The sequence below is a fragment of the Bombina bombina genome, chromosome 3 (genome assembly GCF_027579735.1).
Source record: "Bombina bombina isolate aBomBom1 chromosome 3, aBomBom1.pri, whole genome shotgun sequence".
Lineage (NCBI taxonomy): Eukaryota > Metazoa > Chordata > Amphibia > Anura > Bombinatoridae > Bombina > Bombina bombina.
This window is the reverse complement of record NC_069501.1, coordinates 404,779,275-404,851,363: the sequence shown is the minus strand read 5'-3', so window position 1 is coordinate 404,851,363 and position 72,089 is coordinate 404,779,275. Positions and strand designations below refer to the sequence as shown.

General features: G+C 39.0%; 1 long non-coding RNA gene across 1 annotated transcript; it reads left to right on the top strand.

Annotated features, from left to right (window-relative positions):
* The first annotated feature begins 32,602 nt into the window (after nt 1-32,602).
* LOC128651668 (uncharacterized) lies at nt 32,603-63,869 on the top strand. Its single transcript, XR_008401153.1, has 2 exons — nt 32,603-32,700; nt 63,239-63,869. It is a non-coding gene; the product is annotated as an uncharacterized LOC128651668 (long non-coding RNA).
* The last annotated feature ends 8,220 nt before the right edge of the window (nt 63,870-72,089 follow it).

Genomic DNA, 72,089 nt, shown 5'->3' with positions numbered 1-72,089 from the left:
TAAGTTCTTACATAAATTATGTTTTTCAGTACCAAGGGACAGGGTGGAAAGCAAATGACACATGGGGGCCGATTTATAAATGTGTGGTGGACATGATCCTCTGTGTCCGCCAGATATTGTTAAATGCCAACAACATTTCATCCATGAATCACAAACTTTCACCTAGATTACGAGTTTTGCGGTAACAGGGGTGAGGTATTAACTTGCACGTTACTCTCACTTTCCTGCAGTGCTGGTGTTACGAGTTTTCAGAAACCCGGCGTTAAAAGACAAAAAGTGAGCGTAGAGCAAAATGTTGGTCTAAATCTCACTCCAATACCAGCGCTGCTTAAGTCAGTGGTGAGCTGGTGTAACGTGCTTGTGCACGATTTCCCCATAGGAATCAATGGGGAGAGCCGGCTGAAAAAAAAGTCTAACACCTGCCAAAAAGCAGCGTAAAACTGAGTAACGCAGCCCCATTAATTCCTATGGGGAAATAAAATGTATCTTTACACCTAACACCCTAACATGAACCCGAGTCTAAACACCCCTAATCTTACACCTATTAACCCCTAATCTGCCACCCCCGACATCGCTGACACCTGCATTATATTTATTATCCCCTAATCTGCTGCTTCGGACACCTACATTATATTTATTAACCCCTAATCTGCCGCCCCCAATGTCGCTGCAACCTACCTACACTTATTAACCCCTAATCTGCCGCCCCCAATGTCGCCGCCACCTACCTACACTTATTAACCCCTAATCTGCCGCCCCCAATGTCGCCGCCACTATAATAAACATATTAACCCCTAAACCTCTGCACTCCCGCCTCGCAAACATTAGTTAAATATTATTAACCCCTAATCTGCCATCCCTAACATCATTTCCACCTACCTACATTTATTAACCCCTAATCTGCCTTCCCCAACGTCGCCGTCACTATATTAAATTTATTAACCCCTAAACCTAAGTCTAACCCTAACAACCCCTAACTTAATTATAATTAAAAGAAATCTAAATAAATATTCCTATCATTACCTAAATTATTCATATTTACGAAATACTTACCTATAAAATAAACCCTAAGCTAGTTACAATATAACTAATAGTTACATTGTATCTAGCTTAGGGTTTATTTTTATTTTACAGGCAAGTTTGTATTTATTTTAACTAGGTAGAATAGTTATTAAATAGTTATTAACTATTTAATAACTACCTAGCTAAAATAAATACAAAAGTACCTGTAAAATAAAACCAAACCTAAGTTACACTAACACCTAACACTACACTATAATTAAATATATTAACTAAATGAAATACTATTAAATAAATTAAATTAAATTATCTAAATTACAAAACCCACTAAATTACAGAAAATAAAAAACAAATTACAGATATTTAAACTAATTACACCTAATCTAAGAGCCCTATCAAAATAAAAAATGCCCCCCCAAAATAAAAAATCCCTAGCCTAAACTAAACTATCAATAGCCCTTAAAAGGGCCTTTTGTGGGGCATTGCCTCAAAGTAATCAGCTCTTTTACCTGTAAAAAAAAATACAAACAACCCCCCAACAGTAAAACCCACCACCCACACAACCTACCACCCAAATAAAATACTAACTAAAAAAACCTAAGCTCCCCTTTGCCCTGATGAAAAGGACATTTGGATGGGCATTGCCCTTAAAAGGACAGTTAGCTCTTTTGCAGCCCAAACCCTAACCTAAAAATAAAACCCACCCAATACACCCTTAAAAAAACCTAACACTAACCCCCAGTTGAAGATCGACTTACCGGGAGACATCTTCATCCAAGCAGGGCAGAAGTGGTCCTCCAGACGGGCAGAAGTCTTCATCCAATATGGGCAGAAGTGGTCCTCCAGATAGGCAGAAGTCTTCATCCAGACGGCATCTTCTATCTTCATCCATCCTTCGCGGAGCAGGTCCATCTTCAAGACATCTGACGCGGAGCATCCTCTTCAAACGACGGCTTCTTCGTAATGAATATCTCTTTAAGTGATGTCATCCAAGATGGCGTCCCTTAGATTCTGATTGGCTGATAGAATTCTATCAGCCAATCGGAATTAAGGTAGAAAAAATCCTATTGGCTGATGCAATCAGCCAATAGGATTGAAGTTCAATCCTATTGGCTGATCCAATTAGCCAATAGGATTGAGCTTGCATTCTATTGGCTGTTCCAATCAGCCAATAGAATGTGAGCTCAATCCTATTGGCTGATTAGATCAGCCAATAGGATTGAACTTCAGTGTAGTGTAACTTAGGTAACTTTAGTGTAACTTAGGTTAGGTTTTAGTTTACAGGTACTTTTGTATTTATTTTAGCTAGGTAGTTATTAAATAGTTAATAACTATTTAATAGCTATTCTACCTAGTTAAAATAAATACAAACTTGCCTGTAAAATAAAAATAAACCCTAAGATAGATACAATGTAACTATTAGTTATATTGTAGCTAGCTTCGGGTTTATTTTATAGGTAAGTATTTAGTTTTAAATATGAATAATTTAGGTAATGATAGTAATATTTATTTAGATTTCTTTTAATTATATTTAAGTTAGGGGGTTTTAGGGTTAGGGCAGCAGATTAGGGGTTAATAAATGTAGGTAGGTGGCAGCGATGTTAGGGACAGCAGATTAGGGGTTAATAATATTTAACTAATGTTTGCGAGGCAGGAGTGCGGTGGGTTAGGGGTTAATATGTTTACTATAGTGGCGGCGATGTTGGGGGCAGCAGATTAGGGGTTAATAAGTGTAGGTAGGTTGCGGCGACATTGGGGGCAGCAGATTAGGGGTTAATAAATATAATGTAGGTGTTGGCGATGTTGGGGGCAGCAGATTAGGGGTTATTAAGTATAATGTAGGTGGTGGCAATGTCCGTAGTGGCAGATTAGGGGTTAATAATTTTATTTTAGTGTTTGCAATGCGGGAGGGCCTCGGTTTAGGGGTTAATAGGTAGTTTATGGGTGTTAGTGTACTGTTTAGCACTTAAGTTATACATTTTATGTTACCGCTTTGTACCATTAAAGTCATAACTACTGACTTTCAAATTCTGTAGAAATCTTGAAATTTTAGGGTGTACCGCTCACTTTTTGGCCTCCCAGGACAGACTTGTAATACCAGCGGTATGAAAAGTCCCATAGAAAAAAGACTTTACGAAGTTTACGTAAGTCGTTTTGCGGTAAGGCCAAAAAAGTGTGCGGTGACCGTAAACCTGCAAGACTCGTAATACCAGCGGTAGTAAAAAAACAGCGTTAGCACCTGTTAACGCTGCTTTTTCAGCTACCGCAAAGCTCGTAATCTAGGCCTTTGTCTACAATCATGAGAATATGTCAAAACAATACAGCAAAATATTTTCGTTATAGAGGGAAAAGTGAAGATTACATTACATACTACATGTAGTTCAACAACAATATTAATTAAATCCAAAAGAAAAAAAAAAAAAAGAGCAGCAGACAGGTAACAATATAATCTCTTGGAACTATTCAATGCAGTCTTCCTCTGTTACATTTTTCCACTATAAACTTAAAATCAGGTAAAAAAAGAAAAAGGGAAGAAGAGAGATAAAGAGAAAAAAAAGAGCAATAGATGTATCATATTGTTCGAGTACTAATTTCATGTGCATATTATTAATATATTGTGAGAAATTTGGCGTTTTTTTAGATTTCCATGAAGAGAAGATAATATTCCTTGCGCATATCGTAAAATTTATAAAATTAGAGTTCGGAAGAACAGTTGTACATTTTCATGTAACAGGATTATATCCTCTTTCTTTAGGGACATCTGTTGTCCAATTATTTTTGAGAGCCAAAAATAAATTTTGGGCCAAAAACTAAGTACCTTAGGGTAACTCCATATGCAGTGAATTAAATTTGCGCTGGGAAAATTACATCTCTAACAATGAAAGCTTTGCTTTTTATTCCATAAACTTCACATGGGGAATTACGTATGTATGATTGATCAGTTTTAATTGGGACTCTCTCCAGGAAAGAAAAGGTGTGGCAAGCCAAGTTCTCACAATACTTTGACTGAAAGCCTTATTATTAATCCCTGGGATGTCTACCGTTCATCTTTGTGCCAAAGAATCGAGATTGTCTTCCCCCTCTCTTTGCAATAATAGCTTATACCAATAAGAAATAGAGTGCATACCAGCCCGAAAAAGGGAAATCCCTGTCAACAAGCCATCCCAGTTTACGACAAAAGAGATATCTTTCCTTGTATTCAAAAAATGTCTAACCTGCAGATAGCCAAAGAAGTCTTTAGTGTCCACCATAAATTGAGATTTAATATTGTCAAACGAGCATATGTTACAACTAGTGATGTCGCGAATAGTTCGCCTGCGAATAGTTCCCGGCGAACATAGCATGTTCGTGTTCGCCACGGCGGGGGCGAACATATGCGATATTCGATCCACCCCCTATTCGTCATCATTGAGTAATACTTTGACCCTGTACCTCACAGTCAGCAGGCACATTCCAGAAGCAGACCCTCCCTCCCAGACCCTCCTACCTCCTGGACAGCATCCATTTTAGATTCATTCGGAAGCTGCATTCTTAGGGAGAGGAGGGAGAGTGTAGCTGCTGCTGATTAATAGGGAAATCGATAGCTAGGCTAGTGTATTCAGTATCCACTACAGTCCTGAAGGACTCATCTGATCTCTGCTGTAAGGACAGCACCCCAAAAAGCCCTTTTTAGGGCTAGAACATCAGTCTGCTTTTTTTTTTTTCCTGTGTAATCTAATTGCAGTTGCCTGAGTGCCAGCGTGTGTGTCAGGCTCACAGCGTATACTGTGTCCACTTGCCCAGTGCCACCACTCATATCTGGTGTAACAGTAGTGTAGATTTAAAAAAAACAACACTTTTTTGACTGTGTTAAATAATAGCAGTCAGTTTCCTTCACACGTGTGCGTTTCAGTGCCTGCCTGCCATGGCACAGTGTCACCCCAGTGCAACTCATATCTGGTGTAACAGTAGTGTACATTTAAAAAAAAAATTTTTTTTTACTTTAATAGATTGAATAGCAGTTAGTTGTCTGCAATCGTGTGTGTCAGGCCTACAGCGTCTACTCTGCCAACTTCTGCCAGTGCACAGTGCCACTCATATCTGTTGTCACAGTAGCTTGCACGCATAGTACCACTAATCGAAAAAAAAATTACAGGCAGAGGCAGGCCACCCCGCAGGGGCCGTCGTGGTAGTGGTGCTGTGATTCCCTTTGGCCCTAGAATAATGCCCAGTGTTCAGAGGCCACGTACCCCGAACTCAAACAGTTCTGAGGACATAGTTGACTGGCTAACACAGGACACCCAATCTTCTACAGCTTCCGCTCGGAACCTTGACGCAGCATCCTCCTCCAGCTTAGCTTTGGGCACCTTTCAAGTTACCACTCGCCCGCCTGCCACCACCACCAACACTAGCACCACAGCCGCTTCACTTGATTTGTCAGAAGAGTTATTTACACATCAGTTGGAAGAAATGAGTGATAGTGATATGCAACCATTATTGCCAGAGGATGTAGATAACAGGGATATGTCTCAGTCAGGCAGCATTTCACACATGGACGTAACAGGGATTAAACTGATAAGAATAGAACTACTTAACACACCACTCCTATCTGGTGGCACATTAGATTGCACGTGCAGTGCCCCAAATTTGAAGTACGAGGACCGACCAAGCATCTTTTTCCCTCTCCCGGTTCCTAAAATCGATGCCATATACACGTCCCCTTATAGGGGACGTAACAGGGATTAAACTGATAAGAATAGTACTACTTAACACACCACTCCTATCTGGTGGCACATTAGATTGCACACACAGTGCCCCAAATTTGAAGTAGGAGGACCGACCAAGCATCTTTTTCCATCTCCCGGTTCCTAAAATCCATGCCATATACACGTCCCCTGATAGGGGACGTAACAGGGATTAAACTGATAAGAATAGTACTACTTAACACACCACTCCTATCTGGTGGCACATTAGATTGCACACACAGTGCCCCAAATTTGAAGTAGGAGGACCGACCAAGCATCTTTTTCCATCTCCCGGTTCCTAAAATCCATGCCATATACACGTCCCCTGATAGGGGACGTAACAGGGATTAAACTGATAGGAATAGTACTACTTGACACACCTTATAATAATGCAGAGAGAGGCAACGCAGAGAGAGGAGTCTGAAGAAGAGGAGTCAGAGGAGGAAGGTGGCTTTGAGGAGGTGGAAGACCAAACACAGCAGGCGTCCCAGGGGGCTTGTTGTCACCTTTCGGGGACCCTTGGTGTTGTACGTGGCTGGGTGGAGGAAGAGACCTTCAATGACATCAGTGAGGACAAGGAACGGGACATGGCTAGCTTGGTATCCAACCTTGTGCAAATGGGGAGTTTGAGGTTGTGCAAATGGACTGTTTGCAGTTGTTTGCGATGCATTAAAGGGACAGTCTAGGCCAAAATAAACGTTCATGATTCAGATAGAGCATGTCATTTTAAACAATTTTCCAATTTACTTTTATCACCAATTTTGCTTTGTTCTCTTGGTATTCTTAGTTGAAAGCTTAACCTAGGAGGTTCATATGCTAATTTCTTAGACCTTAAAGCCCACCTCTTTCAGATTGCATTTTAACAGTTTTTCACCACTAGAGGGTGTTAGTTCACGTATTTCATATAGCTAACACTGTGCTTATCTGGGAGCAGGCATTGATTGGCTAGACTGCAAGTCTGTCAAAAGAACTGAAAAAAGGGGCAGTTTGCAGAGGCTTAGATACAAGATAATCACAGAGGTTAAAAGTATATTATAAATGTGTTAGTTATGCAAAACTGGGAAATGGGTAATAAAGGGATTATCTATCTTTTAAAACAATAAAAATTCTGGTGTAGACTGTCCCTTTAAACGGGGAGTTTGGTCTGTCACTGTGAAGCGGGCGTAACCCTTACACTACCTGATCGATACTACATCATACCTGATGTTTTAAAGCACGTTATTCCAAACAATTTAGGAATGTTAAGTGATTTATGCCCTTTATGGATTAAAACCAGACTCTACATCAACTATGTAATTTTCCATGGGAGTTTTGCCATGGATCCCCCTCCGGCATGCCACAGTCCAGGTGTTAGTCCCCTTGAAACAACTTTTCCATCACTATTGTGGCCAGAAAGAGTCCCTGTGGGTTTTAAAGTTTGCCTGCCTATTGAAGTCTATGGAGGTTCGCCCAGTTGCGAACAGTTGTGGAAGTTCGCGTTCGCCAACCCAAATTTTTATGTTCGCGACATCACTAGTTACAACTATATATGTCTATACATTGATATAAATATTCTAGACCTTTTGCTTTCCAAGTTCTGAACACCTTACAACTCATTCCTTCTGAAAACAAAGGGTTACCTGTAATGGGTAAATATTTGGACTAATGAAAATCAACCTGGATAGCTTTACCTGTTTCTTGCCATGCCAAAATAGGATTTTTAAAAGTGACCATCTTCTTCATTAATACTGGAAAATTGGAGATTTTGTAAATGAATCACAAAAGATTGTGCGAAAAGATCCTTCAGTTGAAAGTGACCAATATCTAACAGCCAATCTGGAATTATTTTCATTAGACAAGCCCAATTATATTTTTAGATACAGGGAAAGTTAAAGCTTGCAAATTCTCTCTGCAGTTTAGATGTTAAGATTAAACGTGTCTCATTTCTGTTTTCCCTAAATTATTTATATGTGAAAAGATTCATGCAATACATAAGGTTTACATATCGCTTAGTAAGTTTAAAAGGGGGATTCTAACTCCTATTTATATCAATCAAATTTTTTTTTTAGAAATAATAAATGCATCAGATTAGTGTCCCAAACCTTCTTGTCTAACGCACAAGATTTGGTACACTAATCTAATGCGTTTATTATTTCTACAAAATCACTTCCTTCCTTAGACTGTAGACTTTTGTTACAATTACACACAGACACCTATTTTATATAAAATATAGGTCAGCATTTTATCTAAGTTATATGCATATAAATATATATACACCAGCAGAGGGCTTTATTATGTGAGAGACAACTTTCTTTTTTAAATTTTTTTTTTTAAATTTGACAGAAAAACAACACATCAACAACATGTCTTACAATATACCAGCATTTTACACAGCCACTTTTGTTTGTATTGTCTTTTTGTAAGTCCGTTTGAATTAACAGCAATTACTAGGCCATGAACTATGTAGTATCTTCTGTAACAATGAGGCCAGGGGGAATTGTATGGTATTCATTAGTCCATTAAGTTTTTGCCCCCCTGATTGAGGTAATTTCGCATTTTAATATTAACAGAACGTCATTAGTCAATTAACTTAGATACGAATGTAGACAAGCGTTAACAAAAACAGAAACATAAGTAACTATAAAATATTATAGACTATTAACATTTTAAGTCTATTAATTTAGAATTCACTTTAATATGAGGTTCTCACCCCTAACCTAGTAACTTAGCGAATTTATACTGTTTCCAAAGAAAAACAATATCATGGTATACATTCAACCGACCCGTAGTATAGTAGAAGTATCTCTCCATTTTAATTGTATCATCTACTTGCTTCATCCAGCTGTCTAATGTTGGTATGTTCGTAGATTTCCATAGCCTCTGGATCAGTTCTTTAGCTGCATTAAGCATTACCTGAGTCAGAGTTCGTCTAAGTTTACACTTGATATTGGGAAAGTCATTAAAAATAACTAAAGTTGGGGAGAGCTCTAATGCAACTCCCGTAACCTTGCCAATTTCCATGTATATATCTTTCCAAAATGAACCTAAGCAAGGACATTTCCACCAAATATGGAACATAGTACCTTCTTCATCACACCCTCTCCCGCATTTGTTGCTCGCATTCCTAAACATCTATTTTAACCTATTAGGTGTCAAATACCATCTCATAAGGACCTTCACATTGGTTTCCATGTACAAGGAAGAATGTGAAGATTTTGCTGTATTATAAGAATAGCGTTTCCACTGTTGAGGAGTTATTACTGTATTCATCTCTTTTTCCCATTTCCGTACATAACCTGGCCTCGGTCTAAAGTTGGCAGGCGTCATTTACGATTTCCCCTGGTTTTGGAATGACTGTTATATGTGCCTTTAACATAGTATCTGGGAACCTGTCGCTTTCTGCTATAGAATTAAATAGCATGGCTAGTTGAGGGCCTAGTTGGGCCTTAAATGTTTTGTAGTAGCAGGCAGTGAAGCCGTCTGGCCCGGGCGCTTTATTTGGTTTCATTTCTGTTATTACTTTCTGTATTTCTTCTATACTTATAGGGGATATCAGTGACTCTGCTGCCTCTGGTGTCAATTTTGGGAGCTCTATTTCATCTAAATAATTATTACACTCCTCTATGTGTACATTTGAGGGTCTATCTATGTGAATATTATACAATTTATGATAGTATTCTTGGAAAATTCTTGCAATAGCTAGTGAATCTTCTACTCTAGAGCCAGATTTTGTGGAGACCGAGTGTATGTAGGACTGGAGTTGTTGTTTTTTAAGAGCTCTGGCTAAGTATTTACCTGTTTTGTTGCTCTCACTATAGAACCTCTGTTGTAAGAACATGAGCTTTCTGTTGGATTCAATATGTAAGTGGTCGTTTAATAGATCACTTTTCTTATTTAAAGATTGTAGTATATTGCTGTCCCCTGGGTTAATCTTTGCTAGATAATCTAATTCTGATACTTCCCCCACCAAAGTCAAATATTCCTTTCTAGTGGCCTTTTGTTTTGTTGCTTTAGTCTTGATAAATTCCCCTCTCATATACAACTTATGCGCTTCCCATATTATATCTAACTTAGTTCCTGGGGTATTGTTTAAGGAGAAATAGGTATCCATTTGTTTAGAATAGTTGTCTACCAACTGTGGATCAAGAAGCAAAGAGTCATCTAGCCTCCAGTTAAAGGGTCGGATAGGCATAGACGGCCAATGCAAGGTGCATTCAACTAAGGAGTGATCTGACCACGTGGTGTGTTTTATCTCGCAAATGCTTGATATATGAAAGAGCTATATGGTCTGTTAAAATATAATCCAAATGGGAATAACTTTTATGTGGCTGTGAAAAGAACGTGTAGTCTCTCTGAGACGGATGTATATAACGCCATGTGTCGTGTAGAGTGAGTGATCTTATAGACTGCCATATAGATCTAGAAACCTTTTGTGGGATATAATTGATGGGATTAGAGCTATCTATTAAAGGAACTAATGGAACATTGAGATCTCCGCCAACGATCAGAGGTCCCTTGGAGATAGCTAAAATCTTTTGTGCAGTTTGTTTAAAAAATCTGTCTTGGTGTTTATTTGGGGCTTATAGATTTACCAATGTTATTGGCTTGCGATATAGCAAACCTATAATGCACAAGAACCTCCCTTCCTTATCCTTATCCATTTGCAAAACCTTGAATGGGACAGATCTATGGATGAGGATACTCACTCCATTGATTTTTTTGTGGTGGTTAACACAATGAAAATGTTGTGGGTATTGGGTACTAAAATACTTTGGGATGCTATTCAGCTTGAAATGAGTTTCCTGTAATAGGAGGATCTTACCTCCCCGTTTATATAAATCTTGTAAGGCTAACCGTCTTTTATTAGGACCATTGAACCCTTTGACATTTTGGGTAGCTATGTGTAAATATGGTGCTTTAGCTTGTGTCGTCATTGGAATATTATATTCAGCTCATCTTTTTCCTCAAGCAGAGACACTCTGGCTGTATGGTTAGCATGTGCAATCCCTGGGCTTGGAAATAACAATAAAAAAGAAACATGTTTAACATCAAAAAACATAAATTTAAAAACATAAAGCTCCTTAAGTCGGAGCTCTTTTATTTTCAGTGGGGGGGGGGGAATTGCCCAATAGGGCCAGGCCAAACTAGTAAAAATGTAAACAATATTAGGTAAGACACGTCTTAACATTTAAACATTTGCTCGGTCAACTTTTATGCACACTCATCTTTACATATGATTTAAAATTATGCTTGAAAACCATTAAACGACATCCCTTTTTTTGGACCATGCCGTGAGACTCACCAGTGGCACAGCTTAAAATTCACGTGTCCACCAATGGTCCCACAACCATAGTCCATCATCCCTTCTTGACAACATATAATGGAGTGTCGTACCATTATCAGAACCTATCACAGTCTAAGTGGTTACTATATACTATCCTAATCATAGGCATTTAATCACACAGTTATGCTCTGACTTTCAATGACAACAGGCTCTAACACAGATTTATACTTATACATGTTTCAAGTAGTCTCCTGTCTTGAATCTTCAGCAACATGTTGTTTAGAAGCAGATTTGTCATTTCTACGATAGGACACTTTCTGCCACTCCTGTCTTTGTGGAAGTGAGTTGTTGCTATTGTTACGGTTGCCCAAAGCCACCTTTAAATTTCCAGCCATTTCGGGAATATCCAGCTTCAGTTCCTTGCAGGTTGAGGGAATATCTCCCGGTGATTGGCAGAAAATCCTTCTGCCCTTCCATTGAATTTGCAAGCTGAATGGATGGCCCCATCTATATTGAATGTTCCGTTGTTGAAGTTTGGTTGTAAGAGGTCTTAAATCCCTTCTCTTTTGCAGGGTCCTTGATGATAAATCTTCAAACAGTTGAAAACTCAAACCTTTGAATTTTATTGGATGCTTTTGTCTTGCCTTTTTCATCAACATTTCTTTAATGGGGTAACTGGTAACCTTAACAATCACATCCCTTGGAGGTTGGCCCTCCAAGGGTTTAGATCTCAGGGCTCTATGAGCTCTATCAAGAGCATATGTGGAGTCGTCTCCTTCTTCTGTTAAGTAGGCAAATAAGCTCTGGACATATGACTCTAAGTCTTGTTGAGATACCTCTTCAGGGATTCCCCTTATCCTTATGTTATGACGACGGCTCCGATTTTCTAAGTCATCAACTTTATTTTCTAGTTGCAGGATAGTTAGGTCTTGTTGTGACAGTGTATCAGAGAAGTTAGTTAAGGTCGTGTGTTGCTGGGTTGAGTCTTCCTCCAATTTTTCCACTCTTTGGCCTATCTCTGTAATATCTTTTTTTATATCAGCTGATTCTTCTCTTATGCACTGCTTCACTTGCTGCACCAAAGCCGTGAAGTCTTTTTTAGATGGTAGGGTTTCAAATAAGGCCTTTGGTATTGTGATTGTCTGCCCAGTGTTTTCCGAGTCAGATTCTGAAGACGTGGATTCGCTCCTCATTCTAGGCTCCTTATCATGAGTGTCCTAATCATAAGTGTGTGGAGTCTGCAAAGGTTGAATACTCTTAAAAAATGTATTAACTGAGGGTACAGCATTTGTCTTTTTCTTTCCCGGGTTCTCCCCTTTGGAGCCTTTTTTAGGCGACATTCCGCTCAGTGTTACTTCTTCTAATATTTTCTGGATCTCCACACGTTATAAGTCTAATGAAACTATTATTACACAATTCTGCAGTAAGGCAATACTATATAATGTAAGGCATCCCTGCTCTCGAAAATAATTTAGTTGGTTAAAGTTCTAACTTCTGCCCCACGCTGTCTAGAGACAGGCGAAACGATAGGTGATGTCACAGTAAAGTACAAGTCCATGCTTTGTTGGAGTAAGAAAATATTTTTAGGCCCCAGAGTGTATATAATTAGAAATGCTGTATACTGTGATTATAAAGTCATCGATCCAAGTATTACCAACATTCAATGAAAATATAATCTTATGTACTTGGCCCCTTGAAACTCGATGTATATATTGAGCTGCATGATTTTTTGATGAAATATCAAGCTAACACCATCGTGTTTTATATCCCAAATGTGGTGTATTTTGAATTTAGCAGGTGTGCCTTTATCTTTTATCAGGCTTAACAAAAAACGTTTTCAACCCACTAAAAGTCCTGTTTACCGCTGAGTATTTACTTTTGGTTCCGACAGAGAGAGGCCTGTCTTTGGTGGTTTATAATTAATCTCTCGCTACCCAGTTATTGCGTCTTGTGCCGCTCACCTTTTAGAGTGATCAGAGCCTGGTCTCTTCCTTCTCCGGTGCTCATTATATGGGTTCCGAGCTCAACGTAGCTGTTGAAGTGATCTTCTCTCACCGCCGCACTCGGATCCGTTTGCACGTGAGGCTGGTCTCTCTGGCCGTTATCGCGGCGTGTAAGGGCAGCTAATAAAGAGCTCTCTACTTCTCCTCTGCTGTTCCAGCTTGTCTTTTAAGGTCACTGTTTACTTCAATGCCCCTTCATAGGTGTTTTTCGGACATGTTCCTTCCCAGTTAGTTCAAATTTCTGCAGCTTGGCCCATTTTGAGATACGGAGCTCACTCTGGTGCAGCCATCTCAGTCAAGCGCTGGCTCAGCCCCCTCCTGAGAGACAACTTTCATTTATTCTTCTGTGAAAACCTTGGATAATCCCAAGTAATCCCAAGTAAGATTCAATGCGCAGATAATAGTTTCATTTAAATAATAATCATGTGGTAACAGTGGTCTGGATTAGAATATTTTTGACAAACATAGGAAAAGCAGTTTTTTTTCAGTTTCAAATCTATTCTAATTATTCAGTTAAACCACTAAATCAATTAGAAAAAATAAAATGAGTTCCTTTACTATATGGCAAAATTTTGCTATATTTTACCTCAGAAGGACAATACACACACACAAAAGACAACCTATAAAAACAGACAGCTAGATTACGAGTTTTGCGTTATGAGTGGCTCGGTAATAACTTGCAGGTTATTGCCACCACTCACCTTTATTAGTGCTGCTATTACAGGTTTGCAAAAACCCGGCGATATGGCTGCATTGAGCTCCATACCTCACACAAATACCAGTGCTGCTTTTAACTGGTTTGACATGCTCGTGCACGATTTCCCCATAGACGTTAATGGGGAGAGCCTAACACCTGCAATAACGGAGCGTAAAGCTCCGTAACGCAGCTCCATTGATGTCTATGGGGAAACAAAATGTATGTTTACACCTAACACCCTAACATAAACCCTTAGTCTAAATACCCCTAATCTGCTGCCCCCTAAATCGCTGACACCTACATTACACTTATTAACCCATAATCTGCTGCCCCCAATGTCGCTGACACCTACCTACACTTATTAACTCCTAATCTGCCGCCCCCAATGTCGCCGCCACCTACATAAATTTATTAACCCCTAATCTGCCGCCCCCAATGTCGCCGCCGCCACTATACTAAAGTTATTAACTCCTAAACCTCTGGCTTCCCACATCACTAACACTAAATAAATATATTAACCCCTAAACCTAACCCTAAGTTTAACCATAACCCTAACACAACTAACTTTAATATAATTAAAATAAATCTAAATAAAACTTACTATCATTACCTAAATAATTCCTATTTAAAACTAAATACCTATAAATTAAACCCTAAGCTAGCTACAATATAACGAATACTTACATTGTAGCTAGCTTAGGTTTTATTTTTATTTCACAGCTAAGTTTGTATTTATTTTAACTAGGTAGACTAGTTATCAAATAGTTATTAACCATTTACTAACTAACTAGTTAAAATAAATACAAATTTACCTGTAAAATAAAACCTAACCTGAGTTACACTAACACCTACCATTACAATAAAATGAAATAAATTAAATTAAAAAAATACATTTATCTAAATTACAAAAAATAAAAAAATAAATGATCAAAAATAAAAAGAATTACTCCTAATCTAATAGCCCTATCAAAATAAAAAGCCCCCCCCAATTAAAAAAAAACCCTAGCCTACACTAAACTGCCAATAGCCCTTAAAAGGGCCTTTTGCAGGGCATTGTCCCAAAGAAATCAACTCTTTTACCTGTAAAAAATACAAACAACCCCCAAACAGTAAAACCCACCACCCACACAACCAAACCTCCCAAATAAAATCCTATCTAAATAAACCTAAACTCCCCACTGCCCTGAAAAAGGCATTTGGATGGGCATTGCCCTTAAACGAGCATTTAGCTCTTTTGCGGTGCCCAAAGTCCCTAATCTAAAAATAAAACCCACTCGATAAACCCTTAATAAAACCTAACACTAACCCCCGAAGATCCACTTACAGTTTTTGAAGACCGGACATACATCCTCATCCAGCAGGGAAAAATCTTCTTCCAAGCGGGCAGAAGTCCTCAACGAACCCGGGAGAAGTCTTAATCCAAGCGGCAAGAAGTCATCCTCCAGGCGGGCAGAAGTCTTCATCCAGACGGCATCTTCTATCTTCATCCTTCCGACGCGGAGCGGCTCCATCTTCAAGACATCCGGCGCGGAGCATCCTCTTCATACGGTCCCAGCCGTTCCCTTTAAGGGACGTCATCCAAGATGGCATCCCTTGAATTACGATTGGCTGATAGAATTCTATCAGCCAATCAGAATTCAAGAGATGCCATCTTGGATGACGTCCCTTAAAGGGAACCTTCAGTGTACGGCTGGGACCGTATGAAGAGGATGCTCCACATCAGAAGGATGAAGATAGAAGATGCTGTCTGGAAGAAGACTTCTGCCCGCCTGGAGGACGACTTCTTGCCGCATGGATAAAGACTTCTCTCGGCTTCATTGAGGACTTCTGCCCGCTTGGATGAAGATTTCTCCCTGCTGGATGAGGATGGATGTCCGGTCTTCAAAAACTGTAAGTGGATCTTCGGGGGTTAGTGTTAGGTTTCATTAAGGGTTTATTAGGTGGGTTTTATTTTTAGATTAGGGACTTTGGGCACCGTAAAAGAGCTAAATGCCCTTTTAAGGGCAATGCCCATCCAAATGCCTTAGGTTTATTTAGATAGGATTTTATTTGGGAGGTTTGGTTGTGTGGGTGGTGAGTTTTACTGTTGGGGGGTTGTTTGTAAAAGAGTTGATTTATTTGGGGCAATGCCCTGCAAAAGGCCCTTTTAATGGCTATTGATGGTTTAGTGTAAGCTAGGGTTTTTTTTATTTTGGGGGGGGCTTTTTTATTTTGATAGGGCTATTAGCTTAGAAGTAATTTGTTTTTATTTTTGATAATTTCTTTTTTTATTTTGTGTAATTTCGTTTTTATTATTTTTTGTAATTTAGATAAATGTATTTTTTTTTCATTTAATTTATTTAATTTTATTGTAATGTTAGGTGTTAGTGTAACTCAGGTAAGGCTTTATTTTACAGGTAAATTTGTATTTATTTGTACTAGGTAGTTAGTAAATAGTTAATAACTATTTACTAACTAAACAACCTAGTTAAAATAAATACAAACTTAGCTGTGAAATAAAAATAAAACCTAAGCCAGATACAATATAACTATTAGTTATATTGTAGCTAGCTTAGGTTTTATTTTACAGGTAAGTATTTATTTAGTTTTAAATAAGAATAATTTAGGTATTAATTGTAACTTTTATTTTGAATTATTTTAATTAGGTTAAAGTTAGTGGGTGTTAAGGTTAGGGTTACATTAGGGTTAGACTTAGGTTTAGGTTTGGGGGTTAATAACTTTAGTATAGTGGCGGTGACATTGGGGACAGCAGATTAGGGGTTAATATTAATAATATTTAACTAATGGTTGCGATGCGGGAGTGCGTCGGTTTAGGGGTTAATATGTTTATTATAGTGGCGGCAATATCCAGAGAGGCAGATTAGGGGTAATAATTTTATTTTAGTGTTTGCGATGCCTCGGTTTAGGGGTTAATAGGTAGTTTATGGGTGTTAGTGTACTTTGTAACACTTTAGTTATGACTTTTATGCTACAGCTTTGTTGCGTAAAACCCATAACTACTGACTTTCAGGTGGCGGTACAGATCTTGTAGTTATGGGCTGTACCGCTCACTTTTTGGCCGGACAGGCAAGACTCGCAATACCAGAAAGGACTTTTTGAAATGTGCGGTAGTTACGTTGCATAACGGACAAAAAGGTGTGCGGTACAGCTATACCTACAAGACTCGTAATACCAGCGTTAGTGAAAAAGCAGCATTATGAGCCATAACGCAAAACTCGTAATCTAGCCGTGTGGTATCATATGATTTTCAAGGATCTCCATACATGACAAAAGTGAAAGTAATACCTCACAGTTAATTAATTCAATATTGATGGCTATACAATAAGATGAATGCAGTTTTCTTTTCTCTTAAAGGGATAATCTAGTCAAGATTAACCTATCATGATTCAGCTAGAGTATGCAATTTTAACTTTCTAATTTACTACTATTATCAATCAGGATTCTAGGCTTAGGAGCAAGCCGATTTTTGGCTCCGCACCTGGGTAGTGCTTGATACCAATCAGCAAGTGCTACGCAGGGTCTGAACCAAAAATGGACCGGCTCCTAAGTTTACATTCTAGCTTTTTCAAATAAAAATACAAAGAGAACGAAGAAAAATTGATAATTTTGATAGTTTAATTTTGACTAGACTATACCTTTCACAATTAATTTGATATTATTTTGAATTGGTTTTCTGATTAATTGAAATAGCTGTGTCACTTTGTTCATGTGAAATGTGAAATGATCAAACGCATTAAAAAAAGCATAAGATATATGAGTTATTATGGTAGTGACTAATGGATTGAAATGGAATTCTAAAACCCCACTATAACTGATCAAATACTGGAAGGCCAGTGTACTTTTAAAGATATTTGCAGACCGCCAAAAAATTATGCTAATAAGTTACTTGCACACTTGTCCAAAAACATTTATATGGATTAAAATTATAAGCCTCAGAAAAATGACTGTTTTTTTATAACTTAATACTACTACTACTACTACATACTACTAAATATATTTTCCAGATCATAGAAGCTACAATTGTGAATTTACTACAAAAACCATTCAACATCCTACCACCTCCACATTCCAAGAGGAAAGCACCAATTTATCAACAATAAATGATATTAGCAGCAGGTATGAATTTTGTATATTGGTTTGTGTGACATATTAGAGTTAGGTTATTAAAGGACTATTAAATTCAGTAGAATTACATAATCGACAAGTGCACAATAAAAACTATTTAATAACACAACCTTTTTAAATGAGTAGATTTTTTAGGACAAATTTCAAAGTCCTTCAATTTGCTGTCCTATTTCATGTGACAGGCATTAGCCAATCACAGACTCATAACTATATACACTGTAAACTACTGTACACAGTGAACTCTAGCACATGTTCAGTAAATGCTGGTGCCTCAGAAAGTCTGCATATATAAGGGCTTCAAAAGCTGACATAGTATGAGAGATCTAAAGTTGAAACTTTATGATGCAGTATTTAAACTTAATAAAATAACGATATGCTCATAACGGCTGTATATTTAATTTAATTATCAAGAGTCCACAAAAGTGAAAAAAGCACAAAACAAAATGTCCCAAAGAAGGCTCTAGGGTATAAAATCAGTTGAAGAAAGGTGCATTTTTCTGATTGGCCAGATTACAAGTGGCATACTATTTAAACTTCGCTAGATGTAATCTTTTTTATGTGCCGTGTTGCACTTCTATTACAGGTTGAAAGTAAAAAATTAAATTCCTGACTTCTCAATATTGCGACCGCATTTACTTATTCTCCCCATAGACTTCACCTCCCACCTATCACTCATGCACTAACCTGACAGAGGTTATTAAGGTTATAATTATTTTACATTCCTTTTTTCAATAATCTTTTATTGGTGAAGTACAAGATTTACACAAAAAGAAAAAATACAATAGTGAGCTGACATTGAACAAAATTGTAAAAAATAACACAGAAAGGCCCCAAGTTATCAAGGTCTGTCGGACCTGATCTGACAGTGCGGATCAGGTCCGACAGACCTTGCTGAATATGGCGAGCAATACGCTCGCCGTATTCAGCATTGCACCAGCAGCTCACAATTTGGGACAGTATAGACAATGCAAAAACAAACAAACAAAGAGTCATTTGAAGATCAAATTCACCCTGTACTATATTGAAAACCCATTAACACATTATTTGATGTTTTACTTTGTGAATTTAATGTATTTTTGAAAATAAACACTCATTTTAAAACTGATGACTGCAACACACTCCAAAAAGTCAGGACAGTCGACTTTTTTTCCACTGTGTAACATCACCTTTTGTTTTAATAACAAGACACCAGTTGGTTAAGTTCAGCAAGCATACGTTTCCCCCATTCATCCATAATGCATGTCTTCAGCTGTGCAACTGTACAGGGCTGTGACGATTAAGCCTTTCCACTCAACGGTAACAATAGGGAGGGTGTGGGCATGAAGGGGTTAATAGCACGCAGCTTCTAGTTCCCTTAACCTTTATCTCTACAAAGGACTTAAAGGGACACCAAATTAACCCCTAAATCCTTCCTACACTACCCCAGCTTAAAAAAATCTCTGCCACCACCAAGAACTTTGAATAAAGGGGTGTCTTGGAAACCCTAATATCTCACACAATTAACAATTAGGTAACGTGCCTTTAACTTCTCTCTTCAGAGTGTGAATTCAGATATTAGAGCCCAAAGACAGAATTAGATTTTCTATATGCAAAAATACCAATACAGATTACACAGTGCCAAATTATAAAAACATTAAAAAATATACGGCTAGATTACGAGTCTTGCATTAGACTTAAAAAGCAGCATTGGCCGGTCCCAACGCTGCTTTTTAACACCCGCTGGTATTACGAGTCTTGCAGGTACAGGTGTACCGTTCACTTTTTTGGCCGGACTCAGAAATACCTCAAATCCACTTTTTTCAATGGGACCTGCATAGCGCCGGTATTACGAGTCTGACAAAAAGTGAGCGGTAGACCCTCTCCTGTCAAGACTGATACCGCATTTAAAAGTCAGTAGTTAAGAGTTTTACACTACAACGCCGTTGCATAAAACTCTTAACTAAGGTGCTAAAAAGTACACAAACACCCATAAACTACCTATTAACCCCTAAACCTAGGCCCTCCCACAAACACTAAAAATAAATATTTTAACCCCTAATCTGCTGAACCGGACATCGCCGCCACTATAATAAATATATTAACCCCACTACCGCATCACAAACACTAGTTAAATATTATTAACCCCTAATCTGCCGGCGCTAACATCGCCGCCACCTACCTAGCTTTATTAACCCCTAATCTGCCGCCCCCAACGTCGCCGCCACTATATTAAAGTTATTAACCCCTAAACCTAAGTCTAACCATAACCCTAACCCCCCTAACTTAAATAAAATTTAAATAAATCTAAATAAAATTACTACAATTAACTAAATAATTCCAATTTAAAACTAAATACTTACCTAAAAAATAAACCCTAAGCTAGCTACAATATAACTAATAGTTACATTGTAGCTAGCTTAGGGTTTATTTTTATTTTACAGGCAACTTTGTATTTATTTTAACTAGGTGCAATAGTTATTAAATAGTTATTAACTATTTAATAACTACCTAGTTAAAATAAAGACAAATTTACCTGTAAAATAAAACCTAACTTAAGGTACAATTACACGTAACACTACACTATAATTAAATTATTTCCCTAAATTAAATACAATTAAATACAATTAAATAAAATTATCTAAAGTACAAAAAAACAAGCACTAAATTACAGAAAATAATAAACAAATTACAAGATTTTTAATCTAATTACACCTAATCTAATCCCCCTAACAAAATAAAAAAAGCCCCCCAAAATAAAAAAGCCCTACCCTACACTAATTTACAAATAGCCCTTAAAAGGGCCTTTTGCGGAGCATTGCCCCAAAGTAATCAGCTCTTTTACCTGAAAAAAAAATTACAATTTCCCCCCCAACATTAAAACCCACCACCCACACAACCAACCCTACTCTAAAACCCACCCAATCCCCCCTTAAAAAAACCTAACACTAACCCCCTTGAAGATCACCTTACCAGGAGACGTCTTCACCCAACCGGGCCAAAGTCCTCAACGAAGCCGGGAGAAGTCTTCATCCAAGCCGGGCGAAGTGGTCCTCCAGACGGGCAGAAGTCTTCATCCAGACGACATCTTCTATCTTCATCCATCCGGCGCGGAGCGGGTCCATCTTCAAGACATCCGACTCGGAGCATCCTCTTCTTCCAACGGTTAAACACAGAATGAAGGTTCCTTTAAATGACGTCATCCAAGATGGCATCCCTTAAATTCCGATTGGCTGATTGAATCAGCCAATCAGATTTTTCCTACCTTAATTCTGATTGGCTGATAGAATCCTATCAGCCAATCGGAATTCGAGGGACGCCATCTTGGATGATGTCATTTAAAGGAACCGTCATTCATCTGGAAGTCGTTGGCTTCAGGATGCTGCCGCTCCACTCCGGATGGATGAAGATAGAAGATTCCGCTTGGATGAAGACTTCAATCAGATGGAAGACCTCTTCTGCCTCGCTTGGATGAAGACTTCAACTGGATGGAGGACCTCTTCTGCCCCACTTGGATGAAGAATTTGGCTCGGCTGGGTGAAGATGACTCAAGGTAGGGAGATCTTCAGGGGGTTAGTGTAAGGTTTTTTTAAGGGGGGTTTGGGTGGGTTTTAGAGTAGGGGTATGTAGGTGGTGGGTTGTAATGTTGGGGGGTATTGTATTTTTATTTACAGGTAAAAGAGCTGATTACTTTGGGGCAATGCCCTGCAAAAAGCACTTTTAAGGGATGGTAAAAGAGCTGATTACTTTGTAATTTAGGATAGGGTAGGGCATTTTATTATTTTGGGGGGCTTTTTTATTTTATTAGGGGGCATAGATTAGGTGTAATTAGTTTAAACTTCTTGTAATATTTTTTATTTTCTGTAATTTAGTGTTTGTTTTTTATTATAGTTTAGTTTATTTAATTGTATTTTAGTTTAGATAATTGTAGGTAATTTATTTAATTAATTTATTGATAGTGTAGTGTTAGGTGTATTTGTAACTTAGGTTAGGATTTATTTTACAGGTAATTTTGTAATTATTTTAACTAGGTAGCTATTAAATAGTTATTAACTATTTAATAGCTATTGTATCTAGTTAAAATAAATACAAAGTTGCCTGTAAAATAAATATAAATCCTAAAATAGCTACAATGTAACTATTAGTTATATTGTAGATATATTAGGGTTTATTTTATAGGTAAGTATTTAGTTTTAAAAAGGAATAATTTATTTAATGATAGTAAATTTAGTTTGTTTCATTTAAATTATATTTAAGTTAGGAGGTGTTAGGGTTAGGGTTAGACTTAGATTTAGGGGGTTAATACCTTTCATATAGTAGCGGCGACGTTGGGGGTGGGAGTTTAGGGGTTAATAATTGTAGGTAGGTGGTGGCGATGTTAGGGATGGCAGATTAGGGGTTATTAAGATTTATTATAGTGTTTGCGAGGCAGGAGTGCGGCGGTTTAGGGGTTAATATATTTATTATAGTCGCAGATTAGTGGTTAATAAGTGTAGGTAGGTGGCGGCGACGTTGGGGGGGCAGATTAGGGGTCAATAAATATAATATAGATGTCGGCGATGTTAGGGGAAGAAGATTAGGGGTTCATAGCTATAATGTAGGTTGCGGCGGTGTCCGGAGCGGCAGATTAGGGGCTAAAAGTATAATGTAGGTGTCAGCAATAGTGGGGGCAGCAGATTAGGGGTTAATAAGTGTAAGGTTAGGGGTGTTTAGACTCGGGTTTCATGTTAGGGTGTTAGGTGTAGACTTAGAGAGTGTTTCCCCATAGGAAACAATGGGGCTGCGTTAGGAGCTGAACGCTGCTTTTTTGCAGGTGTTAGGGGATATCGTGCACAAGCACGTTTTTCCAGCTTACCGCTACCGTAAGCAATGCTGGTATTGAGGGTTGAAGTGGAGCTAAATTATGCTCAACGCTCACTTTTCTGAGGCTAACGCAGCAATTCAGACAACTAGTAATACCAGCGTTGTCTTAAGGGTGCACTGGAGAAAAAAGGCTTGTTAGCACCGCAGGTCTTTACCGACAAAACGCTAAATCTAGCAGTTTGAGATTATAATATGAAATGATACATCATATATACAAGAAACAATTTGTAATATACTTTCATTATTTATTTTGTTCCCTTTTCCTGTAATACCATTATAAAATTGTGAGCTTTTCAGATCCTGATAAAAATGGAAGAGCAGAACAGTGTTATATTCCACACAGCCATTGGCTGCACACTCTAGTGACCTATTTATAACTGTCCCTAATTGGTCAAAACAGAGGAGGTAACCTAAGTTACAACATGGCAGCTCCCATTGCTTTATAGACACTAAAATGTTTGTCAATATTTAAACAGATAATTAAACTTTAAAAATACGTCTACATGTTATTCTCAGACTAATTGTTTCTTTGAATACATCTTTCCATTTAGAATTTATTTAGTGTTTAATGTCCCTTTAGTGGCAAAGGGCTCTAATGCACATATATATAAATTGTATCTGTACATATATATTTATGTGTTTATATGTGTATTTATGTCTGTCAATACATAGGGACGTGCAGTCATAGGAGGAAGGGGAGGCAGTGCCTCACTTGCCATATGGGGCCAAAGTTTAATTAAATTTAATAAATGGAAGAAAAAAAATTGTCATTTTTTTAAAAAAAATCACCATTACTTACCCCCCATGTAACGCTATGGAGAGGCAGCGTACAGGACCAATTCTCTCCATTGCGCTACATGGGTAATAGAAAAAGCCGTGCTGAAGCGCCACCTGTTTGCTATCTATATATCAGCACAATAAATTGGGACCCATAGGAGGAAGCCCTCTTTATGCCTCTTAGCAAAGGGAGCCAATCAGAGAAGGTCATCTTCTCCTGGTGATTGACAGCACCAGGAGAACATGACCGGCGTTGATTGGCTCCCTGAGCAGCATTGACAGCGCGGTACTGGCGGGAAGGAGAGACTGCTTCCTCCTTTGACCTGTCATCCATCTTGAGCCCAGAGTCAAGTTGCAACTTTGTTTTGACTTGTGATCATCATCGATTTAACATCAAGAGATCAGCTGCTGCCTGGCCCCTGCCCTACTGTACCGGTAAGTAACTAAGACCGTGACAGTCAGCCCTGGATTAAAGATCACTGCCAGGGGACATCTGACATCTATGCAGCAGGGATTCTCTTAGTGAATGTTTATTACTATTATTTGTGCACATTATTTTTATTATAATTAATATACCTTGATGACATCAAGGTATATTATAATAAAAATAATGTGCACAAATAATAGTTATTCAGGGACGTGCACTGCTAACAGTTCAACCTGTTAGAGAGGTGCTGCACAGATCACACTTTTGCTTACACAGGCTGCTCTGCTCAGATAGATTTATTTGCCATGCAGAGGTAATAGTCACTCTGGCATGGCAAATACATCTATCTGAGCAGAGCAGCCTGTGTAAGCAAAAGTGTGATCTGTGCAGCACCTCTCTAACAGGTTGAACTTAGCCTAGAACTACTTCTGCCAATTAATCCTGCATTCCAGCAGGTTATGGTAAAACTAGCAGCCGCATTATCTTCTTACTGAGAAGGGTTTTATGACTGGGCTGCCCTGCAGGATTATTAAGGTAATGACTGTGACCGTCCATTTGCCTTCATCATGGGGTTTACAGAGTCTGTGATTTATTGTGTCTTACTCATAGCTGTAGTATACATGCCAGGATTCCCTCCTCTGGCTGAGCTCTGCAAAATAGAGCTGATCAGGGCTGGATTTCCCATTAGGCACAGCAGGCATGTGCCTACAGGCGCCTTGCAGTGAGGGGCGCCTGCCTGTCAGTAATAAAAAAAATAAAAATATATATATATTTTTTTTATGAGGTCATTTATTTTAGTAAGAATTGTGCTGCCAGGTGCCTACAAAGTCGAGTGTTTCATTGGGAATATGTTAAAGACGTTGAGGGAGCCATGAAGGAGAGAGGGGCAAAGATTAAAACTAAACCCCTCCTATTTTCGCCAGGCATGTTTAGTTTCACTTTTATTTTATGTACTTCTGTTGCCTCACACAGCCAAGCTCCATGCTGATGTGTAGCAGACACTTTTTGTTGAGGAATGAAAGCTTCAGAACAGGTTAGGACTGTACAAGGCTTCTAATGCTGCCTAGAATGAAAACATAACAAGCAGAGCACTTTAACCCCTTGGCTACCAGAGAGGGTTGCAGTGTATTCACTTGTTATGTGCTGTATTCCTTTTTTATAGTCAGGAGTTTAAATTCTGCTTCAGGATGAATGTTTTTGTTCTATAAAGGCCTTGGAGGTGTGGAGGTTATGTGGGACTAGCTGCTCTGCTCTTTATTACAAATTGCCAATTGTGATTTACAGCCTTTAGGGCACTTTGACAACAAAGTTTGTAGACTGTAAGGCTGTAAAATGTGTATGTGTGTAAACCACTCGCATGGCATATTTGTTTGTATGTATGTATATGTATGTGTATATGTATATATATATATATATAAATACACACATACACACACATCACAAACACACATATATATATATATATATATATATATACATACACACACATCACACACACACACACATCATATATATATATATATATATATACACATACACACACATCACATTAAAAATTGTTAATCTGTTCTTTTATCAAGTAAGTGTGGTATTTTTGTATTGTGGTAAATTGAATTTCTAAGTTCTAATTTTAAACACATTTGTTGACCCCTGGATTACATATAATCTACAACATGCCATGTTTTCCTTTGAGAGCAACATCATATGATATTTATATTTCAGAACAAAATAAATGTAACATCTGTGTGTATTTGTACCAAAAATATCAGAGTTTACAAGATTTTTTTCATGTAGTGGAAAAAAATACCTACATTTTATGTTTTCTTCCACTGGATGCACAGGTTGTTGATGGTGATGAGCTTGCATGCTGCTAGTTTTAATATTGCTATTGTTTACACAAAACTGTGTTTAACTCCAACAAAATGTTAAGCACATAGTCAAAGTCATCTCCAGAAAAGCAATACACTAATTGCTTGTCAATAAACATGTCCTATGAGCCCATCTGGGTCTGCACAGATGTGTATTGCTGTCTCAGAACTGACATTGACTATGTGTTTAACTCTTTTGCAAGAGGCTAACACACTTCTGTGCAAGCACTAGTGCAATAATAAAATGCCCAGCAAACTGTCACATTTTATGTCCCTTTAAATAGGGTTTTCATTAGAATATTTTGCATTAAACGTTTAACATGATTTGTTTTTGTTATACATAATAGAAATTGTATGGCCATTTGAGTCAAGTGAATATTGATTTTTGGTGTAGCTTCCATTGCAACAAATATTGCAATTGGTGTTGTATTTGTTTATCTCCATAAAAGGGAAAATGTAATTTTACATCTAATATTTATTTTAGTTGTCCTAAATAATAATAAAAAAAAAGTCCTCATTTTTTTCCACTTTTTTTCCGGGGGGGTGGGGGCTTCAGGTTTTTGTGCCTACAGCCACCTGAGATGTAAATCCGGCCCTGGAGCTGATAGTCACCTCATCATGGCAAATAAATCAGAGCAGCCTGTTGTTGATCTGTGCTTCTCTCTAACAAAACTGTGAGCAGAGAACCACTTCTGCTAATTAACCCTCCTAACTCCAGCAGGAAATGTAAAACTAGCAGCTGTCTTATTGAGAAGAGTTCTAAAAGCATTTTTTTTAAGTATTTCCTTACTTGCTGTGGGTGGGTTTCTAATATTTATGGTACACAACTACACACTGACTGACATAAACTGCAGTTACCAGTGTGTATGTGTGCTTGTGAGTGTGTGCTTGTGTGTGTGTGTGTGTTTGTGCTTGTGTATGTGTGTTTGCGCTTGTGTATTTATGTGTGTGTTGGTGCTTGTGTATGTGTGTTTGCGCTTGTGTATATATGTGTGTGTTTGTGCTTGTGTATGTGTGTTTGTGCTTGTGTATTTATGTGTGTGTTTGTGCTTGTGTATGTGTGTTTGCGCTTGTGTATATATGTGTGTGTTTGTGCTTGTGTATGTGTGTTTGCGCTTGTGTATTTATGTGTGTGTTTGTGCTTGTGTATGTGTGTTTGCGCTTGTGTATTTATGTGTGTGTTTGTGCTTGTGTATGTGTGTTTGTGCTTGTGTACTTATGTGTGTGCTTGTGTATGTGTGTTTGTGCTTGTGTACTTATGTGTGTGCTTGTGTATGTGTGTTTGCGCTTGTGTATTTATGTGTGTGTTTGTGCTTGTGTATGTGTGTTTGTGCTTGTGTACTTATGTGTGTGCTTGTGTATGTGTGTTTGTGCTTGTGTATTTATGTGTGTTTGTGAATGTATTTAGGTGTGTGTGTTTGTGTATCTGTGTTTCTGCTTGAGTATTTATGTGTTTGTGCTTGTGTATCTGTGTTTGTGCTTGTGTATGTGTGTTTGTGCTTGTGTATTTATGTGTGTGTTTGTGCTTGTGTGTGTGTGTTTGTGCTTGTGCTTGTGTATGTATGTTTGTGTTTGTGCTTGTGAGTGTGTGTTTGTGCTTGTGTGTGTGTGTTTGTGTGTGTGTATGAAACATTGGCTTTATAAGAAGCTCCTTTGGCTGCGGGGTAACACTTTATCTCTAGCTGTCATTAGTTTACTGTACCTTTTTTATGTCATCATATGTCCACTTTATTAAAATACGTCATGCTTTGTGTTCGAAATCTATACTTTCTGCATGTACCTGTCATTTAGACCGCTGCTTCATAACTGGTGAAACAAAGCCCTTCAAGCTCCATACAGAGCTTGATAAATGGGCCCCAAGGAATAGCACATAAACCATTACTTGAATGGTAGTATATATGTAACATGTTACCCGGTCAAATGGTTTCATAAGAAGGGCATACTGGGGAGTTGAACCTAAATATACATCCAACAGCAAATACACAACTGATGTATATATAGGAGAGGCTACACGCAACAGTGCCAATCCAAGTGTACATTAAAGGCTTGTGGGGCCATGGTACCTAGGTTATAAATCCATTGGGACTCCCTTTGCCGGAGCATCCTTGCTCTGTCACCACCACGGGATAGTGGTGGGATATGATCAATGATGATATACCTAAGGTCCACCTTGTGTCCTGCCTCAGCGAAATGTCTGGCCACAGGTTGGTCAGATGTTCCCTTATCAAGTGCAGTTCTTATAGCAGATTGATGGTTGTCCATCCTCATTCTTAAGTTGTCCACCGTCTTCCCAATATAGAACATCCCACAAATACAATGCAACAGATAGACAATATACTTAGTCGTGCAGGTTACTCTGTGTTTACTCTTGTATTTCTTGGTGGAATATGGGTGGCTGAATTGGCTCCCAGTGGTCAAGCCCCCACAGGCGGTGCAGCCCAAACAATGGAAACAACCTGGTTTATTTTTCAGCCAGGTGAAATTAGTGTAGCAATTAATAGGGTCAGTTTTTATCAGTTGGTCCCGTAGAGACCTAGCCCTTCGGAATCCAATTCTAGGTGGTTGTGTGTCCTTCAATGGTAGATCCTTACCAGAGGACAGTAGGGACCAGTTGTGTCTTAAAGTCTCAGCAATACCGTGCTTGCCTACTGTAAATGTAGTAGTAAAGGTAATCCTTTCTTCATCAACCTGTTCCCTTTTAGATGCCAGCAATTCAAGTTTGGTATTCTGTTCACAGAGTTCTCTGCTTTTTTTCAAAGAATTTCTTGGGTATCCCCTCTGTCTGAACTTGGCTTCCATCTCCATCATTTGTTGTGTCCTCAAGTCCATGTCTGTGTTGTTACGTACAACTCTTTAACTGAGAGGTAGGTAGTGTAAGATTGTAAGATTGTGTCTAAAATGCATAGTGGCTGCACATTCTTGACTGGTCTCTTGCAAAAGTAGCCTTGTGTATGTTTTTATGGATGCATTATTACTATTGGGGTCATAGGTTGATTTCCCTTTGATTTGTTTGATTCATATAGTTTGGTTTCTTTTCTGTTTAGCTAGAGTAGTCTGTTACTTCCTCTATCACCCATAGTATTTGGTCCAGGGAGCATTTGTTCATTATGCTGCACCATTTGGCACAGAAAGCAGGATTATTTCTCCCAATAGTGGGTGTGTTTCTAATCCTGAACCCCCTGGGAATCAATTTTCGTCTGTGATACTCAGACAGATATGTAGCATGTACTATCAAGTCTATTTCTATTCTCTTTAGTCTCGACAGCTTGGCATATATTTGTGATGTTTGTTCCATCATTACCCTCTGTGGTATGGCTGCAAATCGAATTCTGGAGGCATCCTCCTCTGTAAAGTAAAATTCTTCTTCCCCCTTGATCTCTTCCTCCATAAAAATGCCTTCCTCCTGCATAGGCTCCATAGAAGCGCTTGCATATAGTGTATGCTAGAAAACAAAGTCTTAGTCTTACTTGTGGAGAACTGTTAATATGTTATAATACTCCGGGTGCTTGAACAAAAAGTTATGTATAGCACTCTGCATGGGGCAATTGGTGGTGGGATTTGCTGTTAAAACGGTGAGTTATTTTGATGCTTGTACACTTACTTTGAAAATGGGGGAGACCCCGAAACGTCAGTATTAAATTACTATTGCCTACTAAGACCCTGTGAGTGCCTTCCGTTTTTCACTCTTTTGTATTCTGTTTGATGCGCACCCTGGGCACTGTTACTAGCGGACTTGCAATGAACCAGGAGTGCTTTTACCTTTTCTTTTTTTATATATATATATATATATATATATATATATATATATATACAGGTATACCCCGCTTTACGTCGATTCGCTTTACGTCGATTCGCTAATACGTCGCCGCCGCAAACCCGGAAGTAGTTTCTAAGCGCGGCACAGCACAGGACTTAGACATCGCAAGTAAGGAGAAAAATTGCATGCGGTTTTACAGAGTGCGTTGGAAAGACTTTAGGGTTGCTAAAACTGTGCAGTACAGTATTGTACTGTACCAGATAATTTGGTAAGTCCATAATTATACCGGTCTTCATAAGCATTACAGTATTTTTTGTCCATTAAAGGTACAGTACTGTACAGGATTATTTGTTAAGTCCATACAGTAATTGTACCGTACACACAAGTCTAGTTCTTCATAAGCAGTATTTTTTGGCCAATAAAGGTACAGTACAAGTACCAGTATATGCAGTGTTACTGTATGTACTGTACTGTATACAGTATTATTGTCATATTGTCAGTATGAATCATAAGCAAAGGTAAGCAATAAAGCACATACCACTGTATTGTACTACATGTTGTACTGTACAGTACCTGTATACAGTATATGTATCCCTTTCTACTGTCTGCATAACTGAATACAGTAGTGTACTGTCTTGTGCTAGTGTTAAACTAAACTTAGCACTATTGCACACCTATATATGTTATTTCAAACATGTTTTTAAGCTTGTAAACACACTGGCAAGTGAAAAACAAGTGAAAAATGCCTTGACTCACTTTAAGTCGGTTTTCACTTTACAGCGGGGCTCCGGTCCCTAACCCGCTGTATGAGCGGGGTATACCTGTATATATATCTGTAGGTTTTGTTAGCACTATAACATTTTGTCAAAGCCTAGCAGTGGAATGGCTCTGGGCTCCCTCCTCTAGTCTGTCACCCAGGTGCACAAATATTAGTGCGAAATATAGTCCTTGCTGCTCAATATAAGGCTCTATCGGGTTCATATATTTGTTTCTCTGGCGTATCATAGCCAGTGCCTCACTAGCCTCTGACCTCACTGCACGTCACTGAATTATATACACATATAAATACATTAATATATATGTACACATATATAGACATATCTATAAACATACAAATACATATTGACCAATGTATCTGTATGCATCTCAATGTTAAAGTACCTTGGTGGATAACACCTGAGATCTCATATCTTTGATCCCTTATAACTTTTGTGTGCAATAATTTTAAAAGATCATTTTTTTAGACAGTTTTAATATGAGTGTAAGTGTACTTTGTAATTTATATTATAAAGTGTTTTGTGTAACTTTTTCTTTTTAAAAAACAGTATTCACAACTCTGAGATTGCGATAAGGAATGGACGCTTAAATGGTGATTGAGCCAGCGCAATAGAGATTTTGCTCAACTTGTAATATCAGAGTAATTAAAAATGATTGTGAAGAGACAATATCGCTTGCGCAAATTCTTTTGAGCCTCACTTGTAATCTAGCCCATAGCCTTTTGCAGTCAAACACCTTGTCATATACCATATACCTTTTAACCCTTATAACTTTTTTTTAAATAAATATACAAATATTTTTCTAGATACTATTTATATAAATGTAACTGTAATTTTAAATGTATTTATGCTGTGTATAGTTCAATTGTATCTGTCAGTTTGGGTGACCCCACAGTTTCTATCAAGCCTTCTACTACCCTATGACTGCAGATTCCCACAAGAGAACCTGCAGCCAGTATTTATCAAGCAGCGGTCATCAGACCGCTGCTTCCCTAACTCTTCTCCACCTCTTAGGTGGAGAATTTCAATCTACCCGGTTTCGTCTAACCAGGGAGATTGACAGCTCCTGCCCGGGCATGAGTTGCTGTGCATGGGTAGGAGGTGGGGTTGCACAAGAGCACAAAATAGCGCTCTTGTGCAATGCTGAATTCTGCCAATGGATTTCCGCCCACCATATGCTGTCCCTTGATAAATCAAGCCTTATAAGTAATGGTAAACCTTAACTAATCAAATGCCATATATTTAATCTTTGCCTTCAAAAAGTATATGTGTACCTTTTTTGTTTTTAATCCACCTGTGAAAGGGTGCAATGTTATGCCGGCCCACTTGCATGAACTCTTTTTTTTAATGACACTTCCAGTGAACATCCAATCAACATGTGTGTCATATGACAATTTTGAAGTCCAACCCCTTTAAAGCCCTTGGAAAGCCTATGTAGAGAGTGGATGTGACTGCTCTATACATCACAGCCCAGCCAAAAGAAGAAATGAAGGGGGGCGAAGGAACAGACAATACCAATTAGGATTATACATCTTTTATTATAAAATATATGCACATAATTATGTGGTTTTACTTGCAAACTAATATATTTTTCATTGCAACATTCTTATAGTCTAAAATGTACCATCAGTTTAACACAGAAAAAAAAAAAAAAAATTGGCAACCTTTTCTGCTGAAAAGCCATTGCTGCAGGCTTTTAATACACTAATATAATTTGCATTGTGATCCCACTGGAAACTCAAAGATCAGTTTGGGCAGAAAGCAAAAATCGATTTTGGGAGCAAATAACCAAAAGACTGCAATTGACACCTTTAATAGTAAATAGTAAATGAACAACCCAATAATAGCTATACTGATGGTTTAAATAAGCTTAATAAATAGGTAATTCATGAGCTAAAGGGGTAGATTTATCAAGCAGCGGATGCTGCAATCTACCCTGAAGTTTCAGGTCCGCCAGATACTTAAGTTAAAAAGAAGAGGTCCTAAGACCGCCGCTCCTTAACTCAACCTCAGAGGTGGCGGACTGCAATCAATCCGATCATATACAATCAGGATGATTGACAACCCTGCTAGCAGCCGATTGGCCGCGAATGTGCACTGGCAGCATTGTACAAGCATTTCACTAAAAATGATTGTGCAATGATAAATACACTGTCGGCATTTAGCAACGTCGGGGGGGCATGATCCGCTACAGCAGATTATATCCGCACGACATTTGATAAATCTACCCCATAGTGTAATGAATGACAGCATTGTTCTAAAGTTGCTCATACTAATTATGTGAAATAATGTTTGTACTCGGATCCTTTATCTTTAGATACAACAATATTATGCCTTGGTCTTTGCTTCGATGGATCCTGCCTATAATTGAAATTGTTACTTTTACTGCTGTCCATATATATTTCTTCTGCAAGTAGCCACAGGGTAAGTTCAATAAGTATTTCCATCCTGGTTTATGCTCATTTAAACAAAATATAAAATTATGAATCCGCATTTTAAGTACACAGCAGATAATTATTTCATAATATTAATTTTCCCAGATAATGTCCGAGATTTGCTTTTTATTAGTGTTTTGCTTTATTTATTTTGGATGTGTAAATTGTAGGGACCCAGAAAATCTATTGCCTCGATTACGAATTTTGCGCTAAACAGAGTGCAAAAATAACACCAAAAAAGTTGCGTATTTCACTCTCCATAACGCTGCCATTACGAGTTACTGAAAATCCTCCTTCTGCTGTGTGGTATGTTGCGTTAAACTCCATACCGCACAAAATCCAAGGGCTGATTTGACGTGCTCATGCATGCTTTTCCCCATAGACATCAATAGGGTGAGAGTATTAGAAATAAAACTAACACCTGAAGTGCGGAATAAAAAATCTCTGTAACGCAACCCCATTGATTTCTATGAGGAAAATAGGTTACGTTTAAACCTAACACCCTAACATAAACCCCAAGTCTAAACACCCCTAATCCGCCGCCCCAGACATTGCCGACACCTAAATAAAGTTATTAACCCCTAATCTACTGCTCCAGACATCACCGACACTAATAAAAGCTATTAACCCCTAATCCGCCGCTCCCAGACATCGCTGCCACTAAATAAAATGTTTAACCCCTAAACCTTCGGCCTCCCATATCGCTGCTACTAAATAAACTTATTAACCCCTAAACCTCCGCCCCCCACATCGCCGCCACTTAATAAACCTATTAACCCCTAAACCTCTGGCCCCCCACATCGCCGCCACTTAACCCCTTAATGACAACTGACGTACCAGGTACGTCCTGCAAAAACTTGCAGTTAGTGACAATGGACGTACCTGGTACGTCAGTTGTCTAAGAGAGTGCTGGAAGCGATCGCAATCGCTTCCAGCAGCTCTCAGGGTATTGCAGTGATGCCTCGATATTGAGGCATCCTGCAATACCCTTTAAAAAGCATCCGATGCAGAGAGAGCCACTCTGTGGCCCTCTCTGCACCGGTAGCGATGGGGCCGTTCGTTGGTGGGTGGGAGCTTACAGGGAGGAGGGTGGGCGGCCCATCGCTACCCGGCATCCGGTTCCTTCAAGTGCATTGTGCACGCCGGATGCCGGGAGCGTGCGGGGGGGGCTGCGTGCACGCGCGCGCGTGCGTGTGTGTGTGTGCGCGCGCGCGCGCAGCAATCACTGGCACTGCCACCAATGAATTTTGGTAAGAGGGAGGGGGGCAGCAAACAGTAATTTTTTTTTAATAATAATAGGATCTGGTAGGGTTAGGGGGGTGGGGGTACGGGGGGGGGGGCAGCTACACTACAGAAAAAATGAAAAAAAACCATTTAAAAATAAAAAAAAAAACCACTTTATTTTTTGGGGAAAACTGGGTACTGGCAGACAGCTGCCAGTACCCAAGATGGTGGCAATTAGGTAGGTGGGGAGGGTTAGAGAGGTGTTTGGGGGGGATCAGGGAGGTTGGGGGTTAAGGCAGGGGTCCATCACAGCTGAATAATTTAAAAAAAAAAAAAAAAAAAAAAAACACCTTTTATTTTAGTACTGGCAGACTTTCTGCCAGTACTTAAGATGGCGGGGACAATTGTGGGGTGGGGGAGGGAAGAGAGCTGTCTGGGAGGGATCAGGGGGTGGGATGTGTCAGGTGGGAGGCTAATCTCTACACTAAAGCTAAAATTAACCCTGCAAGCTCTCTACAAGCTACCTAATTAACCCCTTCACTGCTGGGCTTAATATAAGTGTGGTGCGCAGCAGCATTTAGCGGCCTCCTAATTGCCAAAAAGCAACGCCAAAGCCATATATGTCTGCTATTTCTGAACAAAGGAGATCCCAGAGAAGCATTTACAACCATTTGTGCCATAATTGCACAAGCTGTTTGTAAATAATTTAAGTGAGAAACCTAAAATTGTGAAAAATGTCACTTTTTTTTTTATTTGCTCGCATTTGGCGGTGAAATGGTGGCATGAAATATACCAAAATGGGCCTAGATCAATACTTTGGGTTGTCTACTACACTACACTAAAGCTAAAATTAACCCTTCAAGGTCCCTACAAGATCCCTAATTAACCCCTTCACTGCTGGGCATAATACACGTGTGGTGCGCAGCTGCATTTAGCGGCCTTCTAATTACCAAAAAGCAACGCCAAAGCCATATATGTCTGCTATTTCTGAACAAAGGGGATCCCAGAGAAGCATTTACAACCATTTGTGCCATAATTGCACAAACTGTTTGTAAATAATTTCAGTGAGAAACCTAAAGTTTGTGACAAAATTTGTGAAAAAGTGAACAATTTTTTTTATTTGCTCGCATTTGGCAGTGAAATGGTGGCATGAAATATACCAAAATGGGCATAAATCAATACTTTGGGTTGTCTTCTAAAAAAAAATATATACATGTCAAGGGATATTCAGGGATTCTGGACAGATATCAGTGTTCCAATGTAACTAGCGCTAATTTTGAAAAAAAGTGGTTTGGAAATAGCAAAGTTCTACTTGTACTTATTGCCCTATAACTTGCAAAAAAAGCAAACAACATGTAACCATTGGGTATTTCTAAACTCAGGACAAAATTTAGAAACTATTTAGCATGGGTGTTTTTTGGTGGTTGTAGATGTGTAACAGATTTTGGAGGTCAAAGTTAGAAAAAGTGTGTTTTTTTCCATTTTTTCCTCATATTTTATATATTTTTTATATTAAATTATAAGATGTGATGAAAAAAATGGTATCTTTAGAAAGTCCATTTAATGGCGAGAAAAACGGTATATAATATGTGTGGGTACAGTAAATGAGTAAGAGGAAAATTACAGCTAAACACAAACACTGCAGAAATTTAAAAATAGCCATTGTCATTAAGGGTAAGAAAACTGAAAAATGGTCCGGTCATTAAGGGGTTAATAAACCTATTAACCCCTAAACACCAGCCCCCCCATTGCCGCCACTAAATAAACCTATTAACTCCTAATCCGCCAGCCCCCCACATCGCAAAACACTAAATTAAACTATTAACTCCTAAACCTAACACTCCCCTAACTTTAAATTAAAATTACAATATAACTATCTTAAAATAAATAAAAACTTACCTGTGAAATAAAAATAATATGCTTTCCTAGCCATTTCAGCATAATGGCCATTTTTCAGCGTTAAAAGCCGTACCGCACAGTAACGCAAAACTCGTAATCTAGGTGTATGTTTTTTAACGTTTGATAAATATGGAATACACCCCAAAACATTAGGATTAATACTGAACTGGAGAGACTTTGTTTCTTATAGAGGAGAAATGTCAATTCTCTTACATTATCTATCATAGATAGAATACATAACTGTCAAAGTACTTAAAGGGACATGACAGCCAAAATTAAAGGAACAGTAAAAGTTAACTGAAAAATCCATAACATGCAATCTGTAAATAATAAGTTAAAAATATTAATAATTTACATATTTGCTGCAATAGTAACTTACTAGGGAAAATTACAAAACAAATTAATACAACACACAGAGAAAGTCCAGCACTCACTTACAAGCTCTCAGCTAAGATTAAAAGCAAACATGGAAGGGTTAGTTACTGCATTTGGCCAAATGGGACAAGCTCAGGTACCACGTCAAGGTCCCTTCCAAAACCTGGGACCCTAAAACAGCCACACAATGCAAGCTCTCAATCCAACAAACTGGGAACATGTGAAGGGTGCACAGGCTTATGTAATACCCCTAGACATATACAAAACATGGAAGGGGACTGCACTCTCAGACTGGACTGGGTACACATCCTATGAGTTCAAAATAGTGGAAACAGCACAACTGTATTTTTCTTTAGTGGGGCACGGAGCAACAGACTTGCCAAGTCTCACCAACATCCATAAATTTCAAGAAACTCCAGCCACCAGCTTTCTTAAAAGACCTTTGTTCTTTCATCTTGGGTCCCATTGATAAATACAATGGGACCCAAGATGAAAGAATAAAGGTCTTTTAAGAAAGCTGGTGGCTGGAGTTTCTTGAAATTTATACACATCCTATGACTCTGCAACATCCTCAGCCCTGGGTGCTCACTGGCACTCACAGGAAGCTGTGCTGTCCTCAGAGTCACAGGCAGTTAACCCCAGACAGGTCTGGGTGCAAGAACCATAGGGAAAATGACAAAACAATTGGATTGAGAGCTTGTATTGTGTGGCTGTTTTAGGGTCCCAGGTTTTGGAAGGAACCTTGACATGGTACCTGGGTTTGTCCCATTTGGCCAAAGGCGGTAACTAATCCTTCCATTTTTGCTTTTAATCTTAGCTGAGAGCTTGTAAGCGAGTGTTGGACTTTCTCTGTGTGTTGTATTAATTTGTTTTGTAATTTTTTCTATGATTCTTGCACCCAGACCTGTCTGGCTCTCAAATGTCCAAGAAACACAATGGCCCAAAACAGAGCCACAGCAGAAGAATGTTTTTTTTATTATTAAATATAATCTGAAACAACTTGAGAACCAAAATTGCACAAAGTACCAATCAACATGAATACTGAACCTACCCAAAACATAACTACCAAAAGCAACACAAACGCCAAATTGCCCACAGTTACAGAAACTTCCCATGTCCCCAGCCTCAAAACTACTCTAAAATGCACCCAATCCCCCTTAAAAAAATACTAACCCATTGAAGATCACCTTACCTGGAGACGTCTTCACCCAACCGGGCGTCCCTTCAATTCCGATTGGCTGATAGAATTAAGGTAGAAAAGATCCTATTGGCTCATGCAATCAGCCAATAGGATTGAAATTCAATCCTATTGGCTGATCCAATCAGCCAATAGGATTGAGCTTGCATTCTATTGGCTGTTCCAATCAGCCAATAGAATGCCAGCTCAATCCTATTGGCTGATTGCATCAGCCAATAGGATTTTTTTCTACCTTAATTCCGATTGGCTGATAGAATTCTATCAGCCAATCGGAATTGAAGGGACGCCATCTTGGATGACGTCATTTAAAGGAACCTTCATTCCAGAAGAGCCGTCGTATGAAGAGGATGCTCCGCGCCGGATGTCTTGAAGATGGACACGCTCTGCACCGGATGGATGAAGATAGAAGATGCCGTCTGGATGAAGACTTCTGCCCATCTGGAGGACCACTTCGCCCGGCTTGGATGAAGACTTCTCCCGGCTTCGTTGAGGACTTCGGCCCGGTTGGGTGAAGACGTCTCCCGGTAAGGTGATCTTCAAGGGGTTAGTGTTAGGTTTTTTTAAGGGGGTATTGGGTGGGTTTTATAGTAGGGTTGGTTGTGTGGGTGGTGGGTTTTAATGTTGGGGGGGTGATTTGTACTTTTTTTTTTACAGGTAAAAGAGCTGATTTCTTTGGGGCAATGCAAAGCCCCGCAAAAGGCCATTTTAAAGGCTATTTGTAATTTAGTGTAGGGTAGGGCTTTTTTATTTTGGGGGGGCTTTTTTTATTTTTTTTAGGGGGATTAGATTAGGTGTAATTTAGGGAATTAATTTAATTATAGAGTAGTGATAGATGTAGCTAGCTTAGGGTTTATTTTATAGGTAAGTATTTAGTTTTAAATAGGAATAATGTAGTTAATGATAGTTATTTTATTTAGATTTATTTAAATTATATTTAAGTTAGGGGGGTTAGGGTTAGTGTTAGACTTAGATTTAGGGGTTAATAATTTTAATATAGTGGCGGCAACGTTGGGGGCGGAAGATTAAAGGTTAATAAATGTACGTAGGTGGTGGCGATGTTAGGGGTGGCAGATTAGGGGTTAATAATATTTAACTAGTGTTTGCGAGGCGGGAGTGCGGCGGTTTAGGGGTTAATATATTTATTATAGTGGCGGCGATGTCCGATTCGGCAGATTAGGGGTTACAAATTTTCTTTTAGTGTTTGCAATGTGGGAGGGCCTCGGTTTAGGGTTTAATAGGTAGTTTATGGGTGTTAGTGTACTTTTTAGCACTTTATTTAAGAGTTTTATGCTACAGCATTGTAGTGTTACTACTGACTTTTAAATGCGGTACCAGTCTTGACAGGAGATGGTCTACAGCTCACTTTTTGTCAGACTCGTAATACCGGCACTATGCAAGTCCCATTGAAAAAAGAGGATACGCAATTGACGTATGTGGATTTGCGGTATTTCCGAGTCTGGCCCAAAAAGTGAGCGGTACACCTGTACCTTAAAGACTCGTAATACCAGCGGGCGTTAAAAAGCAGCGTTGGGACTGGCCAACGCTGCTTTTTAAGCATAACGCAAGACTCTGAATCTAGCCGATATTTATTTAGATATCTCATTTGCTATATAACTATGGCAATCTAGAACATTTTCAAATTGAGAATATAAAACCCACCTAAAGAGCTGTGAGCTCACCTAAAAGGGGAAGACAATACCTAAACATTCTCCACCAACACTCCTGAAAGAAATTAGGCCATGGCCTCTCCAGCCATTGAGTTAGAGCATAAGCTCCCCACGGCTGCGCCCAACAAACCAAATTAACAACTCTACATCCCCAGGACACCCCTATCCAAACCCTCCTCTGGGTCACCACAAAAGACCCCCATTAGCCAACTATATAGCCAGCCACACCAGCAGCTCCCAGCATATGCCCACCATTAGCTTCCCAATTCATCCACAAATGCAAAGTATAAAACTGGCATGTTTGATATCTTCTAACAAATTGACAAGCACACCATACTGCAAACATTTCACCATAACACAATGCCACACTATGTGATAATCAAGGAACCAGCATCAGCCCTCCATACCAAGCCACCCAATGAAAAAATATAGGAATAAACACTACTGCAACTAAAAAAAAACTTCTATACATACAAACTACTCCACTCTCTGGATTCAACCAGTCGCCCCCTCTTTGACTCGAACCTTACATAATCCACTTAAAACTCCCTAAACCACTCCAAATGGTCCCAAAACAAGAAAGAAACACCAAGACCCAATGGTCTCACCCCCCCCAAACAACTTGAACACTATTTACAACTCACACATAAAATGCACCAAGGAAGCTAGCCACAACTACCTATTAACCCAGCCAGCTTTTCAAACACCATAAAACAATCACTAATCCAGTTACCCAAAAATTACTACAACATTTGTTACCTCAACCTCCTGGCTAAGGTAGATGGCCAAAATTCTTACCATACTGAAATCTGATACTGACCTGCTACCCATAACCCATGGTACCGCAATGCAACCAGAAAATCTTGCCTAAAATCCCTATCCACCACGCGGAACCTCACACAAAACTCCCACCAAAGTTCTCCTCAACATAACCACCCTATGTTGTCAAATCCATATACATATCTATCAATATACAAACACAGATATATATATCTACATATAAAAAAAATCCCCAGACCTAGATTTACTAAGAGAGAGGGAGCAAATGAAGGAAAACAAAATGATACACAAATTGAAGGGGAAAGCCACCCTAACTAATAGTAGGAAGAATAATAGAAAAAAACTGTACACCCTAAAATGAAAATCAAGAAAACAAGACAGATGCCAATCCAAACAAATCCAAAGAGATGAAATCAAATGAGTGACAATGCCACAAGAGCAGAACAAAAGTTAGTATACAATAACTTGGATGAAGGTATACAATTACTAAACTGACAGCAGTGAAATGGACATCACTCTTTGTTGCAACGGCTACTGCCTGTCAGATTTATAGGACAGATTTAAAGGACTATGGTAAGGTAATCCTATGAATAAACAAAATGTATAGTTTGTAGCTGAATTATGTAAAAATAAGACTGAAACAGAATTTGGGATAATCAGCATTCAGCAATTAATACAGAAAAGTATTGTTCTTATGCAAAGAGTAATGGATCAGAGTATAAGATTAAGGATTGTGAAAAGTCCAGGTAAATTAGTACTCATAAAAAGCTGCAGAATACTTTATACAGGATAAATTGAAAAAGAGGTTCTGCTCAGCATTACAGGCTGAAGTTAGTAAATGCAGCAAAAAGGTAACAAAGTACTTGCAGGTAAATTGATACATTCAGCAAACAGGTGTGTGTTGACATAGAAAAAATAAACAGTGTCTCAGAATGCTGCTCAGAATTACAGGCTGAAGTTAGTAAATGCAGCAAAATAGGTAACAAAATTCTTGCTGTTAACTTCATACATACAGCAAACAATTGGTTGATGGTATAACAAAAAGCAAACAATGTATCAGAATGTTACCCGTATCAGAGGTAAAAAGTACTTGTGGTTTCTTATGCAGTAAAGGCTGGAAGGCTTTGTGCTGTGAGCTGCTGCAGTCGAGTTCAGGGAAATTCCGATTATCCTAGCTTTGTGAAGGAAAAATCTAGATTTTATTAAAGACACAGACGAGTATTTTGCTTACACTTTCCTTTTACTACTCAACTGCAGCTTTTCAAAGTAATACAAGTTAACATAACATTAAAACAACAGAGAAAAAAGATACCATAAATAGTTAGCCAATGAAAAGGCTAAGGTAGAACCAGTGACCAATCAGAGTAACTGTAGTGACCATAAACTGACCACTGAGCACCCCAAACTCCTCTTTCTTGCTTGATGCTCAGAAGGAAAAACGTTCCAATACAACAACAAAGTCCAAAAAGTCCAATGAAGAATGTACAGATGAACAGGAACCAAAGGATGAAGAGGAATCTGGATACAACTTGACACAAAGTATAGTGATGTTGCAAACCTAAAAATTTAGGTTCGCGAACAGCGGACTCGAACTTCCGCAACTGTTCGCGAACCGGGTGAACCGCCATTGACTTCAATAGGCAGACGAACTTTAAAACCAACAGGGACTCTTTCTGGCCACAATAGTGATGGAAAAGTTGTTTCAAGGGGACTAACACCTGGACTGTGGCATGCCGGAGGGGGATCCATGGCAAAACTCCAATGGAAAATTACATAGTTGATTCAGAGTCTGGTTTTAAGCCATAAAGGGCATAAATCACCTAACATTCCTAAATTGTTTGGAATAACGTGCTTTAAAACATCAGGTATGATGTTGTATCGATCAGGTAGTGTAAGGGTTACGCCCGCTTCACAGTGACAGACCAAACTCCCTGTGTAACGCACCGCAAACAGTCCATTTGCACAACCACGAGATAGATAGATTTGATAGATAGATAGATACATAGATTACATAGATCAATAGATGCAATATACATTTGATAGATACAAATTACATAGATCAATAGATGCAATATACATTTGATAGATACAAATTACATAGATCAATAGATTAAATATATATTTGATAAATACGAATTACATAGATCAATAGATGCAATATACATTTGATAGATACGAATTACATAGATCAATAGATGCAATATACATTTGATAGATATGAATTACATAGATCAATAGATGCAATATACATTTGATAGATACAAATTACATAGATCAATAGATGCAATATGCATTTGATAGATACAAATTACATAGATCAATAGATGCAATATACATTTGATAGATACGAATTACATAGATCAATAGATGCAATATACATTTGATAGATACAAATTACATAGATCAATAGATGCAATATACATTTGATAGATACAAATTACATAGATCAATAGATGCAATATACATTTGATAGATACAAATTACATAGATCAATAGATGCAATATACATTTGATGGATACAAATTACATAGATCAATAGATGCAATATACATTTGATAGATACGAATTACATAGATCAATAGATGCAATATACATTTGATAGATACGAATTACATAGATCAATAGATGCAATATACATTTGATAGATACGAATTACATAGATCAATAAATGCAATATACATTTGATAGATACGATTGATAGTTAGATAGATTTGATAGATAAAGAGATAGATTTGATAGATATAAAATTTCACAGACAGAGAATTACAAGACGTGCGGTCTGGGACCCATGGTAAGGTTCCCAGAGGCAGTTGCGGCACCAGGGGACTTGTGTATGGCATGGATTTTAGGAACCGGAGATGGAAAAAGATGCTTGGTCGGTCCTCCTGCTTCAAATTTGGGGCACTGCTCGTGCAATCTATTGTGCCACCAGATATGAGTGGTGTGTTAAGTAGTACTATTCTTAGCAGTTTAATACCTGTTACTCCCCCTATCGGGGGAGGTGTATATGGCATTGATTTTAGGAACCGGGAGATGGAAAAAGATGCTTGGTCGGTCCTCCTACTTCAAATTTGGCCGAAACACAAGTGGCTGTCACAAAACAGTCCGGCCATGAGATAGATAGATTTGATAGATAGATACATAGATTACATAGATCAATAGATGCAATATATATTTGATAGATACAAATTACATAGATCAATAGATGCAATATACATTTGATAGATACGAATTACATAGATCAATAGATGCAATATACATATGATAGATACGAATTACATAGATCAATAGATGCAATATACAGTCTGGTTTTAAGCCATAAAGGGCATAAATAACCTAACATTCCTAAATTGTTTGGAATAACGTGCTTTAAAACATCAGGTATGATGTTGTATCGATCAGGTAGTGTAAGGGTTACGCCCGCTTCACAGTGACAGACCAAACTCCCTGTGTAACGCACCGCAAACAGTCCATTTGCACAACCACGAGATAGATAGATTTGATAGATAGATAGATACATAGATTACATAGATCAATAGATGCAATATACATTTGATAGATACAAATTACATAGATCAATAGATGCAATATACATTTGATAGATACAAATTACATAGATCAATAGATTAAATATATATTTGATCAATACGAATTACATAGATCAATAGATGCAATATACATTTGATAGATACGAATTACATAGATCAATAGATGCAATATACATTTGATAGATATGAATTACATAGATCAATAGATGCAATATACATTTGATAGATACAAATTACATAGATCAATAGATGCAATATGCATTTGATAGATACAAATTACATAGATCAATAGATGCAATATACATTTGATAGATACGAATTACATAGATCAATAGATGCAATATACATTTGATAGATACAAATTACATAGATCAATAGATGCAATATACATTTGATAGATACAAATTACATAGATCAATAGATGCAATATACATTTGATAGATACAAATTACATAGATCAATAGATGCAATATACATTTGATGGATACAAATTACATAGATCAATAGATGCAATATACATTTGATAGATACGAATTACATAGATCAATAGATGCAATATACATTTGATAGATACGAATTACATAGATCAATAGATGCAATATACATTTGATAGATACGAATTACATAGATCAATAAATGCAATATACATTTGATAGATACGATTGATAGTTAGATAGATTTGATAGATAAAGAGATAGATTTGATAGATATAAAATTTCACAGACAGAGAATTACAAGACGTGCGGTCTGGGACCCATGGTAAGGTTCCCAGAGGCAGTTGCGGCACCAGGGGACTTGTGTATGGCATGGATTTTAGGAACCGGAGATGGAAAAAGATGCTTGGTCGGTCCTCCTGCTTCAAATTTGGGGCACTGCTCGTGCAATCTATTGTGCCACCAGATATGAGTGGTGTGTTAAGTAGTACTATTCTTAGCAGTTTAATACCTGTTACTCCCCCTATCGGGGGAGGTGTATATGGCATTGATTTTAGGAACCGGGAGATGGAAAAAGATGCTTGGTCGGTCCTCCTACTTCAAATTTGGCCGAAACACAAGTGGCTGTCACAAAACAGTCCGGCCATGAGATAGATAGATTTGATAGATAGATAGATACATAGATTACATAGATCAATAGATGCAATATATATTTGATAGATACAAATTACATAGATCAATAGATGCAATATACATTTGATAGATACGAATTACATAGATCAATAGATGCAATATACATATGATAGATACGAATTACATAGATCAATAGATGCAATATACATTTGATAGATACAAATTACATAGATCAATAGATGCAATATACATTTGATAGATACGAATTACATAGATCAATAGATGCAATATACATTTGATAGATACGAATTACATAGATCAATAGATGCAATATACATTTGATAGATACGAATTACATAGATCAATAGATGCAATATACATTTGATAGATACGAATTACATAGATCAATAGATGCAATATACATTTGATAGATACGATTGATAGTTAGATAGATTTGATAGATATATAATTTCCCAGACAGAGAATTACAAGACATGCGGTCTGCGACCCATGGTACGGTTACTTCCTTTTGCACAATCGAGTACAGGTTGGGGTCCGGGATTGCCTTTTGTGCAAAGAAATTGTGGCCGGGTACCTTCCACTGTGGTGTCCCCTATCAGGGGACATGTATATGGCATGGATATTAGGAACCGGGAGATGGAAAAAGATGCTCGGACACCCAGTACAGATCGTTCTCCTTTAGCCTTATTATACGAGGGTCCCCGACCCTCAACAGGCATAACAGCATGAGAGACCCCATATGCCATGACTTCCTTTTGCACAATCGAGTACAGGTATGGCATCGTTTTTAGGAACCCGGAGATAATTTTTAGGAACCGGGAGATGGAAAAAGATGCTTGGTCGGTCCTCCTACCTCAAATTTGGGGCACTGCGCATGCAATCTACTGTGCCATCATATATGAGTGGTGTGTTAAGTAGTACCATTCTTAGCAGTTTAATCCCTGTTATGTGCCTTTTTTTGGTTTGGGTTTTGAAGCCACAGTGCAGCACCAGAGGCCAGAAAAATTAGGCATGTACACATGCCTGAAAAATTAGGTATTGTTGCAGCCGCTGCTCTAGCAGCGGTCAGAAAAAATGATGCTTGTTTGACAGTTAGAAAGTGCCCTAAAACATTGCGGCTTGAACCCTAGTTGTTGGCGAATAAGTCACGCAAGTCATCCGGCATTCGAAGATAAAATACAGCAGTGTGTGGACCATTTTTAGCCCAAGGCAGCTCATCTCATCAGGCCTTTTTTACTCTAATGTATCGCCCAATGTCAGTTGCTTCGGGATCCATCCCTCATTCATTTTAATAAAGGTGAGATAATCAAGACTTTTTTGACCTAGGCGACTTCTCTTCTCAGTGACAATACCTCCTGCTGCACTGAAGGTCCTTTCTGACAGGACACTTGAAGCGGGGCAGGCCAGAAGTTCGATTGCAAATTGGGATAGCTCAGGCCACAGGTCAAGCCTGCACACCCAGTAGTCAAGGGGTTCATCGCTCCTCAGAGTGTCGAGATCCGCAGTTAATGCAAGGTAGTCTGCTACCTGTCGGTTGAGTCGTTCTCTGAGACTGGATCCCGAAGGGCTGTGGCGATGCATAGGAGTTAAAAAGGTCCGCATGTCCTCCATCAACAACACGTCTGGAAAGCGTCCTGTCCTTGCCGGCGTGGTTGTGCGAGGAGGAGTATTACTTTCATCTCTTTTCCTGTTAGATTCCCATTGTGCTGTGACATCACCCTTATACGCTGTGTAAAGCATACTTTTTAATTTATTTTTTAACTGCTCCATCCTTTCCAACTTGCTGGAATTCGGTAACATTTCAGTCACTTTATGCTTATACCAGGGGTCTAGTAGCGTGGACACCCAGTACAGTTCGTTCTTCTTCAGCTTTTTTATACGAGTGTCCCTCAACAGGCACGACAGCATGAAAGACCCCAGTTGCACAAGGTTGGATGCCGAGCTACTCATGTCCCGTTCCTCATCCTCACTGATCTCACTGAAGGTATCTTCTTCCCCCCATCCACGTACAACACCACGGGTACCAGATAGGTGACAACAACGAGCACCCTCGGATGCCTGTTGTGCTTGGTCTTCCTCCTCCTCCTCAAAGCCACATTCCTCCTCTGACTCCTCTTGCTCACAATCCTCTTCCTGCGTTGCCGCTGGTCCAGCAAGCAATGCTGATAAGGCTGTTTCTGGTGGTGATGGAGACCACAACTCTTCCTCTTCAAGCTCATCTACAGCCTGATCCAGCACTCTTCGAAGGGCATGCTCCAGGAAGAAAACAATGGTATGATGTCGCTGATGGTGCCTTTGGTGCGACTGACTAGGTTTGTCACCTCCTCAAAAGGACGCATGAGACTACAGGCATTGCCCATGAGCGTCCAGTAACGTGGCAAAAAAATCCCCAGCTCCCCAGAGGCTGTCCTAGCACCCCGGTCATACAAATACTCGTTAACAGCTTTTTCTTGTTGGAGCAGGCGGTCGAACATTAGGAGTGTTGAATTCCAACGTGTCGGGCTGTCGCAAATAAAGCGCTTTACTGGCAGGTTGTTTCGATGCTGGATATCTGACAAGTGCGCCATGGCCGTGTAGGATCGCCTGAAATGGCCACACATGTTCCTGGCCTGCTTCAGGACGTCCTGTATGCCTGGGTACTTATGCACAAAGCGTTGTACAATCAGATTACACACATGTGCCATGCACGGCACATGTGTCAACTTGCCCAATTTCAATGCCGCCACCAAATTACTTCCATTGTCAGAAACCACTTTGCCAATCTCCAGTTGGTCCGGAGTAAGCCACTAATCCACCTGTGCGTTCAGGGTGGACATGAGTGCTGCTGTGGTGTGACTCTCTGCTTTCAGGCAAGTCAACCCCAAGACGGCGTGACACTGCCGTATCCGGGATGTGGAATAGTACCTGGGGAGCTGGGGGGTGCTGTTGATGTGGAGCAAGATGCAGCAGCAGAAGAGGACTCAGCCGAGGAAGAGGTTATGGAAGAGGATGGAGTAGGAGGAGTAGAGGAGGTAGCAGCAGGCCTGCCTGCAAGTTGTGGCGGTGTCACCAACTCCTCTGCAGAGCCACGCATTCCCTGCTTGTCAGCCGTCGGCAGGTTTACCCAATGTGCAGTGTAGGTGATATACCTGCCCTGACCATGCTTTGCAGACCAGCTATCAGTGGTCAGATGGACCCTTGCCCCAACACTGTGTGCCAGACATGCCATTACTTCCTTTCGCACAATCGAGTACAGGTTGGGGATTGCCTTTTGTGAAAAGAAATTTCGGCCGGGTACCCTCCACTGCGGTGTCCCAATAGATACAACTTTTTTGAACGCCTCAGACTAAGAGTTCAGACAAGCCAGCTGTCAGACGCCGGGCAAGGGGGTGACTTTGGGACATTGGCTTCTTACGCTCAAACATGTCCTTGACAGACACCTGACTGTGGGCAGATGAGCAGGAACTGCCACGGAAGAGAGACTGAGTGGTGGATGGTTGAGAGGGGGCAAGGAGTACAGCAGTGGTTGACGTGGCTGAAGATGCTGGACCAGGAGGAGGATGGCGGCTTTGAGTTTGTGTGCTGCTTCTACTCATGTGTTCATCCCATCGGCATTTGTGATGTGAGATCATGTGCCTTTGCAAAGCAGTTGTACCTAGGTGGGTGTTGGACTTCCGACGACTCAGTTTCTTTTGGCACAGGTTGCAAATGGCATCGCTGTTGTCAGAGGCAGACACACAAAAAAAATGCCACACTACTGAGCTCTGTGATGACGGCATTCTGGTGGTGGCAACTGGATGAGTTGATTGGCGTGCTGTCTGGCTGACCCCGGGTGCCGATGCATGCTGTCTGACTGTGCCACTATCTCCTTGCGATGACCTCCCCCTGCTTCCAACTCGTCTCCTCCTCTCTGTCTCCCCATCTGAACGTTCCCCCTTTTCTTCTTCTCTTCTAGTGGGCACCCACGTGACATCCACGGACGCATCATCATCAACCACTTCACTTGTATCTGACAAATCAACAAAGGAAGCAGCAGCGGGTACAACATCATCATCATCATCATCACATCATAAGTCCATGTCTGTAATGATGCCTGACTGAGACATATCACTGTTATCTACATCCTCTGTCAATGATGGTTGCGCATCACTCATTTCTTCCAACTGATGTGTCAATAACCCCTCTGACAGATCAAGTGAAGCGGTTGTGGTGCTAGTATTGGTGGTGGCGGCAGGCGGGTGAGTGGCACTGGTCACTTGAGAGGTGCCCGAAGCTAAGCTGGAGGTGGATGGTGCATCAAGGTTCCAAGCGGAAGCTGTAGAAGATTGGGTATCCTGTGTTAGCCAGTCAACTAGCTCCTCCTCAGAACTTTTCGCGTTCATGGTATGTGGCCTCTGAACACTGTGCATTATTGTAGGGTCAAAGGGAATCACAGCACCACGACCACAACGGTACCTGCGGGGTGGCCTGCCTCTGCCTGTCATTTTTTTTTTTTTTAAATGTAGACTTACACTACTATTAAACAAAATATGAGTGGTGCCACTGGGCAAGTGGGCACAATATACGATGTGAGTCTGACACAAAAAAGCAGACTGATGTTTCACAATCCAAAAAGTTTATTTTTTTTAAATGTACACTTACACTACTATTAAACAAGATATGAGTGGTGGCACAGGGCAAGTGGGCACAGTATACGCTGTGAGCCTGACACAAAAAAGCAGACTGATGTTTCACAGTCAAAAAAATTTTTAAAAAAATATTTACACTACTGTTACAACAAATATGAGTGGTGCCACTAACTTGGCAAATGAGCCTGGCACACACGCTGGCAGGCAGGCAACTGCAATTAGATTACACTAGCAGACTGATGTTTCACAGTCAAAAAAGTTTTTTTTTTAAATATTTACACTACTGTTACAACAAATATGAGTGGTGCCACTAACTTGGCAAGTGGGCCTGGCACACACGCTGGCAGGCAGGCAACTGCAATTAGATTACACTAGCAGACTGATGTTTCACAGTCAAAAAAGTTTTTTTTTTAAATATTTACACTACTGTTATAACAAATATGAATGGTGGCACTAGTTGGCAAGTGGGCCTGGCACACACGCTGGCAGGCAGGCAACTGCAATTAGATTACACTAGCAGACTGATGTTTCACAGTCAAAAAAGTTTTTTTTTTAATATTTACACTACTGTTACAACAAATATGAGTGGTGCCACTAACTTGGCAAGTAAGCCTGGCACACACGCTGGCAGGCAGGCAACTGCAATAAGATTACACTAGCCTAGCAGACTGATGTTTCACAGTCAAAAAAGTTTTTTTTTTTAATATTTACACTACTGTTACAACAAATATGAGTGGTGCCACTAACTTGGCAAGTAAGCCTGGCACACACGCTGGCAGGCAGGCAACTGCAATAAGATTACACTAGCAGACTGATGTTTCACAGTCAAAAAAGTTTTTTTTTTTAATATTTACACTACTGTTATAACAAATATGATTGGTGGCACTACTTGGCAAGTGGGCCTGGCACATACGCTGGCAGGCAGGCAACTGCAATTAGATTACACTAGCAGTCTGATGTAATAGTTTTTTTTTAAAAAAATTTACACTAATGTTACACTAGATATGAGTGGTGGCACTGAGGAAGTAGGCACAATATATGCTGTGAGCCTGACACACAGGCTGGCAGTGGCAGGCTGGCCTGGCAACTGAAATTAGATTACACTAGCAGACTGATGGAAAAGTTTTTTTTTTAAATTTACACTAATGTTACACCAGATATGACTGGTGGCACTGAGGAAGTAGGCACAGTATATGCTGTGAGCCTGACACACAGGCTGGCAGTGGCAGGCTGGCCTGGCAACTGAAATTAGATTACACTAGCAGACTGATGTAAAAGTTTTTTTTTTAAAAAATTTACACTAATGTTACACCAGATATGAGTGGTGGCACTGAGGAAGTAGGCACAGTATATGCTGTGAGCCTGACACACAGGCTGGCAGTGGCAGACTGGCCTGGCAACTGAAATTAGATTACACTAGCAGACTGACATTTCACAGTCAAAAAAGTTTTTTTTAAAAAATATTTACACTACTGTTACAACAAATATGAGTGGTGCCACAAACTTGGCAAGTGAGCCTGGCACACACGCTGGCAGGCAGGCAACTGCAATAAGATTACACTAGCAGACTGATGTTTCACAGTCAAAAAAGTTTTTTTAAAAATATTTACACTACTGTTACAACAAATATGAGTGGTACCACTAACTTGGAAAATGGGCCTGGAACACACGCTGGCAGGCAGGCAGGCAGGCAACTGCAATTAGATTACACTAGCAGACTGATGTTTCACAGTCAAAATTCTTTTTTTTTAAATATTTACACTACTGTTATAACAAATATGATTGGTGGCACTAGTTGGCAAGTGGGCCTGGCACACACGCTGGCAGGCAGTCAACTGCAATTAGATTACACTAGAAGGCTGATGTTTCACAGTCAAAAAAGTTTTTTATTAAATATTTACACTACTGTTAATAAATATGATTGGTGGCACTAGTTGGCAAGTGGGCCTGGCACACACGCTGGCAGGCAGGCAACTGCAATTAGATTACACTAGCAGACTGATGTTTCACAGTCAAAAAAGTTTTTTTTTTAAATATTTACACTACTGTTACAACAAATATGAGTGGTGCCACTAACTTGGCAAGTGGGCCTGGCACACACGCTGGCAGGCAGGCAGGCAACTGCAATTAGATTATACTAGCAGACTGATGTTTTACAGTCAAAAAAGTTTTTTTATTAAATATTTACACTACTGTTACAACAAATATGAGTGGTGCCACTAGCTTGGCAAGTGGCCTGGCACACACGCTGGCAGGCAGGCAACTTCAATTAGATTACAATAGCAGACTGATGTTTAATAGTCAAAAAGTTTTTTTTATTAAATATTTACACTACTGTTATAACAAATAAGATTGGTGCCACTAACTTGGCAAGGGGGCCTGGCACACACACTGGCAGGCAGGCAACTGCAATTAGATTACACTAGCAGACTGATGTTTCACAGTCAAAAAAGTTTTTTTTTTAAATATTTACACTACTGTTACAACAAATATGAGTGGTGCCACTAGCTTGGCAAGTGGCCTGGCACACACGCTGGCAGGCAGGCAACTTCAATTAGATTACAATAGCAGACTGATGTTTAACAGTCAAAAAGTTTTTTTTATTAAATATTTACACTATTGTTATAACAAATATGATTGGTGCCACTAACTTGGCAAGTGGGCCTGGCACACACACTGGCAGGCAGGCAACTGCAATTAGATTACACTAGCAGACTGATGTTTCACAGTCAAAAAAGTTTTTTAAAAAAAATATAATATGAGTGGTGCCACTAACTTGGCAAGTGGGCCTGGCACACACGCTGGCAGGCAGGCAACTGCAATTAGATTATACTAGCAGACTGATGTTTCACAGTCAAAAAAGTTTTTTTATTAAATATTTACACTACTGTTACAACAAATATGAGTGGTGCCATTAACTTGGCAAGTGGGCCTGGCACACACGCTGGCAGGCAGGCAACTGCAATTAGATTACACTAGCAGACTGATGTTTCACAGTCAAAAAAGTTTTTTTTTTTAAATATTTACAGTACTGTTATAACAAATATGATTGGTGGCACTAGTTGGCAAGTGGGCCTGGCACACACGCTGGCAGGCAGGCAACTGCAATTAGATTACACTAGCAGACTGATATTTCACAGTCAAAAAAGTTTTTTTTTTAAATATTTACACTACTGTTATAACAAATATGATTGGTGGCACTAGTTGGCAAGTGGGCCTGGCACACACGCTGGCAGGCAGGCAACTGCAATTAGATTACACTAGCAGACTGATGTTTCACAGTCAAAAATATTTTTTTTTAAATATTTACACTACTGTTACAACAAATATGAGTGGTGCCACTAACTTGGCAAGTGGGCCTGGCACACACGCTGGCAGGCAGGTAACTGTAATTAGATTACAATAGCAGACTGATGTTTCAAAGTCAAAAAAGTTTTTTTTTTAATATTTACACTACTGTTATAACAAATATGATTGGTGGCACTTAGCAAGTGGGCCTGGCACACACGCTGGCAGGCAGGCAACTGCAATTAGATTACCCTAGCAGACTGATGTTTCACAGTCAAAAAAGGTTTTCTTTTAAATATTTACACTACTGTTACAACAAATATGAGTGGTGCCACTAACTTGGCAAGTGGGCCTGGCACACACGCTGGCAGGCAGGCAACTGCAATAAGATTACACTAGCAGACTGATGTTTCACAGTCAAAAAATTTTTTTTATTAAATATTTACACTACTGTTACAACAAATATGAGTGGTGCCACTAACTTGGCAAGTGGGCCTGGCACACACTCTGCAGGCAGGCAACTGCAATTAGATTACACTAGCAGACTGATGTTTCACAGTCAAAAAAGTTTTTTTATTAAATATTTACACTACTGTTACAACAAATATGAGTGATGCCACTAACTTGGCAAGTGGGCCTGGCACACACGCTGCAGGCAGGCAACTGCAATTAGATTACACTAGCAGACTGATGTTTCCCAGTCAAAAAAGTTTTTTTTTAATATTTACACTACTGTTACAACAAATATGATTAGTGGCACTTGGCAAGTGGGCCTGGCACACACGCTGGCAGACAGGCAACTGCAATTAGATTACCCTAGCAGACTGATGTTTCACAGTCAAAAAGGTTTTCTTTTAAATATTTACACTACTGTTACAACAAATATGAGTGGTGCCACTAACTTGGCAAGTGGGCCTGGCACACACGCTGGAAGGCAGGCAACTGCAATAAGATTACACTAGCAGACTGATGGTTCAAAGTCAAAAACATTTTTTTTTAAAATATTTACACTACGGTTATAACAAATATGATTGGTGGCACTAGTTGGCAAGTGGGCCTGGCACACACGCTGGCAGGCAGGCAACTGCAATTAGATTACACTAGCAGGCTGATGTAAAAGTTTTTTTTAAAAAACATTTACACTAATGTTATACCAGATATGACTGGTGGCACTGAGGAAGTAGGCACAGTATATGTTGTGAGCCTGACACACGCTGACAGGCAGGCAAATGCAATTAGATTACAAGGAAAAAAACGGGAAAAAAAAGACTGATGTTCTAGCCCTACGACTGATGTTCTAGCCCATTGCTGCACGTTTAGACTTCTTCAGCGCCCCTTGGATGATGACTTTGGCCGCTGCAGATGTCCTCTTATGTTCCATCACTGGCCGGCTGGCTGAAGACGGCTAAAGGTAGGATGATCTTCAGGGGGGTAGTGTTAGGTTTATTTAAGGGGTGTTTGGGTTAGAGTAGGGGTGTGTGGGTGGTGGGTTTTAATGTTGGGGGGGTTGTATTTTTTTTTACAGGCAAAAGAGCTGAATACTTTGGGGCATGCCCCGCAAAAGGCCCTTTTAAGGGCTGGTAAGGTAATAGAGCTGTTAAATTTCGTAATTTAGAATAGGGTAGGGCATTTTTTTATTTTGGGGGGCTTTGTTATTTTATTAGGGGGCTTAGATTAGGTGTAAGTAGCTTAAAATTGTTGTAATATTTTTTAAATGTTTGCAACTTTTTATTTTTTATTTTTTATTTTTTGTAACTTTTTTTGTACTTTAATTAGTTTATTTAATTGTATTTAATTGAAGTTATTTGTAGCTAATTAATTTAATTAATTTAATGATAGTGTAGTGTTAGGTTTAATTGTAACTTAGGTTAGGATTTATTTTACAGGTAATTTTGTATTTCTTTTAGCTAGGTAGTTATTAAATAGTTAATAACTATTTAATAACTATTCTAACAAGCTAAAATAAATACAAAGTTACCTATAAAATAAATATAAATCCTAAAATAGCTACAATCTAATTATTAATTACATTGTAGCTATCTTAGGGTTTATTTTACAGGTAAGTATTTAGTTTAAATAGGAATAATTTATTTAATGATAGTGTAGTGTTAGGTGTAATTGGTTAGGATTTATTTTACAGGTAAATTTGTCTTTATTTTAACTAGGTACCTATAAAATAGTTAATAACTATTTAATAGCTATTGTACCAAGTTAAAATAAATTTAAATTTGCCTGTAAAATAAAAATAAATCCTAAAATAGCTACAATATAATTATTAGTTATATTGTAGCTATATTAGGGTTAATTTTAAAGGTAAGTATTTAGTTTTAAATAGGATTAATTTAGTTAATAAGAGTTATAATATTTATATGTATTTAATTAATATTTAAGTTAGGGGGGTGTTAGGGTTAGGGTTAGAGTTAGGTTTAGGGGTTAATAATTTTATTTTAGTGGCGGCGGTGTAGGGGGGCAGGATAAGGGTTAATAAATTTATTATAGGTGGTGACGGTGTAGGGGGGGCAGATTAGGGGTTAATAAGTTTAATATAGGTGGTGGTGGGTTCCAGGAGTGGCGGTTTAGGGGTTAAACAATTTATTTAGTTGCGGCGGGGTCTGGGATCGGCAGGATAGGGGTTAAAAAATTTATTATAGGTGGCGGCAGTATAGGGGGGGCCGGATAGGGGTTACTAGGTATAATGTAGGTGGCGCTGGGCTCCAGGAGCGGCGGTTTAGGTGTTAATACATTTATTATAGTTGCGGCGGGGTCTAGGAGCGGCGGTTTAGGGGTTAATAAATTTATTTAGTTGCAGGGGGGCTCCGGGGGCGCCGGTATAGGGGGTAGAACAGTGTAGTTTAGTGTGGGTGCTTAGTGACAGCTTATCAATAAAGCTGTAGAAAAGCCGAAGAGCAGCGAGATCAGATGAGTGATAACTATCACAGTCCGCTGCTCATTGCCCCGTACTTGGTGCGCGGCTTTTTGACAGCTTTTTTGATAACTTTGGCGAGATTATTCAGGTCTGCGGCGGCGATGGTAGGCGAGCTTAGGCGGGCGTATTGGGCTGGCGAAGGCAGGTAAGTAGACACGTTGATAACTAGGCCTCAGAGAATGAAATGTTGCCATGTTTTTATTGAACACACCATGTAAACATTCACAGTGCAGGTGGAAAAAGTATGTGAACCCCTAGACTAATGACATCTCCAAGAGCGAATTGGAGTGAGATGTCATCCAACTGGAGTCCAATCAATGAGATGAGATTGGAGGTGTTGGTTACACACCAGTTCTGGGTTTGCTTTTCACAAGAAGCATTACCTGATGTGAATGATGCCTCGCACAAAAGAGCTCTCAGAAGAGCTACGATTAAGAATTGTTGACTAGTATAAAGCTGGAAAGGGTTAAAAAAAGTATATCCAAAAGCCTTGCTGTTCATCAGTCCACGGTAAGACAAATTGTCTATAAATGGAAAAAGTTCAGCACTGCTGCTACTCTCCCTAGAAGTGGCCATCCTGTAAAGACGACTGCAAGAGCACAGCGCAGACTGCTCAATGAGGTGAAAAAGAATCCTAGAGTGTCAGCTAAAGACTTACAAAAATCATTGGCAAATGCTAACATCCCTTTTAGCGAATCTACAATACATAAAACACTAAACAAAAATGGATTTCATGGGAGGATACCACAGAGGAAGCCACTGCTGTCCAAACAAAACATTGCTGCACGTTTACAGTTTGCACAAGAGAACCTGGATGTTCCACAGCAGTACTGGCAAAATGTGGACAGATGAAACCAAAGTTGAGTTATTTGGAAGAAAAACACAACTCTATGTGTGGCGAAAAAGAGGCACAGCACACCAACATCAAAACCTCATCCCAACTGTGAAGTATGGTGGTGGGGGCATCATGGTTTGGGGCTGCTTTGCTGTGTCAGGGCCTGGACGGATTGCTATCATCGAAGGAAAAATGAATTCCCAAGTTTATCAAGACATTTTGCAGGAGAACTTAAGGCCATCTGTCTACCAGCTGAAGCTCAACAGAAGATGGGTGTTGCAACAGGACAATGACCCAAAGCATAGAAATAAATCAACAACAGAATGGCTTAAACAGAAGAAAATACGCCTTCTGAAGTGGCCCAGTCAGAGTCCTGACCTCAACACGATTGAGATGCTGTGGCATGACCTCAAGAAAGCGATTCATACCAGACATCCCAAGAATATTGCTGAACTGAAGCAGTTCTGTAAAGAGGAATGGTCAAGAATTACTCCAGACCATTGTGCACGTCTGATCTGGACTACAGGAAATGTTTGGTTGAAGTTATTGCTGCCAAAGGAGGTTCAACCAGTTATTAAATCCAAGGGTTCACATACTTTTTCCACCTGCACTGTGAATGTTTACATGGTGTGTTCAATAAAAACATGGCAACATTTCATTCTTTGTGTGTTATTAGTTTAAGCAGACTGTGATTGCCTATTGTTGTGACTTAGATGATGATCAGATCACATTTTATGACCAATTTGTGCAGAAATCCATAACATTCCAAAGGGTTCACATACTTTTTCTTGCAACTGTATACTTTAATAAAAACACTATAAAAGCAAGAAAAAATATCTAAATAATGAAAGAAACAGAAATGCAAAATGTTTAATACAAACTAGGCAAGCACAAAACTTTAATACTTATCTTCAGTTGAGCAGCAAAAGAAAGAGGAGGTTGGGGTGCTTAGTGGTCAGTCACTACGGTTACTCTGATTGGTCACTTTATACCTGGTTCTCTACCTTAGCCTTTTCAATGGCTAACTATGGTATCTTTTTTCTCTGTTGTTTTAATGTTATGTTAACTTGTATTACTTTGAAAAGCTGCAGTTGAGTAGTAAAAGGAAAGTGTAAGCAAAATATGAAGTCTGGTCTTGTAATAAAATCCGTAGTAATTGCACAAGGGAAAAGTACAAGATATCATGTCTGCCAGAGTACAAAATGAAAAGTTAGCTTGAAGATCCACAATTCAGAATAGTGCTGAGAGGTATACCAGCTGTAGGCAATATGACCAGAATAATCAAGCAAAGTTACTAGGTGAGTTTAAATAGGCTGGTGAGTGAAACAGGGAGGATCCCATTTTAAAGAGATATAACAGATCCCCCTTCACAAGGGATCCTCTCCGAAGATCAAAGAGAAGGTTTATGTGGGTACCTGATATGAAAAGTCTTAAGAAGCTTAGGAGCATATACATCATTAATAAGGACCCATGTATCTTCTTCCGGGCCATAACCCTTCCATCTTATCAAATACTCAAGTTTTTTCCGCTGAAGGCGAGAATCAAGGATGGATTCTATCTCAAATTCCTCATGATCATCAAATTCAATAGGAGGTTGATGAGGTTTGGTGCGATTGGAAGGATGATAAGGTTTTAGGAGTGAAACGTGGAATGATGGATGGATTTATAAGAATCCTGAATATCTAATACAACTGTACTGGCATTTAATATCTTGATGCTGCTGAGTGAAAAAGGGAGGATCCCATTTTAATGGGATATTACACTACCACACCACACAGGTAGCCATGACAGCCACCTGAACCTTCCCACCACAAATACTGGGATTCTTACTAGTATAGGTAGAATTCCTAACAAATCTCATACTTTAACAGTTCATAAAATGTAAGCTGAAATACCACCCAGGTTCACAACAACACTGCCTGTCAGAGATACAGAATTCCCAACCAACACGGAACGCCGTAGTTCACACACAACTAAATGGAAAATACAATCCCATCTTTCCATTCCCACTCAGAACAAAAGCTTGGACGAAAGCAGTGAGAGAGGAATACACCATGAAAACTAACACCAACAGAATAAAACCAATAAGGGAACTCACTAGGATATGAAGTCCAACTCCAAACCTTTGGATGCCACAATCACTAAAACCAATTCAAAACATAAACAACTATTGAGTACAATTACTTGTTTATGGATTCTCCATTTTCTTTTTTAAACAAATGCCCATGCATACACAGAAACAGACATATATATACAGATATACAAATATACCGAACTAAACAATAACCTCTACCTACCACGGAGACTGCAAATCCCCAAACGCTCAAATTCCACAAGCCACCTACAGACATGCACACATATCTACATACATAGCCATACACAGAAAACAAACATGAATATACCATTACAGAAATCTAAAATACCACATACGAATAATATATACCAACTCAAATAGACCTCGTGCCCACTAAGACATACAGATACCTACATACAGAAATCCATCTCACCTATACTTAGCCTCCCACACATAAAACATAAATAGGAATCCTACCAAGCTCCCCCAGCGCTCTTAACAAAGACACTCAAAAGCACTTCACCAAACCACAAACCTCTGATACCTAAACAGCATTGCAGTCAAACCCAGTCCAAGTCCATCTCCACAAACTGCAATACTTTCCAACCAGTCCATGAACCAAAGAGTTAGACCCCAAAAAGTGGAACATGTAAAGCAAAATTTAAGACACATCTATATGCCTCCCATATGGCAGCTGATATTGAAATGGTCATCTGCAGCATTGCTCCAAAATAAATGCCTATAGATCCCCTCTTGGGCCGTTATCTACTCCTGAACTCCTGTACATGGAATGCAAAGCCTTTCATGCCCCAAATCTATACCCCCTGCAAGCTACCGACCACGTCACCTGCTCTCACCCAATCCACTCCCTTGCCCCCTCACCTAACAACTACCCTGTGGAACCTATACCCTACTTGTAAATCTTCACTCATCCCACTGATGTCCCACTCCACCTGAAAGGGTGCCAGGAATCAGACTGAGATGAGAAGTGCAAAAATAATCACACCTTTATTAATAGCAAAAAATAATAAAATGTCCACAAGTCAAATAACAAGCCAGGAGTCAAAACGAGAGCTGGTAGTCAGACGAGCCGAGTCAGGAGCCAAAGCGAATAGTCAGACTAGCCAGAATCAGGAACAAGGAAAACAGCAGAGTCAGGAACAAGCCAGGGATCAGGAACCATGAAGGACGTCAGGCAGCCAGGTAATACACAGGAACTCTCACAAACAGGTCTGAGACAACGCAAAGGCAAAGCATACTGAACAGAGGTCCTTTAAAAAATAAGTGATGACATCACAATTCTGAGACTGCATCCTGTCTCACACAGATGATGCACACCAGTCTGGCCATAAAAGGAAGTGCAGGAAATGAGCAGCATCCCCCTCAATGCACCATAGTCAGCAAGAGAGGTGAGTTAAATGGCTGCCAGCAGCACATGGCAAACAAAACAGGGAAAAAACTCTGACACCCACATACCTTCTTCTTCAAAAACATGCTTGTGAATTCCAGGCAATTATGTTCCTACCACCCACATCAAGGGCTTCTTAAGTTAATCCAACTTAATACTCTCCCAATTGCTGCTGTCCTCACTAACTTCCCCACCTAACTTACAGCCCCTGCCTATCCCCCCAGCCTTCTCACTGCCCACCCTTATACCCTGTTTTACACTTTCGCTTATTTGAAAAAAACACTATGGCTGCAAGATCGCTAATCAAGCTCCCTCCACCACCTCAACCTATTAGGCCATCCAACCAACCCCCAAGTGCCCTGACCCCAACCTACATGATCTCACCTACCTGACAGAGAAGCCCTCCAGCGAGCCATACTCTTTTTTGCCTACCGAATACCCCGAATAACAGCTTCTGCCTCAGTGTAGCTCAATCCCACATGGAATCTTGGATGCATGCAGTTTGTCCTGCCAGAGCCATGCTCTGCCCCACCACGGCCAATAAGCTGGCGTAAGAAAGTAAACAGAAAAAGCCAGTCAGTCATCTGCACCATCACTGGCACCGGGAAACTTAGCACTGTCCATACACTGCAAAAAACAACTTACCTGCCCCCTTGCAAGCCTATGCTCTGTGTTACTTCTGGACCCCGAACATAAAAGTCCCTTGCCGCTGAATCCATACTACTAGCCACCCTGCTGTCTATCATTCAGTTTGAAACCCTGCTGCATGCTGAGCCTTGCTGCCGGGAACACAGACCCTGAAAATTGCACCTCTTGACAGGTAATTGCGTGCTAACATGACCCAGGCCCTCCCATTGAGCTGTGCAAAGTGAAGCAGCAACTACTCCTCACACGTTCTGGTCCTGTAACTGCTCTTAACTTCCATTCTCCTCCTCTACTTACCCTCATGAAGCCCAACCCATTGGCCTCAAGCTGACCCCTCCACTTTGCCTCCATGGGGGTCACAAAACCCTTTCTTCGATGTTTTCATTCTGGGTTTCTCTTTCTTTTAATAGTGAAAAAATGGTGCCTAATGCCTTTTTTAAATTTACTGAAAAGGTAAGATAAAGGTCAAAGTGAAAATGCTTATCAATTACAGAGCATGTGATTCTTTATATCTAAAGATTTATAAAGAACTTTAAAGTGAATGTAAACTTTAATGAATTAAAGGCCAGTTTTTGTGTGCCCCCTTTGGCGTTCAGCTTATGGGGCAACACAACGATTGGAGGAAGCCAGATTTGTCATCCATGTGCTAAAGAAAGCAGGAGCTGCGGACAGAGGATCGGCGTTATGTTTACCATAACGCAAAGGTAAGTATTTTAAAAAATAAGCATCTTTGTAAACTTTAATGAATTAAAGTGCCCCTGTTGTAAAGATTATTATTTGATAGTTTACATTACCTTTAAGGGTTAGAAATAATTTGAGGTGTACAAAAGAAGCTGGTACAAATAAGGTTTGACATCAAATGTGTGTGGTTTGTCACAATGGACGCGCACATTTTGTGTAACAATGAGGAGCATGCAAGTCATCAATGCAAAAACTCTTGTCAGGTATAGAAAGAAAAAGATGTGCATTTAAAGGGAAACTGAACCCAATTTTTTTCTTTTGTGATTCAGATAGAGCATGACATTTTAAGCAACTTTCTAATTTTCTCCTATTATCCAATTTTCTTCATTCTCTTGGTGTCTTTATTTGAAAAGCAAGAATGTAAGTTTAGATGCCGGACCATTTTTGGTGAACAACCTGGGTTGTTCTTGCTGACTGGTGAATAAATTCATCCACCAATAAAAAAGTGCTGTCCAGAGTACTGAACTAAAAAAAAAAGCTTAGAAGCCTTCTTTTTTCGAATAAAGATAGCAAGAGAACAAAGAACAATCGATAATAGGAGTAAACTAGAAAGTTGCTTAAAATTGTATGGTCTGTCTGAATCTATCTGAAATAAAAAATTTGTGTTCAGTGTCCCTTTAAGTACATTGCCCAGCAACTCAAGATAGTCACTATGAAAACGATTGTGTGCAATTTTACTTACCAGTGTTTGACTTTAGAAACTGAGATACATGAATTATAGAAATTACAACAGGCAGGAACACATACAACGTTTTCTCCTTAACAAATTTAATCCTTTCCCCAACACATATAAACATTAACTGAATTTAGCCCTTTTGGCATCAGCAGTGAATGAATCTTTTTTTTGCTTGCCCACACATAACGTTTTTATAAAATAAAATCAATTAAATCAATCATCAAGACTGACCAAAGAAAAATATTTATCTGTTGACCCTACTAAATTATTTTATATAATAATTCAATTATGTTTACTGATAGCAATAATATATTATGATCCTCTCATAAAATAAATACTAATAACACCACCCAAAAGGATTATCTCAAAAGTATATAAACTACTACTCACTCCACCCGATACACAGTTGCCGACATACACTAGAGCATGGAACAACGATCTACATAACATTATTGAGGAAGAAGAATGGCTGAAGTCATTCCGCATGGTCCAATGCTCCTCTGTCTCGGCGACTGTCCAAGAAATACAGCTCAAATTACTCACCAGATGGTACTATACACCATCAAGACTACACCGCCTCTTCCCATCGGTCACTGCGACCTGTTGGAGGGGTTGTGGAGAGACAGGCACACTGTTACACATTTGGTGGGCATGCCCCAAACTAACAAATTACTGGTCAACGGTTATCGAGACTATGTCAGAGAAACTAAACATACAAATACCAAACACACCTGAAACCCTCCTCTTCCTGCACCTCCCTGAACAAATGGAGAAGCAGAAAAGGGCGCTCCTCCTGATTATGCTTACAGGAGCAAAAAGGCTCATTCCCAGACTGTGGAAGTCTTCAGAGATACCATCTATCTCAGACTGGCGAAATGCAGTGGAGGAACTGCTTGTGCTAGAAAAACTGCATTACTCATTGAGCAAACAATTACCCTTCTACGACGCAATGGTGTCTATGTGGAAATAAAATTGCCACATCTGCTATAGCTCTTAGACTCTGGATACACCCTCTGCCTCCCCAATTTTTTTTTTTTTTTTTTTTTTTTTTTTTTTTTTTCTCCCCTCTCCCACCCTCTCCTTTCCTCACCTTCTGCTTCCTTTTCTTTCCTCACCTTCCGCCTCTGGACTGACTCTCTTTCTAAACCTGATGAACATACTATTTTGCTGAATAATATTTAACTGCACTTAAATGTTAATATATGGTTTTTATGTTCAAATATATATAATTTAATGTTGAAAACTCAAGCTAAATACTGACGAAGAGCTTGCAAGCATGCAAAAGGACAATTGTTGTTAAAGTCTGCTGAAAGAGGGAGATAACAATCCGGCCTAGTCTGGGCCCTCCATGGACTTTTACTTTATTTTTATACGTTTTTTTTTTTTTCTCATACTAAACCAAGGACAATTCGAATTTAATTTCTCCTTCTCTCTAGACTGAATGCTTGTTACTGTCGAGCTCCTCGTTTTTGTAATACTGTTCTTTTCATTTCAATAAAGCTTGTTGAAAAAAAAAAAAAAATAAATAAATACTAATATTTGTTACAGGTATATCTACTGTGTTATTTGGTGAAGAAGGTTGGGGTGCAAAGACTGTCAAACAGACATGATGGGTGCTCCAAATTAAATCTCAAGGCCCAGCAGTAGCTATATCTTGTTGTACTGATCAATTAGAGCAATATGAGAGCAGCAGGAAATACAGAACACATATTAAACTATAATTTTAAGATGACTGAGGCTATTGAACCATGGATACCATTTATTCAGTTCCAGAGTGTCTCCATCTATACCACAGGATCCCATCTGAGAACCTTTACCTTCCATGATGAGCCATCTCCATATCAGGAATCTGCTGACTCGCTCAGACCTCAAGCAATGAGCAACATCTACTCTGTAAAAGCTTATTCTGTTCATATGGAAGAGACACATTAAAAATTCAAGCTTTTATCATGCTAACCTACATTTGCTTATAAACATCAGTTCATAGTTGGATTACTGACTTTCATCAAGTTATTTAAGTAACAATGCATTCCTCAATTCCAAACCAATTATTAGAAATCAATATAAAACTTTTACATAAGTGGTACATGCTTTTAGTAGGACTTGAAAATGATATCTGTTAATTGCATTTTAAATATTTAGATTTATTAATGTCGCAGTACATAAAAGTGTGGCTATATGACATTATTTTATTGCAAATCTTATGTACACACAAGTATATCTATTCTTTATTTATCACATGCAGATATATACGTATATATATATATATATATATATATATATATATATATATATATATATATATATATATATTATGACACACAGTATATCAGTATATGTCACTGTTTCTCAACTCCATTCCTCAAGTAACCCTAACATGCCTGATTTTCATGATATCTTAAAGGGACATAATACTCATATGCTAACTGATGCAGTATAACTGTAAAAAGCTGTCAGTAAAATGTCCCCTGAGCATCTCTATGTTAAAAAGGAAGATATTTTACCTCACAATTTCCTCAGCTCGGTAGAGTAAGTTCTGTGTAAAAAGTTATACTCAGTTACTGCCCAGCTGCAGGTAAAAAAATAAATAAATGAAGAAATGAACAGCAGCCAATCAGCATCAACTGTGCTGAGGTCATGAACTATTTTACTGTGATCTCATGAGATTTCACCTTACTCTCATGAGATTTAATTGTAAACTTCCTTACACTGAATAGGGAAATAGCATGTGTGCACAAAAGCTCGCTCCTCCTGCTGTCCCGGGACTGACATACTGATTTGTTGCTTAGAAGTCCTTTACAATGGGATGTGGCTACTGAGAAACTTTTGAGGTAAAATATCTTTCTTTTTTACATAAAGATGTTCAGGGGATATTTTCTAGTCAGCTTTTTACAGCTATACTGCATCACTTTCAAGTGTTTAAACATTTGGGTATTATGGCCCTTTAAGTAGAGCAGAGGTGAAATATTCAGCTGTTGGATAGTAACCATGATTACTGATCAGCTGATTATGACACCTGTGCTCTAGTTCACAAATCATGAAAATCTGGCCTGGTAGGGTTACATGAGGACTATAGTTGGGAAACACTGGTATACATATCCTGATGTAAAGGTGACCATTCACATGTTGGCATATCTAATTATAGTTTCTATTCTAATAAATTCCAGTTTTAATGCAAATAAATTATAGTCAGTTCAGGATGATTTTGGCTTTCCAACCCATTAGAAGTCTGTCTGTTTTGAATTCACAATTTAAGGGGCAGTATAGTCCAAACTAAAGTTTCATGATTCAGATAGGGCATGCAATTTTAAACAACTTTCCAATTTACTTTTATCATCAAATATCCTTTGTTCTCTTGGTATCTTTTTTGAGCTAAACATAGGTAGGCTTATATGCTAATTTCTAAACTTTTAAAAACTGCCTCTTATCTCAGTGCATTTTAACCTTTTTTACAGTTAGACAGTGCTAGTTTCTGTGTGTCATATAGATAACAATGTGCTCACTCCTGTGGAATTATTTAGGAGTCAGCACTGATTGGCTTAAATGCAAGTCTGTTAAAAAGCACCAAGATAAGGGGGCAGTCTGCAGAGGCTTAGATACAAGGCAATCACAGAGGTAAAAAGTATATTACTATAACAGTGTTGGTTATGCAAAACTGGGGAATGGGTAATAAAGAGATCATCTATCTTTTTAAACAATAACATTTTTCAAGTAGGCTGTCCCTTTATGTGGTTAAAATGTACCTTCTAATTGATTATTTCAATTCAAAGTATAAGGAATGTTAAAAGGATATTGTAGTCAACTCTTTTCTTTCAGGTAAATTAAAATTTTTGCGTTACGGCTTTTAACACTGAAAAAATGGCAATTCCAGCGTAAAGGCCAGGATAGTATATTAAGAGTCGTGTCGGTATACCGCAAGCATTTTAGCCTGTAACGTAACGTCCATTCCTCACTCAAAAAAATTACGTTTTTGCGTGGGATTTTCATAGGTATTACAGGTTGTGCATTGAGACTAAAATGCTTGCGTTACAGCCTATACAGACACTTTCCATACCGCCATCTGAAAGCAGTAGTTATGAGTTTTGCGGAACAAAACTCATAACTAAACTGTTACAAAGTACACTAACACCTATATACTACCTATTAACCCCTAAACCGCCACCCTCCTGCATCGCAAACACTATATTAAACTTATTAACCCCTAATCTGCCTCACACCCACATCCCAACTATTAAATAAACCTAATAACCCCTAATCCGCCGCCCCCCGACATCACTGACACTATAATAAAGCAAATAAACCCTAATCCGCCGCTCCTATAATAAAGTTATTAACTCCTAAACCTTCAGCCTCCCACATTGCTGCCAATATAATAAAGTTATTAACCCCTAAATCTCCGGCCTCCCACATCACTGCCACTAAATAAACGTATTAACTCCTAAACCGCTGGCCTCCCACATCACCGCCACTAAATAAACCTATTAGCCCCTAAACCGCAGGCCCCCAACATTGCAACACATTAAATTAAACTATTAACCCCTAAACCTAACACCCCCTAACTTTAAATTACAATATAACTATCTTAAAATAAATAAAAACTTACCTGTGAAATAAAAATAAACCTAACATTAAACTATAAATTAAACTAACAGTACTATTTCAGTAGCTCTCATCCTATAGGCTGTTTTGAACAGCCAATAGGATTTCAGAAGCTCTCATCCTATTGACTGATTTGAACAGCCAATAGGATTTCAGTAGCTCTCATCCTACTGGCTGATTTGAATTTGAAGAATCAAATCAGCCAATAGGAATGCAAGGTACGCCATTTTGAATCGGCTACCTTACATTCAACTTCAGTGTACAGCGGTGACCGTATGAAGAGGACGCTCCATGCAGGATGTCTTCAGCTTCCAGGATGGCTCCACTCTGCGCCGCCGGTATAAAGATAGAAGACGCCCCTGGAATGGATGAAGATATCGCCGCCTGGATGAAGACTTTGCGCCGCCTGGATGGAGACTTCTCGCCGCCTGGATGGAGAGGTATGTCCGGACTTCAGAAACCGTGAGTAGATATTCTGGGGCTCCCTTTCTGTCCCTATCTCTGGATGCTGAAAAGGCGTTTGACAGGGTCAGATGGGATTACCTTTGTGAAACCTTAGGAGCCTTTAATATCGCCTCCAATTTCATCCTAACCACACAAACCCTTTACTCTCTACCGACGGCCACAGTCAGTGTAGTAGGATTACGTTCAGATAGTTTTGATATTTCTAATGGAACCAGACAGGGTTGCCCTCTCTCCCCTCTGCCCTCTCTCCCCCACTAGTTCAGGTGATCAGACTTGACCCGGAGGCATACAATTTAGCAAATCACAGCATAAAATAGCCCTCTTTGCTGATGATGTTATGTTACTTCTTACATTACCACTCCAATCTACAGTATGTCTGCAGTGTACAACCGTATCTTACACTTCTGTAATTATAGTTTCTATAAACTTAATGTTACCAAAGTGTAAGTTATTTTTCTTAACTTTCCAGTGGCGGAACTAACAACATTACAAAATATCTACCCCTTTCAATGATCGCCACATACCATTAAACACCTAGGAGTACATTTAAACCCAGATCATCAGAGGGTACTAATAAAAAACTATCTTGACCATATACACAAATTTAAAAAACTTTTAGATAAATGGGAATTCATGGAATTTTCATGGACAAAACATATTGCAGCTATTAAGATGTCTCTTTTACCTAAACTCACATATTTATTCAGATGTATACCTCTTTCAGTACCTAGACCTATACTAAATAAACTCCAGAACCTTATTTCTCTGCTCTTGTCTGGAAAGGCAAAAAACACGAACCACTAAATTAATAATCCAAAAACTAATCAATAGAGAAGGTCTCTTATACCCTAGTGTTCTAATTTATCACAATGCTGCTTGTCTTTCTCATCTCCTGGGTTGGAATATGACTAATGCAGACTTTAGGTGGCAGGAAGTGGAACAATCCTAACTACTAGTGGGAATTTTTCTCTCGGACTTGCCTTGGATTCCTTCTTAACTGTGGAACATTTTAAGGATTGACCATTATGATCCTGATAGATACTCTAACACTATAGGACAATAGGAAACATACCCCCACTATTTCCCCTCATCCATCCCCCATGTACAGGATACAGAGTATTCTTGTCTCTCTACCTGAGACACATGACTCTTGGTGGTTGTAAACAGCTGACCTCTTTATCTCACACCTGTGCAACACAAATGGACTACTTGACTTTAAAGAAGCAAGGGAGAGATTTTCTCTCCCTCCCTTGTTGAACTTTAAATATCTCTGCCTCACTAGCCTACTTAGGTCATGGGGTTTTCCGAAGCAGTCTCTCCACACCCCAACCACTTAGGAACGCCGATGGTCTTTAGAGGTACACTATCCTTCCATTACCATAGTTTGGTAGTCTCAGATGAACACACTAAACAAAACCAATGCATAGCGTGGGAAAGAGATCTACACTTTGAAGAAGGGGTGGTGGCCTGGTCCAGGGAGCTTGTACACGCCAAAAAGATCCTACATTGTGCAACGTTCTGTGAGCTCTACTATAAAATCAGAGTTCGTTGGCACATAGTCCCCACTACATTACACAGGAAATTTCAAACCACTTCCCCTCTGTGTTGAGGGGAATGTGACAACTTAGGCACAGCAGCGCATATAAGGTGGGAGTGCCCCAAAATTAAGGGATTGTGGAGATCTGTGTTTGAAATCCTACATAAATTAAACATACCGGTCTCAGCTCACCCAGTGGTGGGTCTCCTGCATATTGGAAATCCTGACCTGAGTAAATCAGACAAGTACCTGATGACTTATCTTCTCATGGCCACTTAACTAGTCATCGCAAGGGATTGGAAACAAGTCTCTTCTCCTACCCTTCTACAAATATTGTTCATCATGGACTATATAAAAAAATGGAGCTTTATGCCTTTAGAGTCACCAATAAATCTGATCTTTACCATAAAACTTGGGCCTCTTGGGACACACTTTTCTCAAATATAAACTTAGACCTAAATCAACACTCAAATACTACCCCCTATGGATCCAACGCCTCTTCCCCCTCCCTCTTTTACCCTCCCCATATACCAGAACAGAGATACTCAGGCCACAGACGTGAATTCTGGGGTAACCCTTATCATTTGATAGTACTGGTTAATATTCTCTGCATTATTTGTTGTAATGTTGTATTCAATACCTACTATGATCTGTGACCCATTACGGGTCTTATTTTTAGATATCATGTTTACATGTATTTCCTATATCTGATGACCTCTCAGGGACAGTTCAATAGCTACAGTCATATGCTAGCATTACTTATTGAAAATTAGGTTTCTTGATACTGTTGTCAGAAAACAAAATGTATTTTCCTCTCATAATACTATGCATTATTACTATACTTGATTATTATGTCTTCATACTTTTTTAAAAAAAAAAAACCTCAATATGAGTATTAAAAAATAACAAATAAAAAAAACCTCAGGCAGAGTGCGTGCGGTCAGGACACCTCGGAATATTGAAGCTGTCAGACAAGCATTTGTGCAGTCTCCACGCAAGTCAGCTGTGAAGCAAGCCCTTACATTAGGAATATCAGATGAATATAAGATGTTCCCTGGTCACCTGATTTCTCTCTGTGGAGATGTTGCCTTGCCAGCGCGCTCACCTGATCTCATGGTGTGTGATTTCTTCCTCTGGGGGTACCTGAAAGCAAGAGCCTTCAAGCCCAGACCCAAGACCACCGCTGAGTTGAAGACTGCCATTCATGATGAAATAGCTGAAATACCTGAGGAAATGATCTGGCGGGTGATGAGAAGCTTCAGAGCATATCTGCATGAATGTGTCTGAAATTACGGGAATCATCTGGACGATGTAATTTTTAAAACATAACTTTTTTATTTTGCTTCTCATTTAGTTTAGCTGTGGTAGGTACTGCTGTTTCATGATGTTACATAAACATTTTAAAAAATTAAACTATCTTAAACTTATAGTTAGTGTTTGAATTAAGTACATGGAACCACAAAAAACTATAATGTATGCATACGGTCAGAATGACTGTAAGTCCTTGTGCCCTATATCTGTTGCAAATAGGGCATTTTACACTTCCAGATACTTAAATTTCAAATTACAGGCATTAATTAATGATTTCATTTGGAGCCTCAAACACCCAAAAATTGCTAGTTTGACGTTTGTTTATATCAGAGGAGGGATTGGGGGTCCTTGAAAATACTATAATACTAAAATACTATAATACAAAACTGGGATCTGGGGGGTCCAATATGTGTATTGGCCTAAGATAATACTCAAAGAAGTGGAACAATTATTATGCACATGGAAGGCAGATATTCAAATATATATTTGGTGGTCCTGCCCCAATCTGATTCCCTTATGGGAAAGCATTGCATATTATATTAATTAGACATTGGCAAAAAACTTGTTTTGTTTGAAAGATTCATTTTGGATTTTTCCAAAGTTCAGTTTGGTCAAATTTTGGAAATGTGGGCATTCGTTTTGGACAAATATTAGATTCTGATCTGGTACCATTATTTTCAATGGGAACAGCAAAAATAGACAACTAATATCAACAAAAATCTTACAAAAAGGAGTTAAAATATTAAAATAACCTATCTTTTAATATTAACAGAACATACAATGCACTTATTGAATTTGAATTTGACTAGCTCACAACTGCATTTTCTAATAGCCTGTATGACTAAAATCCAACATTTAATGCCTGACTAGCTGTCTCTAATGTTAATCATTAATAATACTATGGCAGGACTGGGCAGGGGATGAGGAACACATGAATGGTCAGACCCCCTGTTCATCATTACAATCAAGGAGCTTATTAACCAAACAATGTAGCCCCCCACACACACCTTTTTTGGTACCAAATGGCATGAACGAATGAACAAATAGATTTTGTCAAGCAATCACATTCATTCTTTGCAATTTTGTCCAATAATATATTCAACTGTTCGTGTATCGGCTGACTCGACAAATCAGAAAAATTTGCATTCATCTGAAGCTTGAATGCACATCTCTAATATGCATTACTATTTGGACCACACTATCACACTTAAACCTTTATTATGCTTGTTAATATATTGTAAAGTAGTAATTACCTTGAATGATGACTGGAACCATGACTGGAGGAGATGATATCTTTAGCAAGAACAGACTGTAGTTAGCTCTGAGGTGTCCATCACAATTGCCAGGTGTGGAAATTAAGTAAATGGGGTCATCTGTAAACAAACCAAAGTTCAGTAATGAGAAGTCAATCAGGAGCTAGCTGTAAGCGCACAAAATAGAAACAGTAGAGTAGTCTAGAGAACAGAGCCAAGGGTCTTTAACCAGATAATCAGTCCGATCTGTGAGGTAAAGGTAAGGCTTGGGCAAAGAGCAAAGGTAAGAAGGCAGTCCAGGTTCAATATCAGGAGAGCAGGTCGGGAAAAGGAACGCGACTTCCATACAGAATAACCAACCACTCTATGGGAGACAGAGATGACTTTAACACATCCCATTCAGACTTGCAAGGTGACTCTTAGTATGCTCCAAGACCTGACACTTGATGTAGCGTGGTCCTTACCATGCATCGCAAACTGAACAAGCCTATTGCCTTTAAAAATAATGCTAAATCTAAGACACTACAGCTATTATTAAACAGTGCTAAACAATTAACCACCTATTAATGGAAACCCCTACCATTCCCTCTATTGATGAGTGGAAAACAAACGTTTGCCATAACATGGAAATGGAAAATTTATCAGGTGAACCACTAGTTAGATCTTTAACCAATTTAGATCAATGATAGTTCTCATATTGAATCTTATTTACACTTGAGTCCTTCCTGGGTCCAAAACAATACCACATACAGTGGTTTGTATCCATTGGACTAGTACCACTCTTATTAAAGGGACAATGTACTTTTAATTTATTTCATTAACCAGAGGTCTGACCTCGAGCTTGTGGTAGCATTAACCTGCCACTTGTAATGGCTGGTTATTTATGTGCAACCGTAAACGGGCAAATTTGCCCCTTTATGGGTGCACATTAAATTAGCACTTCACCTGTAATCTGGCCCTTTATCTCAATCTTTTCTCTAGATTTAAGTAAATCTATTAACATCCAAAATAGATATCACATCTACAGTGAGTTGGTTTTACTTCTGTTGTATCACCTTGTACCTTTTGCGCTAGCCAATGTGCCTGAACACCAGTTGAGCGCATGTCCAGCAAAGCCCAGGAAACCACAGAAATAAACCAATATTTCCTGCTTAGGACAGCTATGTTATATTTATTTTATGCTATTAACATAAGTCTTTGAATTGACTTTGCAAAACAAGCATACAATGATTCT